General features: G+C 47.3%; 1 protein-coding gene across 1 annotated transcript; it reads left to right on the plus strand.

Annotated features, from left to right (window-relative positions):
• The first annotated feature begins 23,745 nt into the window (after window positions 1-23,745).
• LOC144783397 (uncharacterized) lies at window positions 23,746-31,546 on the plus strand. Its single transcript, XM_078662391.1, has 4 exons — window positions 23,746-24,022; window positions 29,166-29,261; window positions 29,955-30,080; window positions 31,041-31,546. Exons 1-4 carry the CDS (start codon window positions 23,746-23,748, stop codon window positions 31,487-31,489), a joined length of 948 nt encoding a protein of 315 aa, XP_078518517.1. The 3' UTR covers window positions 31,490-31,546.
• Window positions 31,547-72,089: the final 40,543 nt, after the last annotated feature.

The following is a 72,089-nucleotide window of genomic DNA, read 5'->3' on the forward strand; positions in this document are numbered from 1 at the left end:
AGACATTCATTAGAAAAAATCTACAGTTGGTTAATGACATTTTAGATGTTCAAGATAGATAAGTGAATCTCAATATGTTTATCGTATGGTAACCAAACATAGTGGTAGGTTTGTGGAATGCAACACATCACTTTTTCTTAATGCTCACTGAACATGATTTTGTTCTTTCAGTCCATTACCACATTGGAGGGTCTGTTGGATTTTAGGAAAGCTATCAAAATATACCTCTTTCCTTTAAAATAGTTTTCTGGCCTTTATTTTGTTAGAGCCTCCCGCTGTAGTAACCAGTTTTGTTTCTCTGCTGGGGCAGCTGTGCGCTATATAAGTTCTAATAACATAACATAACATAACATAACTATAAATAAATCCAAATTCGGGTTCTGTAAAGCACAAACTACTCACCCCTAAGGGTCTCAAGGACCGGGAGGCCGTTGAGGAGATTAAGTGAGTTATTGCCCTGAGTCACATGAAAACCGTGAGCCCTGAGCTCCGGAGTCAGCCGCCCTGGCCGCTGCGCCACACCTCTCCACTATAAATAAGTCTAGACTGTATTTAAAAGTTTATCTTAAAAGGATGAGGCAGTAGTTATCATTTTTACTGTATATGTGGGCTGAAAAGTTTACATATGATCATGTTAAATAAGGAGAAATGTCATTTAAAAAATGGTGGTTTAAAGGGTCCATCCACTGTAGAACAACATTTCTCTGTATCCAGTATGCATTACTAACAATCACAAACTCGAGTTATAATAGTCTACAAAAAAATGTCTTTAGAACTGCGAGTACTAGGGCAGTGCGCAAAAAAATGCACATAGGTAGGCATGTGTGCATCCCAGGACCATATTCACAGTTTACTGAATGTTAGTAAAACATTTTAACATTCATAGCAATTAAACAATTGTACTATCAGTAGTCTAAAGTTCAACCTCAAATGCTACATTAAGGAATCTGGGCTTAAATGTTTTGCACAATTGGCTTAATTATTATGCCCAGTTCATTACTAAATCCCTAGTACCAAAGGTTACGTCATAATTAATACATGAAGATAGACAGCTGAAAAAGACTATCTCACCAGCAAATGCACACCCACAAAGACATTTTCCACTTTTGAGCGTCTCTAAGGTTCTCTTGCTATATCACTATCCTTCATAGGCGACCTACATATAATCAACATCCCACAAAATCTCAAATCAGAATTCACTGATCAGATCACAAATCCCTTGGTCAAATAAGAAGAAAATAGCCTTTTTTACGGGTAATTACAACAGTGCTAGCAGCAATTCTAAATGAAAATCATTCCCCACCCTAGAGAACCTTGGAAACCTCCACAATATTCTTAGCAGTCATCTCACCCCCACTAAAAACAAAGGAGTAGCTCTAGACTTATCACTGCCAGCTGAGGCATAGTGAAATGCTCACCCATCTTGGTATTGGCTGTTCGGATCCTATTCCTTTCTCATTTCCTATTCCGAGCTGTACCACATTATCATGCCTTATACAGCAAATAAGGAAAAGCTTTTCTTGCCCTATAAAATAATTGACACATTTGTCTCTTGCTCAGAGTCAATCAGGTTGTTGTAATCATGCAACTAAACAATCTAGCTAAGAACCTGGGCTCAACAAAGTAATACAGAAGTTTAAGAAGAGAAATTGTTGGACTCCAAGGCTAAAGAAAGAAATCCAAAGACCAGCATGCCAAAACATGTCTAAAAAAACTGAACAGGACCTACAAACCAACCCCAAAGATCACTGTTCTTACTGTATCTCCATGACCAAATGCCCTACCGAGGAACTTCACACCAATATCATGGAATTCTGCATCCCAGAGTTACCCATCACAAGCAACATCGAGAATGTTTGGTGGAAGATCATGATGAGAAGAGGTCAAATGATCCTATGAGGGACTACTTTGTTTCCCATCTGCTGCTGGGCACGAGCCAGTGTGAGGCAGAAAGAGAGATTTAAACCCAGAGTAATATTATGAGACAATAAAGAGGCATAGAGGTCACATTACAAAGAAATACAATTAGTTGCAACGCATCTGCCCACCCGTGCGCCAACACTGATACGCCACACGGATGGGCAGATGCGTGTCGCATCCCCCCGCGGAAAGGCGCGCATTGCTGGAGTTGCGTTGCAAGCGTGACGCTGCTCCAGCAAGGCTCGGGGTGCCCCTATCCCTAATATGCTGTGTCAATCCTTACGCCTGCTTCAAGCAGGTGCAGGGTTTTGACAGAGCATGGCCGGAAAAGTGACTGAGTGAAATATTGTAGATTTCACTCAGCCACTTTTCGGAGGCGTTCCTGCACCGGAATGTCCCCCCTGTGCAGAAACACCCACATGCGGCGCAGGGCTTTACAACATGACCTCGGGAGGAGAGAAAAAAACGGAGAAATTATAGGAAGTAAAAGAGGGCAGGAGCGGCCAGCAGAGGGAAGGAATCAGAAGTTGATGACACTCAACAGTAAAAGTAACAAAGGATTTTAGTGAGCTAGCAATAATACCTCAACTAGTCAAACACACTACAGAAGGCACGATAAGTACCTCGGAGGCAGCAGACTGCCCCCCTCTCATTAGCCTTTTGTTAATATTTGAATGTAGCTGTGTACCGGTAGCTGAATATGGTGAAGGTTAGAGGGAGAACCTGTGGAAGGATAGGGATTATCAAACCTTGAAATGTAAGATATTTAACTATGGTTTAAGAAGATGGGAAGCAGAGGGTTCGGTTAGCAGGAAGTGCAGAAGTTGAAATGAAACATATTGAGTGCAGGTTTTTCCTCTCTCGGAATATCTATGTCCTGTTCAGAAAATCATGTACTCTCCCTCTGAAAATCAAATGAAGTTGGGATTAGGATTGCCTAAACTATACATTAGGCCTCCATAGAATGTCTGTACCAAATTATCTTCCTCTCATGATCATTACTCCTGTCTGTTCAGAATCTTTCACATTCTATTTCTATTTAGCTCTACCACTTCTACTAGTGGTCAGAATAATTAGTAATTCTTTAATCAAAAACATTGGTCTGCTGGTAACTCACTTCACTAAAAAAAATTACTTACATTCTTTTATTTTGGCATTTGCAAAAATTCAGTAGGCTTAAGTTGTAGCTTAGTTTTTCTTCATGAACTATTGCCAAATATTTTTCATAACATGATATTGTTACTTAATATTCTGCTGTACAAGAGAGTTGTCTACTGTACTAACATTCTGCCCTGTAAATAACAGAAAGGTTTTGCATGCTGGAAAATGTAGTGCGAATAGAATAATTCCTAAGGAACTGTGGGTAACCTACCATTTTTCAAAATCTGATTTGATGTAAGGCAACTAAATATCTTCTAAAATATTTTCTACTTGAGTCATATTTGTGCCAGGGTTTTTTAGAATTCACCACTCGCGACTGTCTGCCACAAAATCAAGAACCCAAAAGTCCATCTCCATCCAGGTCTACAGGATAAACATGTCCTAGAAAGTAACATTTGTATCTTTTGTAATTCATTCGATGAAACTTTCTTGAGCAAGAATCCTAAACCCACTGTAACAGTAGTTACTTTTTATGTTGAGAACAATCTTACTGGTCAAGTGCACTCAAAATTTAAATAAACTCTACATATTGTCTTGAAAAATACAGTTCCTGTTACACACTGTATGAGAACAGTGAAGGGAGTCTGCCTCTGATGATGGCTCCGCCCCATTATGCAAACTGCTAGCCACCCCCCCAAAAATACGGGCCTATTTGCACCCTTGGGTAACATAATGTTTCAGTATTTACTATTTACATCATAGAAGCTTGATTTCTCTCTCTTGGGTGCCCGTCAAAAAAGTCTGTAAAACCTGCTTTGCTGCACGCTCTACAGCATGGCCACTCAAAGACAGATTTACTTTGCTCCAAATAATAACATGCTGAATGAGCCCAAAGCAGTGGTGCATCGAAACCAATATCACAATGAGGATGATGAGGATAGTGAAGGAAGTGGATAGGCTGCAAAATGGGAGCTAAAAGAACACTATAGACCATTAGTTTCAGCAGAGGTAAGAACATTGACATGATTTTTGGCATGTTTGGCTCAACGACCATGGAAAATTGGCGCTTACACTCATTACACATTCTTGACGTTGTTACATTGTGAAAGCGTGTTACTAAACTGGATCAAGACAGTGACTTCTGCCACTGGCATGTGTGCTCTCTACATGACAAAGCCAACTCCAGGCTGCATGGCAGTTCTTGGTCAGGTGAATTACAATTCAAGTAAGTGTTTACCATTTGGCCTAATAGGACCTGACTTACTGGCCTTCAGAAGACTCCTCAAGACCTGGCTCTTCGATCAGTAGCAGCACCTCCCCCCCATCGTCTTGAGACCCTCACGGGTATGTAGTGCGCTTTATAAGTGTCCTGATTGATTGATTGATTGATTGACTAGTCTTGTAGGAGAAGATATGCTGGATGTCACTAATTGTGTGTCACACATTCGCACTCGGTGATTACCCCCACCCGTCTGAGGCGCCATCATCCTGACATCTTCCTGTGCCATCCTTCCTGTTTCTCTATCCGATCCAACCTATCCTGATGTTTTTGAAGAACTCATTGGCATCACGCATTGCATGGAAGGTGATGGACTGTAATGTATCATGTGGAAGGACACCTGCTCCCATTATTTGGACAAGTGCCACATGTATACTGTCAACATCTGCCCCAGTGCTTCATAACTGAATGGTGGTTGTTTAATAATAGATCTGATACAACTTACCATTTCTTACTCTAGTTTTATGTTCTGTATTTTATGTTAGGTGTTCATTTTTATGTTTCAGGTCTTTTGTTTCCAATCATATGTCCAGCGCTCTGATACTCTTGGGCCATGTTCACACTTTATGAAACACTTTAAACGAATAACTACATCTGCAAAGACATAATAACTGCCATCCAACTCACTGAAGTCAGCCCTCAATGTTTTCAGCCTTCTGCTGTACACAGGGAAGTGCATGTGATAAGGTACAGGCAGTGTCAGGGCATCTGTGACTCAGGGAAGGATGAAAGGGTGTTTGGATTGGAGTCACATCATAAAATCCTGCTATGCAGGAGAGCACCACTGGCAGTACCTTGACATCTGGAATGAGGACGATCCTGATGTGTCTATTACTGCACAGCTGTAATGTGACATCACTGTCAGTGCTCGACTGGTGCCACGATGCGGTCTGTGCTCACTGAATTATTCTTGTCTTATTTTATATACAATAATGCCACATTATCAAAAAAAGTCCTTATTATGTCCCTGATGAACACATCTTTGTTTGTTTCGTATTCATCTATGAATTTACCACGTCATTGTCTCATTTTGACATTAGCCTGCAAAAGACACGAATATGAGATGCAATTGTCCTCAGAATATGGAAGCTGCATTTCACTGAGCCAGGGGGTTTGTGTTTAGCTGGCAGGATGTGATTTGACAATAGATTTCACAAGTGTCATTTATCATTGTCATCATTTAATGGCGGAAAGAGGGTGCAATATTATTCCATTCAAACTTCCAGTTCTGCACGACTATCTTGTACCTTCCCATGATGTCCTCTGCTCGATATTCATACACGTATAAATTGTTTTAACAAATGGGTGCCATAGCGAATTTACCTGTGCAGCGACAGAGACTTTCAGCCTGATTCATGTACGGGCCGTTTTGCGTGTCCCTAATAGCGATCAATAGCGACTCGCTATTGAGGAAACGCAAAACGGCATTCATGTACTTATCTGAGAAAAAATAGCGACTCGCATGCGGGCGCTAAAGCCGTTAGCGACCCACCAAAAACGCAGAATAATCGCTATTTCCGGCTACCTGCGAACGGGAATTGCGACTCGCAATCCCGATCGCACGAGATTGCGCTCGCAATCCCGATTGCACGGGATTGCGAGTCGCATTCTCGCGGGATCAGGAAAACGGGAAGACGCATTCCGAGCACCGTGATGACATCACAACCAGGAAGCAGCCAAATCCCACCCCCAAACACCACAGTGACGCCAACAGTCGACTGTCCACGACGGAAAGCTGCCACCAACCCGCCGTTTGCGCATCCCGACCCCGCCGAAATAGCGACCGCTATGGCAGAGGACCCGCAGGCAGGACCCAGCAACAGCGCTGGCCGAAAGCGCAAATTGAAATTTTCGGAACAGGAGCTGGAGAACCTCACAGAGGGTGTGGTGGCCAACCACGACCAGCTGTTTGGTGCAAACTCCCGGAGGGTCCCGGAGCAGGAGAAGAGGAGGATCTGGGTGGGGATTGCGGCAAGTGTGAACTCTGTGGGAGTTGCGGACAGGTCCCTTGAGGAATTAAAGAAGCGGTGGTACGACCTCCGAGGGCGTGCCAAGGAGAGGGTTGCGGAGCGCCTTGGTGAGGCATCAGGCACCGGAGGAGGTGGCCCGACTGTCCCACCCAACACCCCCCTGGAGGACCGGGTAGAGGACATGTTGGAGAGGGAGGCGTGTGTTGGCGTCACCCCTCTGGACTCCTCCCGCCCCACCCAAGACACCCAAGGTAAGTGGCATGCGACTGCGACTGCGACCCTGTCCCTATGACCGCCCATGACCAAATAGGCTCACTCATTGGCCCTTAGTCATGCCGTGCATCAGGAAATGCCCTGAAGCATTGTGGGAGACGTAGTATGTCCACAATGTAGTACTACCACAATGCGGCCCGAAAGGTTCCAAAGTGCGCAAATACACAGCCACCCAGGGAATGACACCCAGCATGCATGTAACATCTGCACGTCTGTCAGTCACATGCACCTAATGAGTATCCACTTACCCTCACAGGTGCAGGAGATAGCAGCGACAGTGAGAGGCTGCTGATCGACGAGGAGGCCCAGGAGGAGGAATCCCTACCTGCCACCCAGCCACCAGCCCCTGCGCCAGCGCCATCACCAGCAGCCAGGCCACCCACCTTGCCTGCAGCATCCGCCTCAGGCCCACCGGCTGCCAAGGCCAGGCCACCCACCTTGCCTGCAGCATCCGCCTCAGGCCCACCGGCTGCCAAGGCCAGGCCACCCACCTTGCCTGCTGCATCCGCCTCAGGCCCACCGGCTGCCAAGGCCAGGCCACCCACCTTGCCTGCAGCATCCGCCTCAGGCCCACCGGCTGCCAAGGCCAGGCCACCCACCTTGCCTGCTGCATCCGCCTCAGGCCCACCGGCTGCCAAGGCCAGGCCACCCACCTTGCCTGCAGCATCCGCCTCAGGCCCACCGGCTGCCAAGGCCAGGCCACCCACCACACCTGCCGCACCTGCAACACCAGCTGCTGCAAGACCTGCAGCTCGTCCACCACCATCTGGGCCAGCCACATCGGCTACACAGCGGCCGACCACCAGGAGGGGCAATGGCCACTTCCACGCATGCATGAGTGTGGAGCGGCGCATGCTGCGTTTACACCAGCGCCAGTCGCAGCAGCAGGGAGCCATCCAGCTCCAGCTGCAGAAGATCGGCCGCAATGTTGCGGGAGTGGGCGACAGGGTGGACCGCATGACGGCGGCCATTGACCGCATGACGACGGCAATGGAAGACAACACCGCTGCGCTGGTGAAGCACCGAAGTGTTGCTGGCAGGCGCCACCACCAGTTGCTGAGCCGGCTGTCCACCAACAGCCGCTCCAATTATTCCTCGGCAAATGCCACCGCCCTGCTTGCGCGCCGCTCCTTAACCCAGCAGCACCAACTCGTCCAGTGCTGCGAAGATATCACCCGGGTGCTGGAGCACTTGACAACCGCGGTCACCGCACTGCACGCACCTGTGATTCCGGCAATTGTGGGGGGTGATGATGCTAGTGAGGGTACCTCTAGTGTCAGCAGCCACTCTGCCACGCAGGCCCCCCCACCTAGGCGCAGCGCAAGGGCTGCCCCACCTCCAGCTGCCCAGGAAGAGGAAGAGGCTCCCAGGCGCCAGCAACTTGTGCGCCGGAGACGGCAATGACATTGTGACAGGGACACAGACGCAGGCTGAACTTAAGCCTGCAATGGAGCGTCCCATGCAGTATGCATGAATACTGCTTTTTGTATATAGTTATTACGAACACCCATTTATATTTTTTGTGATTCAAACAAATACATTTATTTTGGTGCACACATACGCCTTGTGTAATCATTACAGTTTGCATGCAATTGTGATATGTGGGGTGGGGGAAGGGGGTGGGCTAGAAATTGTTAGCTGTGATGTGGTTGCGACGTCTGTGGCCTTCAGCTGGGTTCTCCCCGCGTGCATGGTGCGCATGTGCTGGTGGCCGGTCGTCCCCCTCAGATTCACTGCCTGAGATGTCAACAGGTATCCGGCGCTTGGTTGCAATGTTATGAAGCATTGCACAGACAGCCACAATGCGGCAGCACGCTGCAGGACTGTAATACATGGCCCCACCTGTCTTGTGCAGTATACGGAACCTGCTCTTGAGCAGGCCAAATGTCCTTTCAATACAGTTCCTTGTCCGGATGTGCGCAACATTGTAGCGGCGTTGCTGAGGTGTGGCAGGGTTGAGGTAAGGGGTCAGGAGGTATTCCCGTAGGGCGTAGCCACTGTCACCTGAATGAGAGGAGCAGATGTTGATTGCCTGTGCAGCGCAGTTACTTCATAGCAATGTGACATTGTCGACAAAGTGTACTTACCAAGTAGGTGTCCTTCCCCAAACTCTCCCCTGATCAGTCGTGTGTGGAGTCCGCTGTGCCTGAAGATAAAGGAGTCATGGGTACTCCCTGGGTACTGGGCCACAATGTCAGTGATGATGGTCTTGGCATTGCAGACCATCTGTATGTTGAGGGAGTGGTAGGACTTCCTGTTGCGGTACATATACTCCGTGCCAGCTGGTGGGCAGATGGCGACGTGGGTACAGTCTATGCAGCCAAGGACATGGGGAAAATGGGCAACATTATAAAATTGTAGTTTTGTGAGGTCCAAATCCTGTTGGCTGGTGGGAAATGTGATGTGCTGGTGGAGCTGGGTGAGCATGGCGTCAACAAAAGTGTGGAGGCAGCGTGACATGGTGGGCTGGGAAATCCCCCCAGCAGCGGCTACTATGCCCTGGAAACTGCCGGATGCCAGGAGGTGCAGGCTGCACAATACCTGCACATGTGTGGGCACAGAATTGTTTCGCCTTGTTGGGTGCTGCATGATGGGGTCGAGTTCTTGTATCAGCCAGGTGATCATTTCCCCATTCAGCCTGTATTTGGCATATATCTGTTCTCTGGTTTGCCCCAGCAAGGTGACCCGCTGCCGGTAAATCCGTGCCTGCCTCATGCGTCTCCTCCGTGCTGCTCGCTGTAGCCTTCGCCGCCTCACCACCATGTACATCCCAGGCATTGTGGAACGCCTATTGCTGCTGCTGAATGTCCTTATGTGTGATTGGTCAGGCCTGGACCTGTTGGTGATTGGCTAACAGTTTTTCAAAATTTGGTTAATCATGGCTTTTATGGTTACCACCTGCTTTGAGTTGTCCTTAAATTGCGCCGCGCTAATGTGCGATTTAGCGATTTTTCGCTAATGTATTTCTTTCATGAATGCCGATTGAGACAGTATTGCGTTTCGCTATTCAATTCGCAGATTCCGTGGTTGGTCGCTATTTCATTTTCGCTAATGCTCGACTTCCCGGAGTCTGCGACTTTTACAGCGTAATCGCTATTCCGCTCGCTATTATTTTTTAGCGATTTCGCTATTTCGTACATGAATGCCGATTCCATGTTTTGCACCCGCAATTGCGTTTTCGCTGCCATTGCGGGCGCTATTTCGCTTCATGAATCAGGCTGTTTATTCCCAAATATGAGTTAGAATTGAAAAGTAAAAGGGTAGTGCAGTGATTAAACTGTAAGGTGACAATGAGATTTTGTAAATAGTGGATAAACTAGTAAGAGAGGTGCTGCAGCTGTGTGGTGCTGGGGTACAGATTAACAGCCTAAATCAATGCAGAGCAATGTCTTTTTTTTAATTTTTTTTCGTCCTCATATTGCGAAAGTTCAATGTATTCGGGTTTCAGGTTTCTGCCTCTGGTTTTATTACCAACACTGCCCCTTGGTCTTTCGAGGTTGGGGAGTTTGTCACCTGTACGAGGTTTTCAGAGGAGTATCCTTATTCCTTACATAGTACCAACTCTGGTTTGGAGATGCGGGGATGAGCTAGCCTTCAGGCTACTCGACAAGTATCATACTTGTCTACCAAGTGTTGTTTCTGCGTTAATCATGGGACCGTAAGTACTGACCCGGTGTTGAAATTTATATAGTTTTCGAAAATTTCCCAATATTTAAATCTTTTTCTGATGTTTCCTTTTCTGTCTAATTTGTTGGTCTTTATGACAGAGTTCATCCAATCACTATGTATAGGTGGTAGTGGGCTAATCCATTTTAAACAGATCTCCCTTCTGGCTAGAACAACTAGTACAAAGAGAAGGTTTTCCTGACATTTTGTTAAACCCCCCCTACACATTGTGACGTCGATCCCAAAAAAAGTAAAGGTTGTACTTACAGTTAGCTGTCTCTGTATGATTATGCTCATGGTCTTACCCACTTCTTTCCAAAATTCTTCCAATAGGGGGCAGTTTCTGAACATGTGGAAGTCGTCTGCCTTTTCTTCCCCACACTTCGGGCACTTTTTTACGCCTGCATTTTTAAATTTGGACAATTTTTTCGGAGTCCAGTATGCGCGATGGATTGTATATAGATGATTTCTTTTTAATGCAGCAGATTTTAAAGTCGACCAACATTTTTCCACAGATCTTTCCCAGATTATATCTAGGTCATCCAATTGTAGCTCTCTCCCCCAGATTTGATCTTCCATCCTCTTGTCTCCCTCTCCTGCAATTATAAACGCCCAGTACCACTTTGCCACCTCCTTAGTAATTGTTAGGAGTTCTACCATTTCTTTTTCCATCTTTTCATCCTCTCGATTGTTAGTAGGGATAGTTTCGAGAGCAATGTCGACCCAAATTACCCCCAGGTCCCTCCGTCCTCTACACCTTCAATACAAGTGAGATATCCCATCTCGCAGACAGAAAAAAAGACAAAGGAATGCTGGACCTACCCTCCCCCTCCCGCCGGGAGTACATAAGCGTACAGGTCCCAGCATTCCCTCTGTTCTTTTTTTCTGTCTCTGACAGATTTGGACGTGTTTTGCTGCTTACCTGTTTCTTCGGTGGAGTCGTCTTCCCGTTCCGCTTCTCCTGGCCTGCGGGGCTTGCTGGGAGTCGCGTCGATGGGCGCCCGGCCCTTTGCGGCTGGGGCGCCGCTCCTACAGGATTCATTCCGGGTCACAGCGCGCTGCTTCCTTTGGCTGGGCCAGTTGGAGGTCGCGAGGTGGGGGCTGTTTCGGGGGCCCAGGGGCTGCGCCGGGCGGTGCTCCTGGTCCCCCTCCCTGTTTGGATGGCGTGCTGTCAGGCTTCCCTTCTGGTATACGTCAAGGGTGCTGCCTGTTGATGCTGGTGTTTGTCCCGGAGCCTCATGCATGCACTGCATGTTTTCACCTGCTAGGCTACATCCCCGGTTCTGTGACGGACCTGGCTGCAGTCCTCTTCCCCGCCCGGCGCTGGTCTTGGGTGGCGCCTGGCCTGGCTCTTGGGGGCAGGGTGCTTGGTGTCCTTCCTGCCCCTGTGGTGAGTACCGCATAGCGGTTCCGCTTTTTCCCGGTTGCCTGGCTCTTGCATGTTGTCTGGCCATGTATTTTGTGCTTTTCCTGGGTGGGTCTGACTGTTCGTGGTAGGGCTGCCTCGGTGGTCCTGTCTGGGAGTCCTGCTCGGCTTCTTCTGGAATGGCTTTCTGAAGGTGGTGTCGGACCTGTGGCTGCAGTCCTCTTCCCCGCCCGGCGCTGGGGTCTTGGGTGGCGCCTGGGCTGGCTCTTGGGGGCAGGGTGCTTGGTGTCCTTCCTGCCCCTGTGGTGAGTACCGCATAGCGGTTCAGCTTTTTCCCGGTTGCCTGGCACTTGCATGTTGTCTTGCCATGTGTTTTGTGCTTTTCCTGGGTGGGTCTGGCTGTGCATGTTAGGGCTGCCTCAGTGGTCCTGTCTGGGAGTCCTGCTCGGCGTTTTCTGCACTGGCTTTCTGGAGGTGGTGTCGGGCCTGTGGCTGCAGTCCTCTTCACCGCCCAACGCTGGTGTCTTGGGTGGCGCCTGGGCTGTTTCTTGGGGGCAGGGAGCTTGGTGTCCTTACTGCCCCTGTGGTGAGTACCGCGTAGCGGTTCAGTTTTTCCCAGTTGCCTTGCACTTCCATGTTGCTCTTGCTGTGTGTTTGTGCTTTGCCTGGGTGGGTCTGGCTGTACGTGGTGGGGCTGCATCACGGGTCCTAAATGGGAGATCCTGCTTGGCGTCTTCTGGGTTTTTTCCCTGGATTGTGGCGCTTCCTGTCCCTGAGCTGGGTTGAGACTTTGCGTGGTTTTTGCATTCGGTCTCTTCCTTTCTTCCCTGTGCTGCACACTTCTTCCTCCCCAGGTTCTGGTTTCTCGGGTGTCCTCGCTTCCGCTTGGCCGGTGCCTGTTGCTGGTTGGCGTCTGGGCAGGTGGTTTTGGGGGCCGGTCTATGTTTGCGCTTTGCAGGTTTCTTCTGCCAGGCCGTGCTCTGCTGTTCTGCTGTGTCCTGGGCGTCCTTGGTTCCTGGTGGGCTGTCCCCCTTGGTTGCCAGTCTCCCGGATTTTTTCTTCTTCTCCCTGTTGGTGCCTGCCTGTTCTTGTGGGTTCAGGCCTGGTGTGTTTCTCTCTGGGTACCTGCCTGTGGCTCCTGGTTCTGGGCGCTCCTTGCGACTTTCCAGGGATGTTGGCTTTGCCCGTGCTTGGGGTGCCTCTTTCTGCTTGTTCCCCGTTGCTTGACCGGTGCTCTGGTTTCGCTGTGTGGGGTTTCCTGGCCTGGGGCCTTTTCCTCCCCGCTGGCACCTGGTGGTGCCTGGGTGTAGCGGCTGGGCCTTCCGGTGCCCTTGCGTTCGCTCCTCTCCTTTGCAGGTCTTGCTGGGGCCCGTGCTACCCCTCGTTCCCCTTCGTTTTCGGCTGTGGCACCTCTGCTCTTGCCCATTGCCCATGCTTGGATTTGGCTGGGTCTCTTCGTGCCTCCTGCTTCTGGGTACTTGTTGCGTCTGGTCTCCCTGTTTCAGGATCCGGTTGTTTTTTCTGGGGCTGAGGGGCTGGTCTGCTCTCCCTTTGTCCTGGTGGGCCTTGCTTGGCTGTTCCTCCGGGTCTGTCCTGCTGGGGCCCCTGGTGGGCTTCTGGCTGTGGTTGAGGCTTGCCTCTTGCCTGGTGCTGTGTTGTGTTGCACTTGGTGGGCTGGTGGGGTTTGGTTTCCTGTGGTGGTTTCCTATTCCCCTCTCCTGGCGGTTGTGGCTTGGTGCTCTGTGGGGTATTTTCCTTGCTGGTTGCCGCTCCCTTTGCCTCCTGTGTGTGCTGGGTGTTGTGGGTCTTCCTTGGCTTCTGTCAGGGTGGCTCCTTGGTTCCTTGGGTAAGTTGCTTCGGTGTCCCTCCCTGTTTTGTAGTTTGGGTTGCCCTGGTTCCTTCTTTCCTGCCTTTTGTATGCCGTTCTTGGTGTCCTCCTCCCCATGACTTCTCTTGGTCTTGGGTGGTGGGTTCATGGGTGTGGTTGCGGGTTGTGGACTGGTGTCGGTCTCCCCTGGTTTGTGGGTCGCTTGGCTCCTTCCCCGCTCCCCCTTTTTTCATCATTCCTGGGCCCTGGGGCTGTGGTGTTCCCCTTGGATCCTGTTCTTGGGTGTGTGCGTTTTTGCCTCCCGTGCAGCCTGCTTTCGGCTTTGGGTTCTCGGTTCTGCCTCGGTTGGGTTTGTTCCCTGGTGGTCCCGGTTCTTGGCCTCTCTTTGTAGGGTCCCTGCCTGGGTCCTCCCTGGCCGTTCATTCTCTGGTGCTTTGGGTCCTCTTTTGCTGCCTCTTGGGGTCCGGTGGTTCTGCCCTGTTGGTCTGGGGTTTGGGTTGGGCTGATGTACTTCCTGTCCCGCTCCTTTCCGCCTGGCTGGTGCGCTGTGCCCTTGTGTTGGTTTTGGGTTGTGGCTTGCCGGTCTCCCTCTTTGCCTCCCCTTTCGGGGCCTGCCGGTGCCGTTTTGGGGTCCTACTGGCTGGCGGTCTTGTCGGTTCTCCGGTTGTTTTCTTGGGTCTTCTGGGCCTCCTGCGTTGTTGGGCTCTTGGCCTCCCTGTTGGCCTTCGTGTTTCTTGGGGTTTCGCCTTTGGTGGTCACTTGAGGGTTTCCTGGCTGGTGGGGCGGCTCTTGGTTGCTGCCTGTTCCTCCTTCCCGTCTCTGGGTTTGGTTCCCCGGTTTCGTGCTCGGCCTTTGGGTTTCTTTCTTGCCTGTGACCGGGCTGTTTGTGGTGCTGCTGTTGGTGCCGTTTTGCTCACCCTGGACTGGTCTGGGCGGGTTCCTGGGTTCCTGTTCCCTTGGTCTCCTGCTTGGTTGCCTCGGGACTTGCCACTGGCTGTTTTCTGTACACCGGGGTTTCTTCTCCCGGTGTGGGGACCTCGGCTGCGGCCGTCCGTTGTCCCTGCTGGAGTTGGCTTCTGGTCTTTCCTGCCTTCGGCCTGGGCCTTCTGGTTTTTTTTTGTGCCTCCGGTCCCCTTTTTGCCACGGTTGTTGGCTGTTGGTGTGGGCCTTGTCTGGGTTCCTGGGGCCCGTTTTCTTCCTGGTTCTTACTCTGGGTCGATGCCTGTTTTCTTGTCTGGTTCCTCCCTCTTCGGTCCTGGTGGCCCTGCTGGTGGCTTCCCCTGGTGTGTTGGGGTTTGGCGCAGTGGTTGGTCCTGTTCGTTGCTCTCTTGCTTTGGCATGCCTCTTGGGTCTCGTCTTCCTCCCCTTGCCTTTTGGTGTGGTCGTTTGTGGGTTGCCCCGGCAGTGGGTTTCTCTCTTACCTGCGTTGGGGACGGGTTTTCGCTCTCTGTCTTGCCCCTGCTGGTTCCTTTCTGGGCCTGGGTGGTGTCCTCCTGTGTGGCCTGTTCTCGTGCCTCTCTCGGTTGTGGGACGGGTTGGCCTGTTCTGTCCCTGATGGGGCAGCTGCTAGGCGGTGCCTGGGGCAGTGGGTTTCTCCCTTGCTGTTTCTTCAGCGCTCCCTTCTCCCAGTGGTTCATTGGGGGGAGTTGTTTGTGCCCCGCTGGGTGCTCCCTTGGGGCTTGGCTCCCACTGTATTCTACGGTGGGGGTGGCTGCCTCTTGGGTGGAGGTCCAGGGTGTTCCTCTCTCTGTGTTCTAGGGGACGTCCTTTGGGCTTCTTCTTTCCTTCATCCGGCCTTGCCGCCTTCTCCTTTGCTGGGTGTTGATGGCGGTTGTGCTTGGGGGTGTTCGGTTGGTTTCGCCCATGGCTTTCTGTTTTGTCATTGTGTCTCTGGGTTTCCTTGCAGTCCTGGTGGTTTGTTGTGTTTTCCTTTTTGGGATGAATGCCGGGGTCTGCTTTGGTATTTCTCACTTGTATTGAAGGTGTCGAGGACGGAGGGACCTGGGGGTAATGTCCTATTACTTACCGGTAATCTTCATTACTCCGGGTCCTGTAGTCCTCGACACCTTCATGGATTCCCTCCCTCCCTCCCGGACTGCCGGCCTTCATCCTTGGCTTGGTATTTCAGAGGGAATGCTTGGACCTGTACGCTTATGTACTCCCGGCGGGAGGGGGAGGGTAGGTCCAGCATTCCTTCGTCTTTTTTTCTGTCTGCGAGATGGGATATCTCACTTGTATTGAAGGTGTCAAGGACTACGGGACCCGGAGTAATGAAGATTACCGGTAAGTAATAGGACATTATAGCTGGATTCTTGCTGTTTCTGAAAACCCACACACATGATCACACCAGTCTTAGGGCCTGATTACAACTTTTGGTGGTGCAGTAGCGGGCGGCACGCCACTCCTGCGCACTGCACCATCACAAGTCGCTGTTGCCCACCAGATTACAAGTAATTTTGTGGCCTGGCAGGCAGGTGGCGGGCTGTCCCAAGGCGGTGCTGTTGAAAGGCTCATTGTGACTCTTAACCAAAACTGCTGCTGTACTGCCAGCGGACATTCCTGCACGGGAAGGAATGCACCATGTCATGCATTCCTTCCCGTGCAGGAACTGGGAGTGCAAAACTACAGGGGGGCACAACATGTGCCCATTTTGTGTTTCTTTTTTAGTCCATTAGAATACAAAAATAAAAAAGGGACATTGCTTTTTTGTTTAAGAAATTTTTATTAAGCAGTTAATAAGTACTACAAAAAACAAGTCATGAATAATTATTAAAAAGTACAATGGGAAAGAGCAATTAAATGACATAAATAATCATGAAAAAGTGCTAGAGGAGAAGGGGAAAAGAGTAAAGAAAGGGGAAAAGAAAAGAAAGAAAGAAAAAGGAGAGCAAAAAGGAAAAAGAAGAGCAAGAATTACTACGTGGGCATAATCGCACGTAATAAGGGTGGGGGATTGGAAGAAAGGTAGGAGGTGAAGGGAAGCCAGAGTAGATCAGATTTAATTTTTAAAGGGACAGAGGTGGAGGATGCAATAGAGATTCTGTGTTCATCACAGATAAAGTTCCACCAAGTGTGGACAGAAAGCTTAGAGTTATCCTTCCAACACAATAAAATAACTTTAAATGCAAGAGCAATAAACAGGTCTAATAACTTAGCAGAAGAAGATACAATTTCAATATCATCAGATAAGGAACCTAAAAACACATTCAGTAGAGATAACGGGGAGGATAACGAAAACATTGTCATGCAGATGTTCCATACTTCAGACCAAAATGATAAAACAGAGGTACAATCTTATAATTGGTGTTTAAGAGTACCAGGTTCCTTGGAACATGACCAACATAAAGGTGAGGAAACTTGAGAGAACTTATGGATACTAACCGGGGTAATAACCACTCTATGATATATAAAGAATAAAGATTGCGTAATACGTGCAGCAACAGAGAATTTAAAAAGTTTGGACCATAAACGATCCCACAATGCAATAGATAAGGAGACATCAAGGTCAGTCTCCCAAACAGTCTCTACATTTGATTTAGAACGTTCTGAAACATTAGATAACAAAATTGAATATACAAGTGCAGCTTTAGGTAGTTGAGTAGAAAATAAAGGGTACAGTGGAGTGGTGGGGGTGAATGAAGAGAAAGAAAGAGATGGGGAGAGGGAAGACAAGTGAGATTGGATGGAAGATGTTATAATGGTATATTCAGTAATAAATGATGAAGGCAAATGAAATACATTTTGCAATGTTGGGAAGGAAATAAGGGATGAATCAACAAAGAACTGATGTACAAATAGGATACCCTTTTCTTTCCAGTATTTAAAGTAAAATGATTTACCTTTGTATCTAATGAATTTGTTGTACCACACCACAGAGGCTAAGAAACATTGAAGAGGGGATAAAGTAGAAGAAAAACCAGTTTGTAGTAGAAATTGGGAATATTTCAAAATGGGACATTTGGATAGAAAAGTGCAATTTGACATGAAAACAATATGCTGAAATGAGAAATCTTTGAGAAGGGAGCGTTCTAGGAGAACCCACTTAGGCACAGGGGTGTCCATGAAGTCATAAGCCAAGGAAAAGGACTGTTTGATCAAAAAGGCAGAATGGTATGATTTAAAATCAGGAAAACGAACACCACCTTCTTGTTTAGGTCGAATTAACTTGTGCAGTGCAATGCGTGGATGTTTGTTATTCCACAAAAATTTTATACAAAGAGAATTAATTCGTGCAAAATAGGATTTAGGAATTTTAAAAGGGAGCATGGAAACAGTATAGAGAACATGTGGAGTAATCATCATTTTAATAGTATCTAATCTACCCCACCAGGATAGGAATAAGGGGGACCAAATTCGAAGAAGGGATTGAAGTTTGTTAATTAATTAATCAAAGGTTAATTTAAGGGTGTCTTTTAGGGAGGAAGAAAACCATATACCAAGGTATTTAATTTTGGAGGGACACCATGTAAAATCAGTATTATTAAACATGTACTGGAAACAGAGTGGATTAAGGGGTAGAACTTCCGTTTTGGATAAATTGAGCTTATAACCTGATATGGAGGAGTACAGATTAACCTCAGTCAAAAAATGTGGAAGGGAGGATTCCGGATTGGACATATATATAGGACATCATCTGCATAAGCAGACAGTTTAGTTTCTGTAGAGGAGAGCATAAGGCCATTAATGGTAGAGTTGGAACGAATACGCTCTAAAAAAGGCTCGAGACATAAAATAAATAATAACGGGGAAAGGGGACAGCCTTGTCTCGTGCCTCTGTTCAATGAAAAAAAATCTAGAGAATTGGTTCTTAACAAAAATACTGGCACGAGGAGAAGAATAAAGAAGTTGAACCAAGGAAATGAAAGAGGGACCAAAACCAAACCATTTAAGGGTACGTAACATGAATTGCCAATTAATACGATCAAAAGCTTTTTCAGCGTCTAGGGAGAGAGCCGCCAATGGGACTTTAACATTTTTAGAATGCGCAATGACATTGGAAAACAAGCGAGCATTATCAGCAGGAAGTCTACCCTTCACAAAACCCACTTGGTCTGTTTTGATTAAATAGGGAATAAGAGAATCTAGACGAGAGGCAAGGATTTTAGCAAAAATTTTGCAATCATAATTAATTAATGATATGGGGCGATAGTTTTTACATTGCGAATGATCTTTATCAGGTTTGGGAATAATGACAATGAGAGCGTCCAAAAAGGACCCAGAGGCTTTGGCATCTGAGATATAAGAATTAAATAATTGAAGGAGTTTAGGTGCAAAAAAAGATTGAAAAGAAGAATAAAACTCAACAGGTAAACCATCAGGGCCAGGGGCTTTCGATTTTTTAAGACGGTTAATGGCTGTAGTAATTTCCTGGAGAGTGATTTCCCGTTCCAAAAGAGCAAAATCCATCGGAAGGGAAGGGGGGGCTGGGAGTCCCTCAAAAAATGACGATAAGTTCGCGTCAGAGGGATGTGTATCATCTGAGTATAAGGCCTGGTAATAATTATGAAATACTTCGGCAATGTCTTCATCAGAAGTAACTAATTTGTTTAAAGAGTCATTAAAGATCGGACCAACCGTTTTTCGTTCGGATTTAATTTTTAAATAATTTGCCAACATTTTCCCTGCTTTATTCTGGCCTCCATGGAATTTAGATTTAATTTTGAGAAGGGTGTGACAGGCTTCATTGGTGATAATTTTGTTAAGGTCAGTTTTGGCTAGGATTAGCTCTTGAAGAGCCGAGGAGGACTTAGAGGAAAAATAAGAATGTTCAAGACTTTTGATCACTTTAAGCTGGTCGTCATATTTTTGTCTATTAAGCTTACTCCTTTTGGAAACATAGGATATAGTAAATGCTCTAAAGGAAGCCTTAAAAGCATCCCAAGTGATGGGAATGGAGGTGTCCAAAGAATTATTAAAGGAGAAAAACTCATTGAAAAATTCCACACTCTCTTTCATAAAAATGGCATCAGATAAAAGAAAAGAATTACATTTCCAACGACTGAATTTAGAGGAAATAAGGGAGAGGTCTAGGGTAGTATACACAGGAGCATGGTCAGAGATAAAAATAGAGCCAATGACAGACTTTTGAATGGAGGGCAAAAGAGACTTACTAACCATAATATAATCAATTTTCGAGCTGGTGTGGTGAACATTAGAAAAAAAAGTATATTCAAGCAAATCTGGGTTGCACATTTTCCAAGAATCATATAAAGGACGAGAAGCAATGGCAGACTGAAAACTCTTATGGGATTTGTCAGGTTGAAATTTACTGGAGGATAATCTATCGGCGAATGGGTCTAACCATTGATTAAAATCACCAGCAACAATAAAATCAGGGCAATCTATGGACAAAATTAGAACTTTTATATCTTTCCAAAATTTTGGATCAGGGCGAACAGGACCATATATATTAAGCAATACCATCGTCTTGTTTTGAATGATAACCTTAGCCATTGCCCATCGTCCTTCATCATCAGTACTAGAAGAAACAATTTGAACATTTAATGCTTTATGAAACAGTATAGCAACCCCTCCTCTTTTTTGAATAGCAGGCGAAAACACAACCTGGCCCACCCATTGTCTTTTAAGCTTAAGTGATTCAACATCAGAACAATGCGTTTCCTGAAGAAAAACAACCTGTGAATGAAATTTAGATAAATGAGACAGTACCTTTTGACGCTTGACAGGATGACCAAGACCTCGCACGTTCCACGAGACAAAGTTACACATGGTGGTAAGAGTGGAGGATGGGTGACAAGTGGAAGAGACACATGGCAAGGAGATCACTACAAAAGGGAAGACAAAAAATGCATAGGTAATTGAAAAAGGGGACTCCCAAAACGCTCACAGTACCAAGACCAGAGAAAACCATGGATATAAAAACTGAGAATATGAAGAACAAAATGAGAAGTAGAGATCGCTCAGGAATAGAATAGCATTGAAACTGGAAAGAGAAGCAAAGAAACCAAAAAGAAAGAGAGAAAAAGAGAGGAAAGAAAGAGAAAAAGTAGAGGAGGACAGAAAGATAAGAAGTAAACAGATCAAGGCACAAAGGCCTGAACGGAAAAAAAGAGAGTAACCAAAACATCTGAGGCGAAGCTGCGCCAAAGAGAGAACTCAGCCCATGAGCTGCCAAAAAACAGGACATATAGAGAAAGGAAAAACACAAGGATGTGAGGACAAAACCTCAAGGAGCAGATCAAGAATATAGGAGAAGAAGCAAAAGAGGTCAGGAAGAATAGAAGAGCAACAGTGGACAAAAGGAAGGAGAGAAAACATTAATGAGCAGTGTCCATATTGGAAGGAGAGACACTCAAAAGATACTCGTGAAGTTTTTGCGGATCATCATAGGATCTGGTACGTCCATTATGCGTGATCTTGCATGGATGCAGGATTCCATATTGAATGTTCAGTTGTCGCATTAAAGGTCGAAGATTCAAGAACTCCTTGCGTCGTGCATTAGTAGCCGATGAAAGATCCTGTGAGATAAAAATGTTATGACCAGACCACTGGAGACGACGTTTGATCCTGGCTGCTTTCAGGACAGACATTAATTCTGTGAATTCGAGGAACAGCAGAATGATGCCACGTGGTTTGGAGGAGTTGGAATTAAGACGACCAAGACGATGGGCCCTTTGGATATTAAGAGGGTGCGAAGCTGGTTGAAGATCCAAAAGTTCCTGAAGAAATTTACGTATAAAGGACACCATGTCAGAACCCTCCAAATTTTCCGGAACACCATAAACGCGTAGATTGTTCCTCCGGTTGCGATTTTCCAAATCCTCGGTGTGGAGTTTAAGTTTGAGGATCTCCTGTTCCAACAATGGAATTTTAGTTGAGACATCTTGAATATCACTCACTCGCTGTTCCAGATTCAAAACCTTGCTCTCCATAACAACCCAGCGCTCTTCAATTTGTTGGAGTTTTGCATTAGTAGCGGACATAAAAGGTTGGAGACCACACACCTCTTCAAGAATGGAATCCAAAACAGGATTAGAGGAAGATGCAATAGGAGAAGGCGGGTCATTCTTAAGCCTCTTAGGTTTGGTACCAGTTTGTGACATTTTAGGAGAGATGGAATTATTTGCCATGATGATAGAAGTCAGTCAACTTGCCATATGCAGGTAGGTACTAACAGAGAACAGCAGGATCCAATGAACTGGTTTGGAGATGCTTAGGCAGTAAGAGGGGCATACATAACGTGGCTTAAAATGAAGGGACAAAAAGGAGCAGCCAAAGAACGCACCACTCTTAAGCGCTGATACCCTCACTGGATTGAAAGTAGCAGAGGAAAACCAGCAATGCTGTGTTAATAAAAACCACGGCACAAAAAGGGAGCATCTATTGAAGCCAGCACAAGTGTAAGATGGTAGTACGTAAAGGCAAAGTCACTTTAAAGATCCTGTCGCCAAAGGAAGCAAGTAGAGGCAAAATGAAGAATCAGACTTAGTAACTCCTAAAATGGCGGCCGTGGTGTCTCCACACATAAAAGAAAAATGTGACCAATATGAAAGCAGAAAGCTGGGAGTCATGGGAGGCAAAGGACATGAGCCCAGTCAAAAAAATAGGAGTGAGCAAGTTCAGGTAAGATGACTCAAAAACATGTACATGAGGACCTTCAAAAAGACTCATAGCACTGCACATGCATGAAACCTAAAATGGCGGCCAGATCTCTTCAGAGAACCTGTATTGACAGCAGTAATCTAGGGGCAAAATGAATTGGGCACCCAAAAAATGTTAAAAGCCGCTTGAAACAATAAAAGTCATGCCACAATGATCCCTCGAAGTTACCAGCATTAGGCAAGAAGAAACGCTGCGTTAAATGAGGTGCAGGAAGACATTCGCGGGAACGGTAAACAAAATGGCGGCCGCCCGAGATGAGGAGACAGCTCAAATTACCGGGACAAATTTCCACCGTTCCACCGCCAGGAGACACCGCACAGTTGCTTCTGCATGGTCTGCACACCTTCCGACGCCACTGCCGCTCAGAAAAGCCATTAAAAAAAGTCAGGAAAGGACCTCACGGCATCCGCGTTTTCATCCTAAGCGGAGCTCACGGGAAGTCCGTCCTCTGCAGCTGGCGTGCAAGCCACGCCCCCCGACAAAATGACCTTAAAAACCTAAAAAAGTAGATTTGTTATGAAAAAATTTAACTACCACTACCCGAATGCATTGTGGCCAAATCAGTGACCCCTCATAAATTAAGTTTTTGGGGCCAGTGGGTGTGCACTAGCCCATCCCAGGGGCGTAACAAACGCCCCCGCAGGCCCCGCAGTGCGGGGGGGGCCCCACTCCCCTCAGTAAATGAAGGGGGCCCCGGGACCCCCTCAGCTCTTCTGAGACCTCTGAGAGAGGCTTGCTTTGCGCTGAAGCAAGCCTCTCTCCTCTGCGTCTGAAGCAGGTGCAGGCTGCAGCCTGCTCGGAGCCCCCCGCCCCCTCCCTTTGACTGAAGGGAAACAATGTTTCAAGTGACATTGTTTCTCTTCAGTTAGAGCACGAGGCCCGGAAAGAGGATGGGGGTGGGGGCCCATTTGAAGCAGGTGAAATCTGCTCTATGAGGGTACAGTCGTGGATCAGGGGGGCCTCAGTCTCAGTTAAGCTGTGGAATCCAAAAATGTGCACATGAGGCAAACCATTGCGCCTATAAAAGGGCAGTTTTTACGAGGGCGCTGGGGGCCATATTAAAAGTGTCCCGGGTAACTACATGAGGGGCCACAGAGACTTGTGCTCCGCTCATGTCACATGGACTGCGCAGTCAAAACGTCAACGTGCTCCGGGGTCAAATGGACATTGAGCATATTTCATTTAAACTTTCAGGATGGCTATCAAATATGCAAATAATCTCATTTAAAATTAATCATGTGTGAATTCATTTTATAAGTAGTAATTGTGGATACCCTGAAGTCCTGACTGGACTTACTCTTCAGTGAATCCACAAGTCAAGCCTTAGTCTGGATTGACCCTGGCGAATCCAGGGGCCCCTCCTCGGAAGCGGGGGCCCTCGCAATCATCTCCCTCATAACTGCCCCAGTTGTGTCTATTACAGACTGACAACACACTGAGCTCATAGGGGCCCCTCCACAAAAGCCTTTCTGAGTTCTCCAGGAGTACCACAGGATTTTACAGGCGTACTACAGGAGTAGCCCAGGAGTCCTACAGGAGTAATACAGGAGTACTACAGCAGTACTACTGGAGTACTACAGGAGAATTACCGGAGTTGCACAGGCATACAGCAGGAGTACTACAGGTGTACTACCGGAGTACCACTGGAGTTCTACAGTACTACAGGAGTAATACAGGAGTACTAAAGGAGTACCCCAAGAGTCCTACAGGAATAATACAGATGTACTACAGGAGTCATACAGGAGTAATTCAAGAGTACTACAGCAGTACTACAGGAGTACTACATGAGAATTACAGGAATTCTACAGGCGTGCTACAGAAGTACTACAGGTGTACTACCGGAATACCACCAGAGGTCTATAGGAGTACTGCAGGTGTACTACCGGAGTACCACCGGAGTTCTACAGGAGTAATACAGGAGTACTACAGGAGTACTGCAGCAATACTACAGGAGTATTACATGAGAATTACAGGATTTCTACAGGCGTACGACAGGAGTACTAAAGGTGTACTACCAGAGTACAACCGGAGTTCTACAGGAGTAATACAGGAGTACTACAGGAGTACCCCAGGAGTCCTACAGGAGTAATACAGAAGTACTACAGCAATACTACAGAAGTACTATAGGAGAATTACAGGAGTTCTACAGGCGTACTACAGGAGTTATATAGGAGTACTACAGGTGTACCACTGGAGTTCTACAGGAATACTACAGCAATACTACAGGAGTACTACAGGAGTTCTACAGGCATACTACAGGAGTAGCGCAGGAGTTCTATAGGATTACTACAGGTGTACTATCGGAGTACCACCCGAGTTCTACAGGAGTATTACAGGAGTAATACAGGAGTACTACAGGAATACTACAGGAGTACCGTAGGAGCGGGGGCATAACTATCGCCCCGGGAGCCCCCGCGGTGCGGGGCGGCCCCACTCTCTTCAGTAAATGAAGTGGGCCCCGGCCCCCTCAGCTCTGCGGTGAGCGCTGTGAGAGAGCCTTGCTTTGCTCTAAAGCAAGCCTCTCCCCCTCTAAAGCAGGTGCAGGTTGCAGCCTGCTCTGAGCCCCTCCCGCTGACTGAAGAGAAAAAATGCATCAACTTACATTGGTTCTCTTCAGTCAGAGCCCGCCCAAAGGATGGGGGTGGGGGCCCCAGATACAGCATTCTCCAGGGCAAAGCTCATATGAGAAGGGATGAGGCAGCAAAATGGTGCCCTCAGGTAAGCACTCTTGTTAGAAGCACCATGTGGGCGTCCGCGGGGGGAGGGCAAGGGGGCCGAGAAGGGTGCACGGCAGAGGGGAGAATGGTGCAAGGTAGAGAGGAGAAGGGTGCAAGGTAGAGTTGAGAAGGGTGCAAGGCAGAGGGGAGAAGGGTGGAAGTCAGAGAGAAGGGTGCAAGGCAGAGAGGAGAAGGGTGCAAGGCAGAGAGGAGAAGGGTGCAAGGCAGAGGGGAGAAGGGTGCAAGGCAGAGAGGAGATGGGTGCAAGGCAGAGAGGAGAAGGGTGCAAGGCAGAGGGGAGAATGGTGCAAGGTAGAAAAGGGTGCAAGGCGGAGGTGGAGAAGGGTGCAAGGGGGAGGGGGAGAAGGGTGCAAGGGGGAGGGCGAGAAGGGTGGAAGGCAGACGGGAGAAGGGTGCAAGGGAGATGGTGATGAAGTTAAAAATTTGTCCCCCCACCCCCCGGAAACATTTCTGCAGACGCCCATGGCAACGCACACTGCTTTGTGGGCGAGAGTGGAGAGAGAGAGTGGAGTGAGAGAGTGGAGAGAGGGGGACGAGTGTAGAGTGAGAGAGGAGAGTGAGAGAGAGTGGAGCGAGAGTGAAGCGAGACAGTGGAGAGAGAGAGAGTAGAGAGAGAGTGTAGAGAGAGGGTGGGGAGAGAGTGGAGAGAGAGTGAAGAGAGAGAGTGGAGGGAGACAGTGGAGAGAGTGGAGAGAGAGAGTGGAGAGAGAGAGAGTAGAGAGAGTGGAGATAGAGAGTGTGGAGAGAAAGTGTGGAGAGAGTGTGGAGAGAGAGTGGAGCGAGAGCAGAGAGAGAGTGGAGGGAGAGAGCAGAGAGAGAGTGGAGAGAGGGTAGAGAGAGAGCATGGAGAGAGAGAGTGGAGAGAGAGAGAGAGTGGAGAGAGACAGTGGAGAGAGAGTGGAGAGAGAGAGAGTGGAGAGAGAGTGGGGAGAGAGAGTGGAGAGAGAGTGAAGAGAGAGAGAGTGGAGAGAGAGAGAGTGGAGAGAGAGTGGAGAGATTAGAGAGATTGGAGTGAGAGAGAGTGGAGAGAGAGTAAAGAGAGAGAGAGAGTAGAGAGAGAGAGTGGAGAGAGAGTGGAGAGAGAGTGGAAAGAGAGAGAGTGGAGGGAGAGTGGAGAGACAGAGGAGAGAGAGTGGAGAGAGAGAGAGGGAAGGGAGAGAGAGAGTGGAGAGAGTGTGGAGAGAGAGAGAGAGTGGAGAGAGTAGAGAGAGAGAAAGTGGAGAGAGGGACAGTGGAGAGAGAAACAGTGGAGAGAGAGAGACAGTGGAGAGAGAGTGGAGAGAGAGACAGTGGAGATAGAGTGGACAGAGTTGAGAGAGAGAATGGAGAGAGAGAGATAGAGTGGAGAGAGAGTAGAGACTGACTGACTCAGAGACTGAATACTGACTGACCGAGAGACTGATTGAAAGAGAAACTGACTGAAAGAGAGAGAGAGAGAGAGAGACTGACTGACAGAGAGAGACTGACAGAAAGAGAGAGATAGAGAGACTGACAGAGAGAGAGAGACCGACTGACTGACAGAGAGAGAGTGACTGACAGACTGACTGAGAGAGACTGACTGACTGACAGAGAGACTGAATGACAGAGAGAGAGAGACTGACTCACTGAGAGAGAGAGAGAGAGAGAGAGAGAGAGAGAGCGAGCGAGAGAGAGAGAGACTGTGATGGAATTGGGGTCACAGTGTGTATGAAGCTATGCAATGCCTCTAAAGATTGCTATTGTCTACTAATAAAAATGTATTATCAAAATATGCTCTTTGTAGTTACATCTGCTTTTGAAATACTGCATTGTCGCATTGTCTAATGTTTTAAAACGGAAACGAGAAGGAGCAGTGGATGCACTTTTGTCAAAACTGAACGATGAGTAAGCATGGGCGGATTTTGCTGATTGGCAATCCGCGAATTTGCGTATTTGCGTATTTGCGTATTGCGAAAATCCGCAAACTCCGCGAATTCTCGCGGATTTTGCGGATTTTTTGGGGGATGTGTGTTCGCACGGGTTTCTGCAAGTTCGCGAGGGTTTTGTAGAATTTCGCAAATTGCGAACTTACTTGTCGGGTCGCCAGTTTTGCGAACTTGTTGTTTCTACGTGCCCAGCCTGTTTGCAAGGCTTTCTTCATCACTGCCACCCTCTGTCACCACTGGCACTCTCTTTGTTCACCCATGCCACCCTCTGGCTCACCCATGTCACCCTCAGTGTCATCACAGCACCCTCTGGTTCACCAGTGTACATTATTGGGGCAAAGCAAAATACTGCCATCCTCTGTCAACACTGGCACTCTGGTTCACCCATGCCACCCTCTGGCTGGCACACCCATGCCACCCTCGGTGTCATCACAGCACCCTCTGGTTGACCAGTGAGTGTACATTATTGTAGCAAAGCAAAGCACACCTGGTAATTGCTTCAAGTTTTGCAAACAACAACACCTGCCCTGACCCAACTGACATTAAAGAAGGCTGGCACCTGCTTGTCTGCTCCCTTTCCTTTTTGTTGCAATGTACATTTTTTTTAACAGGATGCAATGGCATACTTCTAACTATTCTGTGACTGTCAAAGCAGGGTCACACAATAGTTGCAAGTAGGCAACCGGATTCTGGAGGGCTCCTTCAGGAAGCACTACAGGGAAATGGTTACAAATGATGAGCTCGAACTTTTGCACCTGCTCGTTGGTTTTGCTTTTGCAAAACTCTTTTTTCGGTAATTTCGCCCTATTCGCGAGGCGCGGCGTTGTGCGAACTCGACCGTGGAAGCCGCGAACTCGTGCGAGTTACCCCAAGGTTGAGTATGGGCGCCGCCATTTTGTTTACGTGACGTATTTCCGTTTCCGCCCGCTATGTGTAATCTCGCGGAATGAGCGCATTGCAAATGCAAGTTCGCACGAGTTCGCGAGAGAAATCACGTGCCATCCTTTGCTTGTTTTAATATTTTTTTGATCTATTTAACTTATTTTCTATCCCTCTATTTTTCTAGGTCTATATTTTTGTGTTTTAGGCTACTTTTGTTTACTTTTCAACTAGTTTTTTAAACTTTTATTTTCTTCTTCCCTAATCTTATTCTTTTTCATTTTGTCTCCTTGCTGCTAACACCTGCCCAGACCATGGTGAAGACAACTGTGAAGCTGCCCAAGACGGCCCCCGCAGCCCGTGCCCGGCTCCCGTGTGGCCGTTTGAGGGCAGAAATGGTGGTGCCCAGGGAGATCTTCAGCCCTGAGGAGGTGGGCGCACTCGTTTTTTATGTACAGCGCCGCCTCCCCAGGACCATCGCGGCAGGCGGCAGGATCGCTGGTGGCTACACCAACCGCCAGGAGCGACGGAAGCGGTGGGAGCAGGTGTGTCGGGCCCTGTTTCACATCACGGGGGTCCAGCGCACCTACAATCAGGTGACCCACCGCTGGACCGATATCCTGGACCGGGAGCGCGACCTGCTCGACCTGCTGGGAGTGGAGGTCCCCGGGCTTGGTGAGTAGTATTAGCAATTTTTTCATCACTCACTACTCTGTTTTTTCTCCTGCTCTGTGTGTTATATTGGAAATGTTTGCTTTAACTTTTTTACAAAGAGCAATAATGCTGCCGATTAAATTGATAGGAGAGGTAAATTAATATTTCAAAATCTTCTGTGCATTTCAGGTGAACTGCTCTCCTTCTCTGTGGCGGTGCCACTGTTAAATTGTTTTCTATTTTGTGTTCATTTAATTGGGCTGAGTAATGTATGAGTGTACTTTACAGAACTGCGTAATGCTAGACACAAAGGGGCAGATTTACAAGCCCCTTGCGCCACGTTTACGCTGCCTTACGTGGCGCATCCCTGCGAGTCATTTACAACGTGATGCATCTAAGGAGATGCGCCACGTTAAGGCCTGTGCCTGCGCCACAATGGGTGCGTTCCCACGCAGGGGGGTGGGGGGGTGGGTGGCGGTGTGGCAGCTGTGCGCCTCGCAAAAGTGCCTGCGTGAAATCTACAAGATTTAACGCAGGCACTTCCGCGACGCTGCTACGTCAATTCTTTATGCCTGCTTGCTTGAAGCAGGCGTAAGGACTGATGCGGTATGTTGAGTATTGGGCAGCCCAGAGCATTGCTAGAGTTGCATCGCGCCTGCGATGGGACTCTAGAGATGCGCCCCTCTTTCGTCACGAGATGCGCCACGCATCTGCCTACCCTTGCGCCAGGGTTTGCCGCATTGTAATTGCGGCGCATCTGCCGTGACGCAAGGTTAGTTTTGCGTTACGCATTTGTTCTGGTGCACCTCTGAGTAGAGGCTCAGGTGCAGTTCTTCCTTTGTAGCCCTCTTTTTGGCTGAAATAGTTGGTTCTTGTTCTTTCTAAATGTTTGATTTGGTTGACAAGGACATCGACAAGTAGCAATCATCAATGTTTTCTGTTCTTTTTTTCATGTTGTACGTCAGGTCCGCCCAGGGGCAAGCGGACGGAAAAGGAGGAGGCTGTGGCTCCAAAGGAGGAGGATGCAGGCCAGGGCGGCGAGTGCTCTTTTGCTGGCCCCAGTAAGTTTTCATTTAAATATAGAGGACCTATTGTTGTCCAAGCGTTCCTAATTTAATTTTTTGGACATAGTGTTTAGATAGGAGCAAAATCCATAATACTACTGTTGCAGGGACAATTCTCCACAAACCGAACTATGGACACCAAAAACCAGAGTAATAATATTTCAGAGTGGCGTGTTTGGCACACTGTATAAACATGGTAGTGTCAGCGGCACGGACTCCTCCTTGCAAAAATTGCAAAACCTTTCGCTCAGTCACTCGAGTCTGGAGGACCAAAAACCACAGAGTCTATTCAAGTTTAAAAGCTTTATTAAAAGTAAAAGTAAACACATATATTAAAATAAAGTTAGCTAGAAATGGAAAAGTGCTTGGTGCTGAGTTGATGAGTAATGGAGCACATTTCTTGTGGTCGAGCCGAGCTTTCACCTGGTTTGAAGTTGATGTTGCTCTTGTCCTTAAAAGTCCAGCTTCTGTCTGTTCAGAGAAAAATGGTGTGTGTTAAAATTAAGCAAGCATTCATCAATTGTGACAAAAAAGTGCAGCAAGACAACAGCCTTCCCTGGAAGGAGGGACATTTTTACTTTAGACTAGAGTAGACAGTCAATTACTTTTTCTGTTGTTTTCACATTTCTTCATTCCTAGACCAAATACTAGTGAGTGGTGTAATCTAACATTCTTAAATCTACTTTGTAGGTGGAACATCTGGTGGCGGGGCCAGCTCGGATGAGGTGGTGGTGATAGACTCTGATGACAGCTCTGGGGAGGAGGCGGCGCAAGAACAGACTGTGAGGAAGCAGACAGTGGCGGTGGTGGGTACAGGTAAGCTGGATCATGGTACTATCTGACTCTTAGATAGCATATGATGTGTATCTACAGAGAGTAGATGGTCACTGGATGAACTACGAACATACTATGAAATGTTTCCAGGGGGGGGGTGCAACATCATCACCATCTCCTGAGTCCTACTCCTGACATGATTGAGCACAAGTATTAAATATATTTTTTTTAAATCTAACACGACATAGAGCTTAAATAAACAAAGAACCCCATAGGGAGAAGAGAAAAATCTTGTTCAGCACCACAGCAGACGACCTGGCAACTAAATTAAAAGAGAGGGAAAAACAAAAAATGCCAGAAACAAAAAATTCAATCTAAATCAGGAGGATGTGGTTATAGAGCATGGGTCCTCACAAACTTTCTCTCGGGGCCAAATTGATAGTGTGGTTTGTGGCCAAGGGCCGCACCGAAGGGGGCAGGGTCAGTGGGGGAGGGGGGTGGATCTAGAGCAACCAAAAAAAATATGACCATGAAATTGAACTCATGCCCCTGCAGCGGATGCCTTCGTCCACTGAGCCACCAGACCTGGCATACACATTACACATATCTTTCTTTCTCTCTCCCCCTCCCTCTCTCTCTGTCTCCCTCCCTCATCCTCCCTCTGTCACCCTCTGGCTCCCTCACTCTCTCTCTCTCTCCTTCTGTCTTCCTCTCTCTCTGTCTCTGCCTCTATCTGTCTGTCGGTCCCAGCCTGCTGTAATTACCATATTGTAATTTGTCACTGGGCCAGCACTGGATGGACCTGCGATCCAGGGGGGGGCAATCGCGCCCTCTCTTGCCCATCCCTGCGGACGCCCATGATATTGGCCTGAATAGTTTCTTTTGTACTGCGCTGGCTAGTTGCTAGTTGTACTGTGACACAACTTCCTGCTGAATCATTTTGTGTTAATCATATTCTTAAAGAGCATTGGTTACAGATTATGTCTTTCTTTCTTCATATAGTTGGTCATACTAAAACAACAAAACCCACAAGAAGTATGCAGGCTGTACTGGCCCGGCAACGGAGGCTGGATGCAACTGTTGCCCAATATCGGCGGCTGGTGAAACTGGAGGGGGACGACACGCAGTCCAGTACTTCGAATGTAACATCTGCATCCTCCTCCGTGACCCCACGTTCTGCCGGCCAGCGCAGTGCTCCAGCCAAACGAAGCCGTGCTGGCAGACGCCACCGCCGAGCAGCAAAGGCTGCACCTCACAGTACTGTAAAGGCTCGCTTGCGCCGTGCAATCCGCAGAGTGTCGGACCTGGAGGCGGAGGTCCGGAAATGGAAAGAGTACCAGAATTTGTTGGAGGGCCTCCGTTTAGATCACGCCACCCTCCGGGAGCAGTATGATGCCCTGGCCCTAAGGCATGATGCCCTGGAGGCCAAAGTCAACAACATGCATCCCTAGAGTGTCCCTTGCCCCTTTTCTAGAGACTTTTGGGGGGTGGGAATTGGGAGTTGGGTTTTTTGGGGACTTTTGAGGGACTATTTATTTCTTTGTTGGGGTTGGGGAGGGTCTTGCGGGAGATTATTTTGTTAGGGATATAAAAATATACTTTTTCAAACTTTATCTGAGCATATCTTTTTTTTTTACTACTTTTGAGCCTGGTGGGTGGTGGTTTTGCAGTAAGTTAGTTTTACTGAACACTGTCATCGTGTTGGTTCACGTGTAATTGGCCAAATGTTTTCCAAAGTAAATGCCTGTCACAGAGTTTGTTAATTGAAGAGTCCTAGGACTTTACTACTAGTACCACTGTCACTCTCTCGCCTCTCCTAATACTCCATTATACTACCTCCCATCCAAACGCTTATCTTACCTGTAATTTGTGTTTGAGGGCTGGCTCCACCTGGCATTCACAGTGTCCTAAAGCGTTCTGCAGCAGGGCCCCAACTGAAGTTTCCCAGCGTGGATTTTCTGCAAAACAAAAGCAATCAACATTAGAAATATGGCAGCGGTGCTCACAGACCCCAAAATCCTAGAAGCCCCACAGACAGCACCCCTAAGACAGGCAAGCGAGCAATAATAACGCCTAAACGTTCACGTGTAATAGGCCAAATGTTTTCCAAAGTAGCAGCCTGATTCATGAAGCTAAATTGCACTCGCAAAGGGCAAGATTCTCAGAATCTTGCCTTTTGCGAGTGCAATTTTGGCATTTGGGATTCACAATCCCAAATGCAAAAATCGCTAATGAAGAATTAGCTAATATGCGAGGATTAGCATTTAAGGAATCTCTATTAGAGATTCCTTAAATGCTATTCATGACACTTTCAAAAATTGCGATTTTGCAAATTTGGGCCGCTATTTACCGAGAGGTCAGACCTCTCGGTAAATAGCAAAAACTTAGAAAAATGCTTTTAAAAGCATTTTTCTAAGTTGCATGTTGCACACACACATGTCCTTTGGACATGTGTGTGCGCAACACCTGTTCAAATGTGCATTTTAGGGGTGCTACAGGGTGTCCTTTGGACACCCCTGGCACCCTTAAAATCGCTATCTTATTTGCGAGTAGTAAATTGCTACTCGCAAATAAGGGATACTCCCCATTCATTCCTATGGGCCTTTTAGCCCATAGGAATGCATGGGGAGTTATTCCTTTTTTTGCGAGTAGCAATTTTCTACTCGCAAATAGAGAACATGTAGGAATCGCTATTTATTTAGCAATTCCTACATGAATACCGTTTTGCGTGTCCTCAATAGCGAGTCGCTATGATTCGCTATTAGGGCCACGCAAAACGGCCCGTACATGAATCAGGCTGTTAATGCCTAACCAATTTCATCCCTTAATAGACCTTGCCAGCAATGGCCCAGCCAAGACCCGTAAACCCAAACGCAAAAAAGTCACACTTAGCAAAATGTATTTAAATGAGGACTCACTACTTCCAGACAGTCCCTCTTTAGGGGACTCGTCAACGTAAGTTTCTTCATTGTGCAGAATCCAGGCATCAGCATTACGGGAAATGGATAGGGTGAGTCTGGAGGAGGAGGATAGACGACCAGGACTGAGTTCTTGTCAACTAACTGTTGTGAACCTGAGGAATGCTGCGGCATCAAAATCAAGACAGTTCTGCTGATGGGCTTGTTGTTTGATTGGGTGATTACAGTTTTGTTGTGAATGTGATGAAGCACTTGCTAAAAAAAGAAAGACAGACACACAGGAATAAAAGTGAATAAGAACTAATATTAAAGTTAATGAATCATTGACTCATTTTCAGAACTCGCTGTCAGGGAAGCAGAGCTCGTCCTCAAACTCTGCAAATTGAGTCGGTAGTACTTCTGGTAACTGAGGAGAACTTTCCTCAGGTAGGTCGGTGTCCTCTTCTTCCTGCGTGCATTCTCGTACTTTGTAATCTGGTGGTATGAAGTGCTGGTTCATCTTTATCATGGTGAGCCGCTCCACATTTGCGGGCAAGAGGCGGACCTTTTGCAAGTCACAATGCCACCAGCAGAACTAAAAACACGTTCTGAAGACACGCTTGCGAGTGGGCAAGACAAGTAATTGATAGCCAGGTTGGTGAGCTCTCGCCATATGTTTCTTTTCCCATGCCAATACGCCAATGGGTCCTCAGTAATATTGACCGCTGTTGAGTCATCCAGATAGGCCTGCACCATTGAAAGAATGTCCTCCCGGATTCCTGTACTTTGCACTTCTGTGTCCTTTCTGGGACAAGGAAACCCTAGCTCACTTAGCCAATCCGCTTCAGACATATCGCCTGGGCCTGGTGCAGATGATACGGTTGCTGGTGTGGTTAACGGCTCAGAGGAAAAGTCACTCACTTCTGCCACAGGCACAGATGCAGCAGTGTTTTTTTGGGACGCCTGATGGCCTGCTGATTCACTAGTAGTACTGTCTTCTCCTACAGTTTCCTTCCGCTCTCTTTCAAAACGAATGGCTGACTGAGCTAGCCAACCTTTGTACTCTGTAACATCTGATGTTTCAAAAGGAATTATTACTTTGCCAAACAATGGCTTTTTGTAACGTGGATCCAGAATAGTAGCACAAATGTAGTGCTGTTGTTTCTTGATATTTACAAGCCGTTTATTGCTAACTAGGCGTTGTAATAATCTCTGCGCCAACTCATATGCTTCATTCTTTCCAGCATCTTTTAATTCTGAAGACACCACCTTGACTTGGTGCTCGAGCTTCAGCAACAATGGGATAGCTTTGCTCAAAGAACAGTCCTCACTGCTGACGTCACGCGTGAAGACCTCAAAAGGACGAAGCATGTCTGTCAGGCTTTTAACTAGCTGCCATTGCTCCACCGCTAGCATCATTTCTGTCGTATCACCACCCAGGTTGTAGAAATACTCATTGACTACTGGAAACAGCTCATGCTGACGCTCAAGCATGTAGAAGGTTGAGTTCCAACGTGTTGCCACCTCCTGGATAAGTGCTTTCACTGGCATTCTACGTACATTTTGCTGGCGCCTCAGCTCCTTCCGGGCCTTAAAAGAATGGTTGAAATGTGTGCATATTCTTCTGCAGATGGTCAGTATTTGGTCGACTGCAAGTTCTTTTTTCAAGAACTTTTGCACGACAAGGTTCATACAGTGCGCCAAACACGGCACTCTGAAATAGTAACCGTTCTCCATGGCCTTAACTACATTGCTGCCATTATCAGTAGAAACATAACCAACCTTGCAATTTCTTGGGGGCAGCCATTGCGAGACCTTTTTGTTAAAGTCATCCAAAATGTTGACTGCAGTATGACTTTTCTCCATGCCAAACATGGCTAATGTTGCATGTTTACGAGCACCCTTAAAAATCTCGACCAAGTCACCACCTGCATTTATCTGTTTTGCAACCCCTGAAAAAGAGACCCAGTGTGCAGTGATGCACATGTAATCAAGGGCTTGGCAACTGGTCCACATGTCTGTTGTCAGGTGTATAGTGTGAACAGCACTCTTCTGCAAAGCTGCCCCAACCAACTCAAGCACCTCTTTATGTAGTGCTGGAACAGCAACCCTGGCAAAATAGAACCGGCCAGGAACCTTCCATTTAGGGGCCAGTGTTGCCACGAGTTCAAGAAAACTCACACCTTCGACAAACGAAAAAGGGAGAAGGTCCACGGCTAGCATTTTAGCCAGCTTAGTGTTATACAGGCGTACAATTGGGTGGTTGCGTTGAAATTGCACATCTGAGGAGAACATGGCTGAAATGGTGCGCTGGACAAATTTACTGGATGATGCTGATGCCTTCTTCGACCCACTTCTGCTCAGTGTTGACATTTTCCGCATTGGTGTGTCTCCCAGACTCTCAGTGTGCCTCCTATGTGTTCCGGAGGGTGTGGTGCTGCCAGGGGTACTGGGTGCAACCGGACAAATGTCTGACGCTTCTTCTACCTCCCCGTCATCTTCAGATGAAACACCTAGTATGGGTATATTTTGGCCACTTGCCCTTTGGGATTGCTTTCCCTTGATGTTTGCTAGGTGCGCAAACCAGTCGACAGCGTGCCTTCTTTGAAGATGACCTATCTGGCCTCTGGTTCCATAGTTGGTACCAGTCTTACCACGGCTAACTCTAGTCTTACAAATGCAACAAACGGCTATGTTATCATACTTTGCATGGACACTAAAAAAGTTCCAAACTGGGGACTGGAAACTTCTGGTTTTGCCGCACGAGATGATACTGCCAATGCCAGATGAAGGAGTGGTGGATGAGCCTTGCAGACATCTACTGGGTTGTGCAATTATTGCAGCAACCCTACTTGAGGGAGTCGAGCTGGATGGAGTCCCCCTCTGGGGAGAAAATATGGGAGCTGTAGGTTTTGTTGAACTTGTTGTACTACTTGACTGCGTTGGTGGCGCTACCAGTGCCACGTCGCCAGGGTCACGCTCAGCATGACGTCGGGATAGGGTATAAATGTCTGTCTGCTGCATGGCCGGTGTGGCTGGAATGACGTGTGTGATGACTAGGTCATTTCTGTCATCCTGTTCAACAACATCAGAATGCACCACTTCATCAAGTCCGACGTTCGGATCCATAAGTATGAGCTTTCCGGGGCCCTTCCTTTTAACATTTGATACCTTTCGCAGCTCATGGTGTGCCTCCCTCTCAGACGTCGGAGATGGTTGCCAATCTAGATCCAGATCATCATCTGATGGAGCGGGGCTTGAAGAGGAACTTCTACACACACTCCTTGATCTTGTCCTTGGTGGGGAGCTGGGAGAAAATGAATCATCAGGAGGAATGCTTTGTCTTCCTGACATGATACCCCGGCTCCAAAGTCAATTTCCTCCTGTGCCCCTACTTCTGGAAGACCAACCATTGTGGGCACTTGCACCGCTCCATGCGCCGCTACATGGGCCTCTTCACTGACCTCTACTTGCAACTCTCCATGGACCTCTCCTTCTCGGCCTTCTCCTTCTCGGCCTTCTCCTTCTCGGCCTTCTCCTTCTCGGCCTTCTCCTTCTCGGCCAGCTCCTTCTCGGCCTTCTCCTTCTCGGCCAGCTCCTTCTCGGCCTTCTCCTTCTCGGCCTTCTCCTTCTCGGCCTTCTCCTTCTCGGCCAGCTCCTTCTCGGCAAGCTCCTTCTCGACCAGCTCCTTCTCGGCCAGCTCCTTCTCGGCCAGCTCCTTGCGCATGTACTTGTGCTTGTACTAGTAGCCCATGCAGTTGTTGTTGCGGTTTTGGTTGTTGAATAGTACTTGTGAGATGAGTTACAACCTGTGTTGATGGTGTGCTGCTACTTTCTTGCGATGAGCCAACATCACTGGTCGTTGGTGATTGAACCACTAAACAGGCTACCTGTGCAGCACTCATGGTGGGCCTTTGTTTTTTCCACAAAAATGTAGTGGTCGAGCCACCAGTCTCCTTGGTAAGTGGTGCCACTTGCTTCTTCTTCTCCTTAGTAGAGACATTTTTCTTGCAAGAGGAGCTACGGGCACCTCTTTATGGAGCCATCTTCTTCAGATGTCGGAACAACAGGCCGCAGCAGGACTTCTTCCTGGCACTGATGCTCAACGATGATGCGGAGTTATTGACTTTGTGCACCTAAAAGCAAACGAAGACAGAGGAACATCAGTAAATATATGTTGCATATGTAGCGCTTCAATAAATAGTTTGCAAGTAGGCATTTATGAATACACACATGCACACCACACAATATGGAAATTTCAAAATTAGGATTTGCTAAATTTTTGGGAAACAGGAATTTAACATTGATCCAAGAGAGCACACACAGAGAGGGTTATAGTTTCATGTACCACTGACTCCCCCTGGGCTAAATGGGTGAAAGCAAGGCAAAATGGGTGCAGGCCTATGGCACAAAGCTCACTGCCTGCCTTCAAAATGGCCACTTGACCCCCATCCACATGGCCAGGACCATGCCTCAAAATGGCCCCCACCAACATAGCCAGCTCCCAACCCCTACTCCAAAAAGTAAAAAAACACAACACCAATCAAATCACCACAATCTAGTGCCATCCATCAAGTTTCAGAAGGTTTAGGCTGCCTGCTGGTGGTTTTCTGGTGCAGAATTGCAATTTTTGCAATTTCGCGAGTGCGAGATTGTTGCTTCACGACGCGAACGTGGTGAAAAACCAGCAAAATCCGCGAACAGACGGATTCTGGGCCCCCTGGGCATGATAAAATCACAGCACACTGGGTGAAGGCCTCTGGCACAAAGCACACAAACTGGCTTAAAAATGGCCCCTAGACCCCCACCCACACGGGACCAGGCAATAAACTGGCCCCCACCCACATAGCAAGCCCCCAACACCACCCCAAAAAGTCATAAAACATACAAAAATCACAACAATACAATGCCATCCATGCCCTGGCCAGAATAATGTTAAAATTTTAAAAAAACAGTTGTATCATGCATGCACCCATAACTAAGCCTGGTAGTTTTCAATTCATGTGCAGAATTGTAATTTTTACAATTTCGCGAGTGCGAGATTGTTGCTGCGGGGGACGCGAGCAGTGCGAACACAGGCAATTTTTTTTTTATAAAATCCGATTTTCGGGTAATCCGCGGGAGTTCGAGGCCCCCTGGGCATAATGAAAGCAATCAGAGCAGACTGGGTGGGCATAGGGCACAAAGCACACTGCCTGACTTCAAAATGGCCGATTGACCCCATCCACATGGCCAGGACCTGCAGGACCATGCCTCAAAATGGCCTCCCACACATAGCCAGCCCCCAAACCCACCCCAAAAAGTCGAAAAACACACACAAAAATCACCACAAACAAACAACATCAACTTATCAACTTACTTGTAAATCAAATTTCTAATCAAAAAGTAATCCAAAAGGCCTCAAAGCCAAATCTCCAGCAGCATCCACAAAAAGTAATCCTTCCCAGTCAAGATCGAATTCAAAGTGGCCAGGAAATGGACTAAGCAATGGGAGGAGCTTGCTGGACAGGAAGAGGAAGTTGGAGACTGGGTCACTTCCTTCACCCCTCCCCAATTGTAATTTTTGTAATTTCGCGAGTGCGAGATTGTTGCTGCCCGCGCCGCGGCCCGCGAGCAGTGCGAACACAAGCAAAAAATCCGCCTCGTGCGGATTTGCGTATTTTCGCCACATCCGCGAGAGTTCGCGGATTGTGGATTTACAGAAAATCCGAAAAATCCACGAGCGGAACGGATTTTGCGCCCATGCTTAACGATGAGTGGGCCCGATGTTGTATATCATGACAGGAGTCTGCATCAGGAAACCCACCTAAAATTGGGCAAACTACCCCGGTCTACTGATGGCAGGGACCCTGTAATGAATGGACCACCATCTATGATAACCTGCGGGCAGACTAAGCCCAGCCTTTAACTCCACCATCCAGTGTTACTTATAACTGCTGGATTGGTGACAGTGGCGTAACAATCGCCCGCATCCCCTGCAGTATGGCGGGTCGCTGGCCTGAGAGCTCTAGACTGGCACGGAGGATGGGAGGGGGCCCCTTCCATGTAGTTTGCAGGGGGGCCCCCTCAAGTTTCGTTACGCCACTGGCCCATCCATTGGGATTCCCGTTCAAAGAGTTAATTGTATTGTTTCGTAATTGCATTTATATAGCGCTTTCTACCTCTAATGGGACATTAACGAGACAATAAAGCATTTTATAATTGACCCCAGAGGGAAGAAAAGCTGCGTCAACTCCCATTAACCCACAAAGCTATTCATCATTTTACACTGACAAACAAAATAGATCATGTTAGTGGCTCTTTCACGCCCCTGATAGTTATGATGTCACAATTAATAAGGCCCATTTGAGATCCCAGCCCTTGGACCACCGACCTCCTTCATTACACATCAGGGTGAATGCAAAGCCTGCTTTTAGAGCCAACGAGGATAAATTCCATCTCTGTACAAATAAACCTCAATATTGGCGACGTAGAAGCGAGCCGGAATTGCATCTCTCGGTTGAACGGGAGCATAACTTCAGTGGAGAATGTATTGGTTTGCAGCTCTAGTCACATTAGAAAACAGAATCAATAGCTGTTTACATTTAATTTCCATTGCTGCGGGATTGCTGCTGGTAGTTCTATTTAAAGATAACATTAGGAATATGTGTCAGCGTCGGCCGCCTCTTATACCTTCCGCTCCTGGTATCTCATCATGTAAACAGTATGGAATCAGCGGTGTCTAACGAGACAATTACTGAAGCCTTCTTCCAGGCGCCCGACATGCGATTAATAATCTGCCTCGGTGACTGACAGGCCTGACGAGCTGCGCCGTAAACCGCACGTGAGCAGCGTTGGAACCCAAGTGTAGACTGCCCGCCTAAAAGACGTAAAACAAGAGGCTCTCAATCTTTGTCTTTATTTCTTCACGTTTTTATGTATTTTTCAAATATGTATTTCTCTATCTTGAAAAACATGTATTTTTATTTGTAAATTTTATTTTTTCATAATTTTTGTTGAATCTTTTATTGATTTGTTTAAATATGGATTTATATATTTCACAGGGGTGCATGCGTAAGAGTGTGTGTGTGAGTATCTATCTATTAGCCAGTAGTTATAATTGCAACCACTTTTCCGTAGGAAATCTATATCTTGATTTGATTATACTGATTTACAAATCTTCACAAAAATTTCCCCCCAAAAAGTCTCATCCACCTTAGCTACTTCCTGGATAGTTTTGGGGTGATCCGCCAAGTGGGGTCGAGCGAAAGGGGGGGGGGGTGCTTCCAAACGTGTTTTTCCATGCAATTTTCCATAGGAAAATTAGACAGAGCTACAGCCAAAACCGCTGAACAGAATTATAGGAATTTTGTCAGGAAGCTAGATCTGGTACAGGAAGTGTACTTTTTGGGATTTGGTGTAAATCCATTCCGTAATTTTGTGTGAAATTCACATTAAAAATATATATTTCAAGCCGTGGAGGATGAATGGAGCCAGACGATCTAGAGATAAAGATGAGGTGGCGGCCATTTAAGAACTCTGGGAATCAGTCCCCAGATCAGCAAAAATTAAAAAACAAAACATAATGTCCCTGCCCCCCACGCCTGTAGGGTGCATGGGGTGAGCCAAAAAGCTAATTCTTTTAAATGCGACCATGGCTTCGCAGAGGATTTGATAATCCATGGTCCTTTAAAAAAAAAAACGCAGTCTAAAAATAAAGTCCTCTGGGATAAAACAGAGCATGAGGGCTTGGTGCAATATTGTTTTAAGTGGAGGGGGCATGCAGGCCACCTTCACTAGTCTTTGTAAGGCCCCCCAGGGACCCATTCCCCAAGAGGCCAATTAGTTTATTTTGGAGGGGGCATAAGGCCCACTTCCCCAAGCCTTAAAGAGTCCCCCAGGATACTATCTTCTGTGGGCTAGTTTAACTTTTGGGGAGGGGGGCGACATGCCCATCACCCTGGCTGTAGATTGGCTCCGGGAACCCCATTCATCAAGAGACTGGTGTTCAGGGCTGGGAGAATGCTAGCAGGGAAAAGAAACTTCATTCCCTGCCCACACTCTCCAAGGCAGGGAAAAAAACTTTGCTGTTGCCCAGCCGGGAGCACAGTGGAATGCTGCTCTCGCTCGTGTGGGAGGAAAGCTAAAGGGCTGGCTTCCACCAGCACTATGGTGGGTGCTGGCTGAGGAGCTGGCAGGGGCAACAGGGCATTGTGGCTCCCGCAGTGGCTCCCAATGAAGACTACATTGTGAGTGTCCTGGTTGGGCACCGGGTTACCCACTCTACAATAAAATAAGTAGACTCCCAATAGCACCCAGTGTGGGTGCTGGCTGGTAAACACCACCCGCACGATGAACACCATCCACTCCGGATCACCAACCAAACCCTGCCCCCACCACGTCTTCAACAAGGCCGGCTCCATCATCGCACCTCAACTCCGGGACATCATCAACACCTCCTTTAACACCGTCACCTTCCCGGAGAGCTGGAAGCACGCCGAGCTCAGCGCCCTCCTGAAGAAACCAACAGCAGACCCCACCGACTTCAAGAACTACCGCCCCATCTCGCTCCTCCCTTTTCCTGCCAAAGTCATCCAGAAGACCGTCAACAGACAGCTTGCCGCCTTCCTCGAGACGAACGGATCCCTCGACCCCTCGCAGTCCGGTTTCCGAGCCAACCACAGCACCGAGACCGCCCTCATTGCAGCCACGGATGACATCAGATCCCTGCTCGACAACGGGGAAACAGCGGCCCTCATCCTCCTGGACCTCTCTGCAGCGTTCGACACTGTCTGCCACCGCACCCTAGTGCAGCGCCTCAGCAACATCGGAGTCCAAGAGAAGGCACTGGAGTGGATCATCTCGTTCCTCGCCGGAAGAACCCAGAGAGTCCGCCTCCCCCGTTCAGATCCGAGGCCACTGAAGTCATCTGCGGCGTTCCACAAGGATCATCACTCAGCTTAACCCTCTTCAACGTCTACATGAGCCCTCTCGCAGCCATCGCACGCAAACACAACCTCAACATCATCTCCTACGCCGACGACACCCAGCTGATCCTCTCCCTCACCAACGACCCCGCCACCGCCAGAACCAGCCTGCATGAAGGGATGAAAGACATCGCCGAGTGGATGAAGAACAGCCACCTGAAACTGAACTCAAACAAGACGGAAGTCCTCATCCTGGGATCATCGCCCTCCGCCTGGGATGACTCCTGGTGGCCGCCTGCCCTGGGCAGCGCACCCAAACCAACGGACCACGCACGCAACCTGGGCGTCATCCTGGACTCCTCCCTCATGATGACCAAGCAAGTGAACGCAGTCTCATCATCCTGCTTCAACACCCTGCGCATCCTCCGAAAGATCTTCCGATGGATCCCCACCGAAACCAGGAAGACAGTCACCCAGGCCCTTGTCACCAGCCGTCTGGACTACGGGAACACCCTCTACGCTGGAACCACAGCCAAACTCCAGAAAAGACTCCAGCGCATCCAGAATGCCTCAGCAAGACTCATCCTGGACATCCCGCGCCGCAGCCACAGCTCCGCCCACCTGAAAGACCTGCACTGGCTCCCTGTCAACAAGAGGATCACGTTCAGACTCCTCACCCACGCACACAAGGCTCTCCATGACTTGGGCCCGAAGTACCTCAACAGCCGCCTCACTTTCTACACACCCACCCGCCAGCTCCGATCCGCCAGCCTCGCCCTCGCCTCCGTCCCATGAATTCGGAAATCCACCGTTGGAGGAAGATCCTTCTCCTACCTGGCAGCCAAGACATGGAACTCCCTCCCCACTCACCTACGGCTGACCCAGGATCACCTCTCCTTCAGGAAACTACTCAAGACCTGGCTGTTCAAACAGTAGCGACCCCCCCCCCCCTCAGCGCCTTGAGACCCTTACGGGTGAGTAGCGCGCTATACAAATTCTGTGATTGATTGATTGATTGTAAATGACAGCGGCCTTGGGGCTGCTCCCAAAGCCCTCTACAGTGGCTACATTGTGGATATCCCAAGACAACACAGGCCCCCGACTTTGGCTCCATTTTAAATTCCCCCCAGATGGATAACAATGCACGTTAAAAAATAACTAGAAAAATATACAAAGAAATATTCACTACTCCGTCAAAGGAGCACCCATTAATGCCCTGTGAGGGCTTTTTTTTTTTTTTTAAAACCTTTAATGTACAAAGAAAGCTCACAAATACGGGCCTACAACCCCACGGGCTGGCCACCACACGGTAAAAAACGTAGCAAAGGAGAATAAGTTCCTCACAGGATATGACACCAGGAGCACAGGAGAAACAACAAAGGCCATCGAGCAATCAGCAAAAACAGGATAACAAAAGGTTAATTTTCTAATACGGGGCGGGGGAACAGAAGAATAACGGGCCGTGGAAGGAACAACAGGGGAGGGGCCGCGGCAAGCCGCCATTTTATGAACACAGGATGAAACAAAAAGCCATACAAACATAGCTACCAAAGAATATACACATAATCGGCGTACAAAGAAGCTACAATGGCATCAGTCAAACCGCGCTCACCCTTCACCGCCCCCACCCAAATTGTAGAGACAGAACCAAAAAGGCCCCCATTGCAAAATACAATACGATACGCACCCCAACGGAAAGAAAGAGACCCCCATAAAGGAGGAAGGGGAAGAGGGAAAAAGGGGACAAAAGAGGGACTCCCACCAAATCACGCACCCCCAGGAGACAAAACAGAACAACATGACCCGGCAAGTGATATACCAAAAAGTCGATACCAAAAGAACCAGCGGGCCACAATCAGACACACACCGGAATACGAACGCCACAGAAACTCCCCAGGGGGACACATGAGGAGACAGAGTCCCGAAAAGGTGAATACACAAGAGCCATAGAACAAAAAAAGGAAGAAATGAGGGGGGAAAAAGACCCCCCAATAGAGACAGACCCCACCCACCCACCCCTAAGCCCACCCTGCACCCCTGCAGAAGGCTACGGCCTACCCCCCCGCAGCGTGCCTGTCGCCCTAATTAGAACCCGAAATATAGCGGAGTAAAGTTAAGTCGGAAACAGAAGACAAAAACGGGAGGGGCAGGGGAAGGGAACACGGGATGGGAGACACATACATACACATACACGGGGGAGGGCCGGGAAACAGGAGGAAACGCACCCGGCCACCCGCCTGAATCGAAGCTCCAAGACCCCGGGAAGCCAGAGATTATCAGGTTAAAGTCCAAGAGCACCAAACAATCACACATAACCATACCAGGACACATTGACCATCCAAATCAGTACAAGACTACCGCACGCAGATGCCAGTGCACATCAGCCCTGTCCTTGTTTGTCCAAAGTGAGAACAGTCCGGTCCAGCGAGGACCAGGCCACGAAGAACAGAAGGCAGACAGCAGGAAAATACAACGGCAGTCCAGAAAATACACGTGAAGTACAACACGGAAGATCCAGGAAAGTCACGAAGTGTAGCAAACGATGCAGGCACAGGTCCAAGGATATGTCCAAAGAAACCGACCCATCTGGGCCAGCACAGGAGAGATCGCCGGGCAGCGGCGGCAAAAAGGAACCGGGAGAGTCATGAAAGTCAGGCCGAGCAAAATCCAGCTCCCGGGCCAGAGGCAAAGGAGGCAGAGCCGGAGGAGGAGGCATCATCAAGGTCCGCACACCCACGGACGCGGTCGTAGCCGGGGCCAATTCTGCCAGGATAATTCCAGCCGTACCCCGCAACGGCAAAGCCACATCCGGTCGTGGGGGCCCGGGAGGCCCGTAGCGAGGAACCATCTCCGAAGTAATGACAGGCGCGGCCACCAAGAGTCGCCAGGAGAGCAGGGCATCCAGGACCTCCTTAAGTGTAGGAAAACCTTTACAGTATTCGGCACCCGGGCCATGCGGCGGGCCTCCAGCGCTCGTCCAGGCCCGGCCGAGACAATTGGGGTCGGTCGCCATTTGAGAGCCCAACAAGGCCGCGCGGCCGCCAACCTCCGCCGGGGCGACGGAAAGGCAAGTATAGTCGCGCCGACCAGCGGCAGAGCACCCCGGGCAGGAAGGGGGGCCACCAGAAGAAAGGGACCTCACCGGCCACCCAACGCCGCCGGTTCCGTTCTCCGAGTCCGGGCGGCAAAATCAAAATGGCCGGACCGGAGAACAAAGGGGGAGCAAGCCGGATACACGAGGAGCTCCGGCAATGGAAGGCAGCGCCTCCACCAAAGGCCTCCTCCCCACAGGAATCAGCCAGGAAGGACCTCCGGCCCACACGAACAACAGCCTTCCGACCACCTCCACCGCGCCCCGAAGGGCAGCACCGCAGGCTCCGTCCGGCCCGGGAGCCAGCAAGAAGATCCAGGCCAGTCCGCCTCCGACGCCACAAAACGATCGGGGGGCACCGCTCCGGATCCACAGCAGCCAGGACAACCGGAACAAGAGGTAAGTGCCTGCAGGGGGTCGTAGCACTACCACACAGCAAAGAGGGCTTCCCGGGGCAGGATAACAGCAGGATAAATGTGAAAATACAGGCAGGCGAACGGAGCCGAGCTAAAGCGCGGCCATCTCGGTCGCGAGCTAGGCTCCTCCCCTGTGAGGGCTTTTAAATAATACTTTTGGATGTTGGTGGTGCCCCCAGATGGGACAGGGTCACCACCGAGCACTCTTTTAATCTTCTGGAGGGCTGCTGGTAGCACAGCAATCCCCAGAATCATTATAAAAAACACAGTAAGTCTCCACTGTAGATCTCCTGGGTCATTGAATACATGGCCCCAGGAGGGCTTATAGGGGTACGATATATAGCTAAATTTAAGGCACAAGTTATAGTTACTCGAGATAACTGTAACTAGTGAATCCCAGTGGTTTTATTTGCTTAAAAGGGTTTTTCTTAACTGACATTGTCACTTAACTATAACATCCTTTTAACCTTTATTGTTGTTTTTCTGAGAATTTATAAATATAAATATGAGCTTCATTTTATCTTTGGTTGACGTGCTCATGCAAAGCAACTCGGCTTCACACCAGCACACAGAGACAGTGTTTAGTGGATAAAATGTGGTGATGTTTTCTACTTTAGGGTAGTATGAAAAGCAAATCACTGCACTGAGCAGTGAGACATTGCTGTCATCTTCAGGAATAATAAGTGCAGTATGGGGAAGTGTCCTAGGAAACATCACCATTTGGACTCTTCATCCTCCACCACGAGATCTCCTTTGACTCACAGGAAGTGATTTAAATGTGTAAGGAGGATACTCAGAAGAGATTCTGCGGGATGGTTTTAGAAATATTGCTTCTCTTAACCCTTTGTATGCTCATGACGGAATTCTCCTGCGCTCATGACAGAACCATTCCGTCATGAGTACAGGGAAGGAAAATCTCTCTGCTGCAAACAGCAGGGGGATTTCCCTATTTTTTGCCTTGGGAGGTGGGGAAGAGCTTCCCCAACCTCCTGAGGCCTGTTAGGGGTTTTCATTCTAAAGACGATCACGCACATGGCGCACTGTCGTATTTACAATAAAAACTAAACTGAAACTTAGTTTCAGTTTCACAGTTTTGGTGCTTGTGGGACTATCTCAGCCCCTTGAGTACCAAAACACATGGGAGAGGTATCGTTCCTTTCCAATGGTCCCCTTCCCAATGGTCCCCTTCCCTAGTGGATCCCTGCTTGAGGATCATCCCAGAAGGGCAATCCCCAAGCAGGGATCCACCCACTAGCAACAGGGAGGGGGAAGCGCCCGCTTGGGCCAGGGCCTTTGCTCCCGCCATAGATTTTTGCCAGAGACAGTCTTTATGCCCCACCTGGAGAGCAGATGGGGCAGTAGGCCCAAAACTGCCCCCCCCCCCTGTCGGGACAGAAAGCACCCTTGACGCCAGGGATTCTATTTTTATAGGCCTGGTGTGGGGGATGCCTGGAATGGGCATCCCAATGCCCCCACCCTACCCCCGCAAAGAAGGCAAAAGACTTCCTGCCCCCTCCCGAGAAGGCAGATGGAGCAATAGCCCCTGATCTGCCCCCAGGTGGGGCAGAAAGCCCACTGGGCACCAGGGATTTTTAGTTTTTTTATTCCTAGGAGCTGCCCAGAATGGGCATGCCAATGCCCATTCCCAAAACAATGGCACAGTCTTTCTGCCCCCCCATGGGAGGCATATGGGGCAATAGCCCCTTATCTGCCCTCAGAGGGGGCAGAAAGCCCACTACGCACCAGGGATTTTTCTTTTTCCAAAGTTCGGGGTGGGGGCTGCCCAGAATTGGCATGCCAATGCCTCACCCACACCAACAAATGCCACTGTCTTTCTGCCCCTCACCAAGAAGCAGATGGGGAAAGTAACCTCTGATCTGCCACCCGGGGGCTGAAAGACCACAAGGCACCAGGGATTTTATTTTATATACGTAGGGGTTCGGGCTACCCGGAATGGGCATGCCAATGCCCCACCCCAAAAAAATTGCTACAGCACCCAAAAAACATTGCTACACTTTTTCTGCCCTCCTAGGAGGCAGATAGGGGCACAAGACCCTTATCTGCCTCTGGGGGTGAGGGGGCATAAAGCCCAATAGGCATCAGGGAATATATATTTTTTTAATTCAGGGGTGTGGGCTGCCCAGAATGGACATGCCAAACCCCACCACGCCCCCAAAAATGCCACCTTCTTTTTACCCCCCAGGAGAATGATGCTGGCAGAAACCCCTGATCTATGTGTAGGGGTGGGGGCTGCCTAGAATGGGCATACCAATGCCGCCACCCTCCAAACAAAAAGCCACAGTCTTTCTGCCTCCCCCCCCCTTGTGGGCATATCGGGTAACCCCCCCCCCCCCCCCCGATGCCCCACTGAGCGGCAGAAAGCCCACTAGGCACAGACTTGTATTTAGCAATGTGCCTACCTGTGGATTTTGGGCCTTAGCGCAGCCGGCACATAGGGAAACCTAGCAAACCTGTACATTTTTAAAAACTAGACACCAAGGGGAATCCAGGAGGGGGTGACTTGTGTGCCTCTCACAAGGTTCTGTTACCCAGAATCCCTTGCAAACCTCTCAAACTTAGTTAAAAAAACAAATTTTCGGCACATTTCAGTGATGAAAAGTACTGGGATCTGCGTGGATCCACAAAATTCCGCCCACCGCGCATTCCTGAAAGTCTTCAAATAACAATCGTACCTCACTTGTGTGGGTAGGCTTAGTGCCCGCAACAGGAAACGGCCCAAAACGCAACATGGTCACACCACATTTTCACAGTAAAAACGGACCCTTTTTTTGCAACATGCATAGCTGTAGATTTTGAACCCTATCTCTGCATTGTCAGATGAATAATTCTGGTATTTGTTAGATGAAAAAGGGCACTTTAGATATATTTAGACAAACCAAAATCTCTTTGTTCGTTACCTTTAAGACAATTGCGTATCATTATTGTGGAGAAGCGTGGCTCAGTGGTTAGAGGCGGCAGACCTGGAAGCTGAGATGGACCAGGGTTTGATTCCCCGCCTCACCGGGTCTCGGGCTCAAAATTCCACGGACTCGACAATTCTCGCTCCGGTGCCTACTCAAATCACGGGGTCACACTCTGCAACTCTGGGCAATAGCTTGCTTAATCTCCACTACGGCCCCTCGCGGCGGGATGCCTGGCTTTCACCTTGTGGACACCCTGCCCGGGTTTCTCACAGGGGAATACCAGGACGGGTTCCCTAAGCAAGTGCCAGGATGCCCTTTGGGTGACAGGTTTGCGCTATATAAGTACACCTACATTTACATTATAAGCGTCATGGTTTGTAGAGGCATGTTCTGTGTTGCATTAAGTGGTATTGTATATATTTGGTAGTGTTGGAGGCCTCATTGGTTTTGGTATTCCTCATATGTAATGACAGAGTTCAAAAATAGGATGTAATCCTGTTGTCCAAATTGCTTTCCATCTTCATTACACCTAGTCCTACCCATACTCATCCAAGGCAGTATGAACCACTGATACAGATTTCTGAAGCAGACTCCAAGCTAACCAGGCTTGTGTTCGCCTGCTTTTATTTATTTCCCTTTGTCAGCTTTAAATGAGCTATTTAAAGATTGTCTCATTAGTTTATCATTAGAATAGGAGACATACGTTTTGCCAAGATGCACTAAGTATCTACAGCTCAGGTTTGTCTGCTACACATACGATATTGCAATGCTATGAACACTGAGGTGATGCATGTAACAATACCTGCTCTGGTTGGATTTTTCTACCGCCTTTCTGCCTTGCTTGTCATTTACAGTGTGATTATGCATTGGTCACTTTATTAAATAAATACTGAGATTTCACCATTTAGATCAGAGAGGTTATAGCACCTAGTCTGTTCAGAATGAAGTCAGATTCCAGATTAATGGTTGCTGTCCTTCTTGGACTAAGTTTAGGTATTTTTGTTGTTGTAACCATGTTCAGCAGAACTCTGCTAATAGAAGGCGCCCTCCTCCTCAGCCTGACAGTAGAGCCACTCTGTGTGCAGGTATGTAGAGCGAGAATTATAACACATTTGACATTGATTCTTTTGATGCTGGCAGCTGCACAGCGAGGATCTGCGGAGCTCTGCGATGCTCTCATGGGTTCCAGTGAAGCTTATAGCGGTGTGGCGAGGCTTTGCGGGGCTTTGTGTCACTTTGTGCCGGATGTGGTAAAGCACAGCCATCGTATCACAACCCACACTTGATAGAATGCCCCCACCACAGCTGGAGCAAAGAATCAGAGACCCAATGGACCATTGCTCTCAACACCTCCAATCACGTCTCCACCACAACCCTCGACCAGGGTGTCAGGAACTTCAACACCTAGATCACGAACTGCGCCAACAGCATTGCCCCCATCAAATACGGCAGATAAAGGAGATCCATTAAACAGACCACCTGGTAGGCCAAAGAACATAGAACAGTAAATGCAACTGTACACAGCAGGAAAGAAGATGGAGCACAAGCAAGGACACTGCCGGCAGGAACTCCTTCAAAACCTCCCTAACACTCTACCACCGACTGCTGAGGGAGAAAAAGAGGAATGCCCTGGTCACTCACATTGAATCCCTCTCCAGTCAGTGCAAAGACCTATTTAAAATCATTAGGGACTTCTCCAACCCGGAGCCACAGAGAACAGCATCATCCTGTCTCAGGAGCTCTTCAACGACCTCACCAACTTCTTCCATGACAAGATCGCCGCTATCTACAAAAACTTCAAACCCAAGCCTACAAACGTCCTCAACCTACATATCCTCACTCTAATCAGCACGAACTGACAAGTAACCATATGGAACCTGCTCACCCCAGGACACCACCACCATCATGAGCTCTATCCACTCAGGAGCTCCCACAGACCTTTGCACACATCTTCAACCTTGGAAGCCACATGACAAGCCACAAACTCACAACCCTGCTCAACACCTCAATAACCACGGCCTTGTTCTCCAAAGACCACCACAAGGTCAATCCATTACTCAAGAGGCCATCATTCAACCCCAAGAAACTCAAGAACTTTCAGCCCATCTCCTAGCTCCCTTTATTGGCCAAAAGCCTGGAGAAGGCTATCAACAAACAACTCACAAAACATCTAAACACCTTCCAGTCCAGATTCCGAAGTAATCACAGCACCGAAAACTCCCTGATCACAGCCATCTACAACATCCGGGCCCTTCTTGACCAAGGAGAAATGGCAGCTCCTACCCTCCTCGACCTTTCAATGGCATTCAACATCTTATCCCACCACATGCATCCAAGGGGACACACTCAGATGGATTACCTCCTTCCTCACCGGAAGGATACAGAAAGTCCACCTACCACCTTTCACATCAGAATGCAAGGATATCATCTGCAGTGTTCCCTAGGGCTCATCCCTCAACCCCACCCTCTTTAACACCTATATGACACCGTTGGACAAAATGCCATCCCAGGACTTCAGCATTATATACGTGGATGACACTTATCCTCTCCCTCTCTGAATACCTCACCGCCACCAGAACCAACTTCCACACGTGCATGACAAGTGTCGCCAACTGGATGTGAGACAACTGCCTGAAGTGCAACACTGATAAAATGGAAGTTGTGGTCTTCGGCAATACCACCACTCCTTGGAATGCTTCCTGGTGGCCCTCAGAGCTAGGACTGTCACACACCCCGTGTGACGACACTAGAAACCTCTGCATCATCCTGGACAACAAGCCGACCATGAAGTCTCAGATCAACGCAGTCTCCTCTGCCTACTTCTTCACTCTGTGCATGTTGCGCAAAGTCTTCAAATGGCTTCCGCAGAGCACAAGACGCACTTTCACACGAACCTTCATTCATCACCAGCCGATTGGACTACGACAACACTCTCTATTCAGGGATCACCTCACATCTCCTCCAGAAATTACGGAGCATACAGAATGCTGCAGTCTGACTCATTTTCGACCTCCCCTTATGAATCCTTATCACCCCTCACCTCAGAGAACTTGACTGGCTACCAGTAAAGAAGAGATGTTAACTTAAGCTGCTGACCCAAGCATACAAGGCCCAACACACCAAGGAGGACCCGCCTACATCAACCACTGCCGAAACTTCCACTATCCAGCTAGACCTCTGCGCCCCACCTCCCTCGTGCTCACCTACACTTTCCACATCAACCGAAGAAGGAGTGGAGGACGCTCTTTCTCCTACCTCACAATGAAGACATGGAATGAACTCGACCTGCAGCTTTGGACCTCCCCTTCTCTACTGGAATTTGGAAGGGTGCTGAAGACCTGGCTATACGACTGAATCCCTTGGATCCTGCAACCGCCTGGGTATCCACTCAGGTGATAAGCAGCTCTATACAAATCGACTGATTGATTGATTGTTAATATGGTATCAGTGATAAGGCTGACTTAAGTCAGTACATTATGTCACTTCACTTCTATGCTTCCAATGCCTAAGTATGACTACCCACTACAAAATGTGCACTTATTATGTGCTTGTTATTCTGCATAGACTTTTGCCCTTTTTATTTAAATGTGTTCTTGTTTTCAAAATGGGCAAAAAACATTTCAGCACAGTCTAACCAAAGCATGATTTAACAGACGTTTTTAGATAGGCCCAGGCTCCTAGTTGGAAAGCTGAAGTCAAATGTTTAATCAAAGTTCCTATAACATTTTGCTGCCATAGCAGAACCCAAGAGACTGTTTTTGAGAAACAGTTTACAGTTTAATTGTGACGAGGACTATCAGAAATCTTTCTTGGAATTTGAACATGAACTTAGAAGAGAGCCATTGTTATATATATTTGCTGTTTATAGACACATAGTTTAAACTACTGATACTAATAAAAAAGGTTTAAGAGACATCTTGCATAAAAGTTGGTGGTAAGAAGCGACCTCTGGCTTTTATCTCTCGAGCTTTGAGGGGTGCAGATTCCAATTATTCTGTTGTGGAGTGGGAAACTCTTGCATGATCCTGGATGGTCAAGAATTTTCCGCCTTTCTTATGAGATATGCCTTTTGCTGTGAGAATAGACCATAACATATTGTCTTTATCATCAGTGGGGTAGAACGTACCACACCTATGACAGCCCATAGGTTTTGGGGACTGGAGGGATTTAACTTCAGAAGGGAGTATTATCTTAGGGTGAAACAGACCTGATGAAGACCTGGCCTGTTTTAGTCCATCATCGGCCAGAAGAAGCTGGGTTGGGCTACCCCTTTTGGCTCCTAGACCTGGCGTATTAGGTATCCTATTATTCTGCAAGGTGCGACCGCTTGCTACTAATAACTGCCTGCTCCATAAAGGTTTCAGTAAACAATTGTTTACTAGATTTTAGCGTGGTTGGCCAATAGTACAACATGACTAGATGTCAGTGTAACGTTGGTGAATTGTGACAGACTAACCATGTAGCAGGCTTGTGTTTGTATGTGAACATCCCTCCCTTTGACCCTACTTGGGTTTCCCTTGCTCTTCTCATTTTGGAAGTCAGTTTCCATATTTTTAAGTCACACTCCTTCACCACTCCCACATTAATCCTCAGTATCAGGTTTACGGATTCCGACAAATCTGCTTATGTGGGATAATATTACACATATGGGAGATAGAGAGATAGGAGGACCCAGTACATAGATTTACACCTTTACATTTGTGAATAGCCTTTTATGAGTAGATTAAGTCGTACCACAGGGGTACTACTTCTCATACTCGTAAACTATAAATCTGCGTCCAATATATTCGGAGGTACATGCAGGTAGACACCGGCGTCTACCCACTATTTTCTTAGGTTGAGCGTTGGCCCACTTACCCCTGAGAAGTTGGGTCCCAGTTAAGTAAGCTGAACTTGTCCTGGGACACATTTAGCAGAGCCTGCACTGTTGACTGCTTTCCACCTAGCATCAACTGCAGAGAGCCATTTTATTTCCCCCTACCACTGAGCCCAAGACAAAGTGTTGATTTAAAGACCATCATCTCTTTTGCAAATGAAGTAGGCTCCTTGTAAGTATTCAGTCCAGTAGCCATGAGTGTAGATTATATAGGTTTATTCAGTTACAGGTAAAATGGTACAGGCCCCACCGAGAGCAGCATGCTGCTGCTCAGCCCCACGCATTCCAACTGACCACTCATCCAAACCATCACTCATGAACATTCTATTACATCACACTCTCACAGGCTGAGCAGCAAGGAACTAGCAGCCTGATTCATGTAGGTAAATTGCACTCGCAAAGGGCCAGATTCTGAGAATCTGGCCCTTTGCGAGTGCGATTTTTGCATTTGGTATTCACAATCCCAAATGCAAAAATCGCTATGTAAGAATTCGCATATTTGCGTGGAATGGCATTTAAGGAATCTCTAATAGAGATTCCTCAAATGCTATTCATGACACAAAACAAAATAGCGATTTTGGACTTTTGGGGCCGCTATTTACCGAGAGGTCAGACCTGTCGGTAAATAGCAAAAACTCAGAAAAATGCTTTTAAAAGCATTTTTCTAAGTTGCATGTTGCACACACACATGTCCTTTGGACATGTGTGCGCGCAACACTTGTTCAAATGTGCATTTTAGGGGTGCTACAGGGCGTCCTTTGGACACCCCTGGCACCCTTAAAATCGCTATCTCATTTGCGAGTAGCAAATTGCTACTCGCAAATGAGGGATACTCCCCATTCATTCCAATGGGCCTCTTGGCCCATAGGAATGAATGGGGAGTATTTGCGAGTAGCAAATTGCTACTCGCAAATAAAGAACATGTAGGAATCGCTATTTAAGTAGCAATTCCTACATGAATGCCGTTTTGCGTGTCCTCAATAGCGAATCGCTATGATTCGCTATTAGGGACACGCAAAACGGCATGTACATGAATCAGGCTGTAGGAGACACAGGATATAACAATCTCTCCTTTTGTTGCCGTACAATCTTGTCTGGCAACTATCTGTAACCTCAGACCTAGGTGCCAGAGCAGTTGAGTGGAAACAAAAGCACACAGTTGGTTATGACTTCACAAGCACATGCATTTATTGAGAAACTATGACTGAGAAGCAAGCTTTTGACGTTGTTTAATCCATATATGAAAGAACATACACTGTTAGAATGCGAGCTGTATCGGACAGTGTGATTATCTACAGAAAAAAAAGCCATTTAAATGTCAATATTTTAATTGTAACTCTTTTACAGATGCCACTTCCTGTGATGTCAGTTCCTGTGATCCCACATGCAATGTTATGCGCAGTGATGTCACGCCGTGATGTCACTTGCTTACTGTCTAACTTAGTTAGTCCCCCCACTTCTTTTTAGTACGGATTTCTGCCCTGCATATAAGTAACACATCTCCATTCTCTAAACAAATTTTCTTTGAAAAATCATTTAAATTTTACTATGTATAGAAATGCATTTTTAAACAGTATCAGCCTGGATATAAACACCATATTTCATATTTCTCCAGTTTATCACCTTTTCACGAGATCAGTTGGACTGAGGGGGACTCGAAGCTCTTACTACATAAGTACCAAGCTTGGCTTTCTTTGGCTATCACTTGCAATGTGCCTGCAACTGCCAATAAGCGCGGACGCCGAAGCGAAACATTGTGAATGCAATGACTTTAATGGAGAAAAAAGGCTTCTCCTGTGTTGTCAACCATAGAGTATGGAGATGAGAAAAGAACGACTCTTCTAAGGGATGCGACCACAGAACAGCTTGTACGCCGATGAAAGCGTGTCAGTGCACACATTCTTCAGGGACAGGAAATCACCCACCATACGTGATGATTGTGTTTATAGAGCATGACAGTCCCAGAATTACAGCTACTCTAGAAAAGCCTTTGGGTGAGTGAATCTCCTCTCATAAGGTCTCTAGTTAGAAAAAGCTCACAGAGAGACCCATCCTATTTCTTTATTATGCGGTTTGTAGTGTGGCCTCTCTTGGCAGAAGTGAAATGACAGAATCCCCTTGTGATACAGTCACAGAGCTCAGAGATAAGAAGAACACCCTGCACCTCAGATCACCCCGTTTCCTCTCAACTGTTCACATCCCTCCCTCCGGATGCTGGTCACACTGCCACATTTTCATGCAATAATTAGTTATTTTTTAGTTCAAAAAGTTTTATTAGAATTTGAGTAAATAAATAAATAGTAAAATATAATAAAAGTGATACAGGTGATGAGTATCTATAAAGAATAATGTAACAATGGTGTATAAGTTACAAATAATTCATTGTATAAATGGCATATAAATACATTGGATAAATGGCATATAAATATGTAGAATGCAAACAATTAGTGACCGAAATATTAAAAAGCATCAACAGTATCACTATGCAATAGAAATAGGAGAAAAAGTAAGAGAAAGAAGAAGAGGAGAAAGAGAAGATAAAGGTAAAGATGAAGAGAGCGGGTAAAGAAGAGAGGGGGAAGAAAAGATAAAGAAAAGAAAAGAATGCAATAATTAGTTATGACTTTGAATCATGAGACAGTGAGCTGGTGCTGACCTTTGCCCTTGAGCACGACCTTCCATGTGACTGAAGATAGCATGCATGGCCTTCAATTTATCATTATGCCACAACAATTGACATGACAGCATAATTCATATTCAGCAACACATGCCAATTTGGATTTCACTTATATTATGGTGCTGACTTAATTGTTGAAAGTTCTAGGGCATAATACTTGCCCAGAATTGCAGTGAGTGAGCTCTCATCCTGAGAACAATATGAGCAGATTGGGGCCAAATTGGGATTTTTAAAGCACATTTTTCACATAAAAATATGCTTTTGGCGCTGAAACAGCACTCATTGAAAATTCAATTCTCGTTATGGTATGCCAAGCCAATAAAACATGACTTTCCTCAGGCATTGACACAGTTTTTTTCAAAATGTGGTATGGGTGCCCCCATATGTCAAAAATTAGCTCCATTGTGCCAGCATTTTTTCACAAGTGCCGCTTATATCATAAATGTCATCAAATATGTTAGTGCCAGTATGTTGAAATTTATGCCCTCATCAGTACTTAATTTAAACCAGTGGTTTCCGGTGCTCGACACCGGCACTTAATTGTCAACACCTGTGCTTGTGACAGTCTGCCACAAGGTGGTGCTGTTTGACTAATTTCAAAATGACCACAACATTTAATTATCAATTCAATATGCATTAAACATTAATATTACCTGCTGCCAAACCATTCTTATAGGTTTGGGGGCACTGAAATAGTCCGAATTGTCGCACTTGTAGAAGTGTGATGGTCAGTAGATGCTAAGATGCAGTGGCCTCCTGACCAGAGCCCTGGCACTTATATCTTTACAAATTAAGGACTGGCAGTCATTATATCACAGGTGGCCCTTATGTTAAAAATTACTTCACTATGCTTAGAGCTGTCACTCCCTTGCCTGTAGCCCTATCTACATTGAGTTTGTTTTGAGGTTTTTATTTGTCCCTCTCTGGGGCACTTTTCTACCCCTGTATGCTTTTTCCATGGTAATTAGCTAATTGCTACTTGGGACTGCATATGTTAGCGATTTACAAACAGGTCCTGTCTTTCAAATAGTGAATACAGTGCTTCAGAATCTGTAAATCGCTAACTACTCCTTTCAACGCAAAGGCAACTTTATTTCGTATATCTGACAGGCCACTTGCTATTTGCAATCATTGCGAGTTGCTAATAATGATTGCTTGAATTTGCATTCGCAAGCCAAGTCCAAGCTGGGTTTGTAGACTGGGTGGTAATAGGGGACCTCTACAAAAAATTGGTGATATCCACCCTTCTCACTCTCAACCACCTAGTATGTGACATTGGGAACTCAGCTGGCTCTGGCATTGGAAACCTTTAGCTGGCGGTCCAGCTGCCACGGGTTGTGGGCATTACAATGTCAGTAGGCCCACTCTTTTCTGATGCTCCTTTGTCCTGTTTTTGAGCAGTATGATAGGGACGGTGGATGTAAACTGGAAAAATCCCAGCTCATTAGGGATATTGATATTTTGTTTCTCAGAAACAAACCACTAATTTGGGTGGTTGTTTCTATTACACTGTGGCCTGATCAATATTACATTATTATCAGTAGTGTTCCCTCCATGCAATTGAGAGCTCCTTTAGTGAACATTCCCAACCATAGTGATACGGAACTCTGAAATTAGTGAGAGCAACTGCCAGGACATGGATGCGGGTAAACAATTGCCTCTCTGCAGTTAGGTGGCTCATCCACCAAAATGAGAAGATTTGCTCCACTTTTAAGTGTTCTTTCAAGACATTTGACTCTGTAGTAAACTATTAGAAAGTCACAGACTTCTCACTGTGAAAGCCAGGTTCATGCATTCCTGGAAATTGAGAAAAGAGAGATGTGAAAAAATGAGTGTGTGTGAGGAGGAAAATTCCCTTAAACAGTAGACACACACAGCAATTGGTTTTATGATGTTTGGTTCTTTATTACGTGCAATCAGTATACAAATGTTTTTGTAACAAAATGATGAACAATTGTAATGATTATTTCACCATAGATAATATAAAACTAGTCGAATGTTATAAAAACCCAACGCATCTAATATTGCACATATGAAGTACACAAGCACTCTCTGTTGTAGCGGATGTCCAGGGGGCGCTAGTGAGCAGCAGACAGAGAGCAGCAGCAGCCGCAGCAGGAGGAGAGTAGCGGTGAGCAGCAAGCGGCAAGCACAATTGCCGATAGAGCCGGGAACCAAGAACTGGAGCCGGAGCCGGGGGCCGGTGACCAGAACCGCCACCGCCGCCACAGCCCACCACAGCCCGGCAGCAAAGGAGAGAGCGGAGTGCTGCAAGCGGTAAGCGGAGATCGTAACATCACTCGTCCCCGCCACAACCACCGCTAACTGTCCGCCGCGGCCGTTCTCCCGCCAAGCAAGCCAAGCGGTGCAACTCGGTGAGCGGTGAACGGCCCCCCACCTGTAGCTGCCTGTAGCTGCCGGCGGCATCACAGAAAAACGGGAAGCGGGAAGCCAAAATACCGCAGCTATCTCATTGCTCTACTTTCCTGCTCTCCCCTGCCTACTCACCGGCCACAGCACCACATCGCCAAGCGAGAGATTGATGAGAGGATCTCACCTGCAGCCAGCAGACGCCAGTAGAAAACGGCAGGCAAAACAGGCAAGCGACAGTGACAGCAGGCAAGCAACCAGACGCCATAGAAAGCGGCAAGTAAGCGAGCGGCAAGCAAGCGGTGGGCAGCAACTTTAGCCAATTCCGCCGCCTCCCCACTGCCTGCATTCCCCCCCCCCCGCTGAGCTGCCGTGGCAGCGGTCTTTGCCCAGGACCTCGCCTGGGACCTGGGTCCTGGGTGCAGGGGGATAGCCGGGAGCATCAGGGGGAAGCGCGGCTGGAGGGTCAGGACTGCTCACAGAGGCCAGGGCTGCCCAGGCACAGGACGCGCCACCCCCACAACTCCCCATAACCCCCCGTAGGGCGAGGAGGCCAGGGGACCTGTGGGTCAGGGGCCCAGCGCTCCCCGCATTAACGGGGCCAAGAGCCAAGAGCACGACGGGAACGTAACATCCAGCTGCACCGATCAGCAGGCCAGAGCCAGAGCCCCTTGCATCAAAACTTAAAATTACAACCTACAACCTGCAACTCGCAACCCGCATTTGCCCACCAGCACAAGCACTGGATTTGCAGCAGCATCATCAGGGGGGCCAGAGTTCTTTTCAATCTAGCAGGAGATTCTAGGAGACTCTCACAGTCTCCATCTATTACGCGGGTTTCATCAACAGAGTAGTAGCAGCCTAGGAGCCGGTAAGTCACTCATACCAATCCTAAAATGCGGACCAGAAACTCTACTCTAATCCAACCCCAGGAGAATCCCCGGCTACACAGCTCCGCCAAGAGACGGAAGGTGAAGCTATTTTACCCTCCAGTGTCAGAGCTAGGGGGGTCCTACCAAGGCCCAGGACCCTGGGATGGGGAACACGCAGGAGCGACTGGAGCAACTCCAACTTTTCCGGGACCTCACATCGATTTTGACGTGGAACTGCCGGCTCCCTCCCCCCCAGCTCACCCCCCAATTGACACCATGGGGAAGCCTTCTAGCACCCAGAACCCAAATGCGCACAAGCCTAGGCTCAGCACTAAAGAACGCTCAAACTGCTCTGCTGGGATCAGAGACATAAGAAGTTTTTTGAACCCCAAAACATCCTCCCCCTCCGCCTGCCCCAGGACTTCGGGCAACTCACTTACTATTAAAGTAAAAGAGGGAGAGCCGAGCACAACACCTGCAAGCCCTCGGGCCAACAGTGCACCCCTTTCACCAACAATATTCATATTCCAGCGCGGTACAGCCCCCAAACCCTTGACACTGGATATGGTGGTACTTGGGCCCACCCAACCAAACATCACGGCCCAGACTACTCCCCCTCCAGAGGACCGCCAGTGGAGCAGTCCTCCTTCAACCAAAGCGAATATACACGACACCTCAGACATCACCCATGCCGACAAGAAAGGAGGCACAATTTCCCCCACCATACCGATGCACACAGATTCGCTCTACGGCTCCCCCGCAACCAAGGAAGGTGCAATCCGACAATTACTCGTCAGGACCCCAAACCACCTATTGAACCCACCAAGACCGGGTCTCCCGGAAAACGATAAAACGGCCCTGCCCCCACCCCCTGATAGCGATCTTGCAAATATAAACCATCTATCACTAATCAGTGAAGCCCTTGCCACAATGACAGGAGCAGCGATAATGCACGCGGATAAGCTTGATGTGCAGATTAACATTCTACAAATAGTGGCAAACCTGATCTCTGGGATAGACTCAAAACTGGACAACTTGAACGCCCTAATTCGCAGAGCGCAGGAAAGCACACAACTCCAGCTAGAGTCATGTAGCTGCAGCCCGATCCTGCACAGCTTAGAAAAACTTCCATATATTATGACTACATTAATAGAGGACCTAAAGGGTGAGGCAAACAAAATAAACTGTCCGAAGAGCACGCCTCCAACTATACAGGGTCTCGCCCAGACACATCCCACGGATAATAGCCCAGTAATTCCCCGCCCAAGCGGCTCGGAAAAGCCCGCCCTCTTGGCCTCGTCTACCGCTGGTGGAACAAGAATCACCCTGACCAAGGCCGAAAGCCAGGTCCACCGACAGGCCGAAAGCCAGGCCCACCGACAAACCCTTAAGCCGACCAGCCAAGAGTCACAAAACCTGTCAAGGAAAAACAAGAAAAAACTAAGAAAACTCAATAAGGAGAAGAAAAACAATGCATATGCCACCAGCGTTATCCATAATTGGTTACGACCCAATAAGCAGCTTCCTGATAACATCACCACAGATGAAACACCCAACCAGGCAGCCCCCATGCATATTGCAGAAGTTATCGTACAATCTATTGGAAACTTACATACATTCACCTCAGCTCATGATCCAAGCTTGCTAGCCCCGCCCGCGGTCCCTCAACCTGCTACAGCGCCAATAATACAAAAATATGCGCATGAATCGCAGGCAAACAGCCACGATGAAGCCACGCAACACACGCAGGAGTCCCGCCAAACAAGCTCTGAGAACCCAGCGCAAACCAAGTTTACAACGAGCGGAGCACTAGACTCCGACAACTCAAAAACTATCAATGGCACCATTGGAGATCTTCAGAGCGCCCCCCATGGGCCAACATCCTTCAAGCGGGAGCATGCCGTCAACAGGCCATGGAACAAGAACTGCCCACCCAGCCCAATGCCCACGGAGGCACCTCAACCTATAACAGGGCCAAATCAGCAGATAAATTATTACCAGCCTGGTTTGATACAGCTACCTCCAACCGAGACTCAGGGAAAAATCTGGCCTAATGAGGTCAGTGTAAGTCAAGCAAATGCGAAGGACCGGAAAATATTGTTATACCCAGAATACACCTCGCAAGGAAAATGGGACATCCTTAACCGAAGTAATCTCTTAATACTCTGCACAAACCTCCCGGGATTGGAAGGTATAAAAACCACAGACATCGAAACCATCGCCTTCCTGCCTCCGGATGAGGAGGCAAAAAACGAAACCACGGAACTGACCTTCATCAGCTCAGACCTGGCGGAGGCACTGAGGAGCCAACAATCTTTACTGGAAAGCTGGGGCATAAAGATAAAGGCAAAGACGACACAAAAATATCCCTCCATTTTAAAAACCTTGATCCCACACTTTAAGCCGGACAATCAGGTACAGGGCGTGGCTGACACTACACGTACAAACACTCCTTCCATCTATCGGCCAAAAACTGTGTCCGTCCTCCAGGGGTGCAAAGGCAGCATAAACAACAGCCTAACTAATGGAACCCCAATTAAGATTACTACCAACCCCAGCCAAGGAAAACGATCGTGCATAACTAGGGGTCTCGCAAGCAACGACTGGTCCTGGCTGTCATCAGCACTAAACTCCAGCTCCTAATACAGTTTGTCCCGCAAATTCAGCCCGAACTCCCCAACATACTGCCAGTGAGCGAGCAAAAACTTTAAAAAAGAAAATTGCAGAGAGTCTAAAAATATTAACGTGGAACGTCTCAGGCCTCAAAAAGTTGCTATCAAGCCCAGCTGCGGTGAAATTCCTGGAGGAAGCAGACATTATATGCATACAGGAAACTTGGCTGACCCAACCGCTGTCGCTAAAAGGATATGCAGAATACAGCAAAGCAGCAAAAAAGACCAATATATTCGGAAGACCCTCAGGGGGGACTTGTGTCTACATAAAACACGCATTGAACATAGAATTCATGGAATTCCATAATCAACCAGACACCTTTCAGGCGGGCATTCTGAAATTCCCCCATTCCATCAATGGCATTGCCCCAATACTACTAATCAACATCTACCATAACCTGCAGGAGAACACATCTAACTCGCTCACACTCGCAAATCAATTAGAAACTTTACTACTATGCCACTCATCATTAGACTGCATTATCCTCGGCGATTTTAACATCCACAACATTGGGGTCTCTACTGAGCAAAATCAACATCGCGGGGGGACCAAAGCACTGAATGAACTCTTAAAATCTTACAAACTGGCGACGGCCCACACATTGCTCTTAAAGAACACCCCGGGAGCCTTGATCGGTCACACGTACAACAATCAAACGACGATCGATTATATCATCTTAAGCGACAAACTGCAAGACAAGATGACAAACTTCATGGTCCACCAACGCAATGACAGCGACCACGCAGCCCTAACAATCATCATGAACTTATCAGTGAAATCACGATACAAGCCTGCATGCATCGGGGCATCGGACGGCCAAGAATTAATAAAGCTGCCTAGAAGAATTAAATGGGGAGAGGTAGCCACCGCAACTTTTAACCACTGGGCTAACACGTGGGCCGGTTGGCCCCCGCGTAAACATAACCAGGAGGCAATAGTCATATGGGATGGAATCACCTCGACTCTAGCGGCAGAACTTCGGGGAGGCGAGGACAAACCAAGGGTAACCCACTGGCACCCTCTGACGGCCTTCGGATTCAACGCAGAAATCAAAAATAGTGCAAAGGACTTAAATAAAAAACGAAAAGCCCACAGTAAAAACCGCACAACCAAAAACATAATTCAACTGCAGGAAGCCGCAAAGAGCCACTCCAAAAAAGTGTGGGCTGCAAAGCGCAATCACTGTTAGGCACAGTGGCTGAAAATCTTCGATCTGTTGAGCCCCGGGAAATCACAAGAGTTCTGGAGTTACATTAGTCATCTTGGTCGAGGCACAAACCATAGAGAAAACTCCCTTGAGGCATCAGTCTGGGTCTGTCATGTAAAAGCACTCTACAAGGAAGAAGGATCAATCATCCAGCCCCACAACATGCCCCCACCAAAAGTGAACCTGGCCTTAATCACCGACACAACGTCCCCCCCGGAAAATCTCTAGTGTCCAAAATATTTTAAAAAATCAGAGCAAACGGTGCACCTGGTCCCAACGGTCTCCCAGGCCACTTGTTCAAATCAAATATTGAATTCTGGTCCGAAACCTTGACTTATTTATTTGCTGACTGCTGGCTATCGGGGGCTGTGCCTGACTCTTGGCGAGGCTCGCTCCTGCACCCAAGTCATAAGAAGGGGACCAAATCAGACCCAACAAACTACCGCATGATCGCCCTGCTGGACATCGAGGGTAAAGCCTACGCAAGTGCCATCTTGAAGGACCTTACAGACTGGGCAAGCGAAGAAAATCTTCTGCCATTCTGTCAAACCGGCTTCAGACCAGGGTCCTCGACCGTAGACAACATCATAGCACTTTCTTACCTAGTTAATCGAGCACGGCTGTGTAAAAGTCTCACATTATTCGCCTGTTTCATCGATTATTCAGCCGCGTTCGATGGAGTAGATCGCACCATCTTATGGAGAAAGCTGGCTCACTGGAACATCGATCCGTCCTTGCTAAGAGCGATACAATCTCTGTATCAAAACACCTGGGTAAGAATCAAACTCTCGAACGACTCTGCAACCGACAAGATAGACACGAACCGTGGCTTAAAACAAGGGTGCGTGCTGGCGCCCCTGCTGTTCAACTTATACTCAGCAGACATGGAGATAGCCCTGTCGGGGGCTGCCCTAGCAACGCCAAAGATCGGGGCAACCAAAATACATTTCATGCAGTATGCGGATACCTCGTAATTCTGGATCATACAAAAATAGGACTTCAAAAGGCACTTACTGCCCTGGCAATATAACAAAAAAAACAGGCTGGCAGCAAACCCGACCAAGTCAAAAATAGTCATCTTTGGGCCCTACCCCAAAAAAAAAAGAGCAAAATGGAGACTCGGCCATTTGACTTTGGACAGCATCCAGAAATATATATACTTAGGGGTCTCCTTCCATGAATCGGGGTTGTGCGGCACCCACTTAAAGAAAATTCAGGGTAAAGGGAAGACCATCACCTTTGCCCTATGTAAACTACAAGCCTCCTTACACAGCCCATCAGCAACTGCCATCCAAAGAGTCCTTAAGGCCAAGTTAATGCCGGCCCTCAACTACGCACAACAGGCGTATCCAGGCAAACTGAATAAGGAGCTGGAAAAAATTCATTGTGGGGCATACAAGAGACTGTGGGCCAGATGTAGGTCGGTCGGTAACGTCCGAAAATCTGTATTTTCGGCCGTTACCGACCGGTATTTCAGAAATGGTATGTAGGGGCATTATTTTACAGAATCGGTAAATTTACCGATTCGGTAAATTTACCGATTCTGTAAAATACCGAATCGGTATTTTTATCGATTCGGTAAATCTGAAATGTAGGTGGAACTCTTCTGAGTCCCACAAGCCTTACCGAATCGGTATTTTACCATCAAATCCAATTTGATGGTAAAATACCGATTCCGGTGTGCATGCACATGTGTGCATGCACACCTATGCCATATGACAGGCAGACCTGCCCTTAGGGCATGTATGCCTGCCACATAGCACCCGAGCCTGTTTTGGGGGGGCCAGAGGGTGTCAAAGTGACACCCCCTGCACCCTTGTGAAAATCGGTATTTACCGATTCGGTAAATACCGAATCGGTAATGCCCATTCATTCCTATGGGCTTCAAAGCCCATAGGAATGAATGGGCATTACCGATTCAGTATTTACCGAATCGGTAAATACCGAATTGTTCCGATTCGGTATTCCAGCACATCTGGAATACCTACATCTCCACCCCTCTGATTTACCGATTCTTAATTACCGAATCAGTAAAATTCGGTAATTAAGAATCGGTAAATCAATTCTACCTACATCTGGCCCTGTATCATTTACCGAAATGTACAAGAAACACTCTAATCCGCCTGGAATTCTCCCTCAACCAACAAATTTTGGAAGAGATGGCAGCCCTAAGTAAATATTATTACCTCACAACAGCGGCACGCGATAACACATTGAAGGCCGTCCTGAAATACATCTTTACTGAACCAGGGAACCCCTGGTCAGCTACCATTGAATCAGCCAAGACGCACCTGAACCTGGCGATCGAGTCATGGAATCCAGACCTTGTCAACTACACGACCATCAAACACGCGATAAAAAAGCAAGTGCGTGCATGTTCCAGGGACACGGATCTGGAGTCCCTCACGAAAAGAGCCTTTCATGAGTCCCTATGCTTGCCGCATACCGCGAATAATCCTCGAAATCATCTTACGCAGGCCGTGGGCCTCCCAGCACGTCACAAGATTCTTGCTTACAGACTGCACCCCCTGCCGCTCAAAGAACTATATCAACCGGGAAATGCAGGCACGGGAGCTCGGAATTGCACACTCTGTAATTATAAACGAGAGTCATTGGCCCCCTTACTATTCTGTTGTCCTGCTCTACGCGCACCCCGCACCCTTTACCTCAGGCCCATTCTTAGGGATGCCAGGACACGCACAGCTAAGGAAGCAATCCATCACCTATACACCTTGAGCATAGTAAAACAGATGGCCTCATTCGGAAAATTCATACAACAGACTCGGTCCGAGCTGATGGCCGCCAAGGTCACGCAGGAATAGAGACTTCGTCGTGGGACACCGGGTGGCCCTCCCAGGTCCCCGACCGTGTGCGCCCTTATGAACTTTGGGAATTCCTCACAAACGCTTGTCTACAGAAACTTTTCGGTTTTAACTTTTCTAATTTTATACTTTGGTCTTAATGTAATGGTTTTAAGTAACCACACAATAAAATTATTCATTCATTCATTCATTCATTCAATAATATTGCACATCCCGACTACCTGTAATAATTAGTCCAAGCTCTACCTACCTTTTAATCTATATTAATATCAACCTGATAACTGTGGTATTGGCTGACTAGTCAGCACATTCTCTCATAGTTTTTGCAAAGCCATCTATTATTCCTGTACAGCACCAGAACCTCTAAGATTTGAGGTCTACTCTTCACCATTCTAACCAAGCAACCAGTCTTCCAGTCTGCCTCTTCAGAATTCTTACATCTCTTTTTTTCCCTTCTTCCCAATGATCCTCAATGGGGGGGAGGGTGAATCATTGTACAGCTTTTCTGCATCTCTACATGAACAATGCCTTAGTCAACCTGTTGTATCAAAATCATGTTTCCTTCCACATTCATTCAGTGCTCAGCAGGAGGGCCTTGAATTGTTGCTTACTACAAGTTACTTTCTAAACATCAGAATAGAAGTTTCTCTCTTTGCTATATTTCTTTTATTTATTTTTAACATAACTAATGTCAGCCTGTTTGTAGAATGATATGGTTATACTACACACTACATTAGCTATTATTACAATTCAGAATATCAGCTTCCTGGGAAATACATCTTTCACATATATACTTAGATCAAGCACTGGGCCAACCTCGTACCATTGATTGTCCAACAGAACTTTTATAAGTCAACAGAGAGGTAGAAGGAGTTCAAACAAAATAATTTAAAGTGCAACCCATTTGGCTACATAATAAGGACCAGGAATCAAGGAATTAAGTTAAAGGGGTTTATTATAGATTAGCAGCCAGTTTCAGGTAAATAAATATCAACACCATGCCGTAAAGATACAGAATCAGAACAGAATAACCCAACCTACTAAAGAAGTTCAGGCGCATCAGTATAGGACCAACAAGAAGTTCAGGCACAGCAATAAAGGAAATTAAAAGAAGGATCTGATGCTCAGAGAAGAGTCTCTGGTCATCCCTGTAATGTCTAAAGTCATCTAATCTAGAGTCTAAACTAATAGAGGTTGTGATTCTAAAGAAGATATCAAAAACTCAGGAAAATGCAGAAAATTAAGGAAATGGGGAAAGGTGTCAGCATTGCAGTAGCTCAGCCAAAAGTCTTCTAGGCACAAGGGACAACGTGTTAGCCTCAGCCACACTCAATCAAGAGTCAAGGGAAATGCATAGAGGTCAGTACCTCTCAAACTCCAAAGGGATAGTAACCTAACACCTAACTGTATGTAAACTAGTTAATACCATCCGAATCTTCAGAACAACACCCATCTTCACATCGTCAGAGACTCCATAGGGCCTCATCTATGAAGGCCTAGCACCCTAGTGGCACCACTTTTCAGTGACGCTGCGGCAGCGTCATGAATGCGCCACACTGCTTCTATTTACAAAGTGACGCATCCAGGCAGTTGTGTCACTTTGTAAATGCCTGCAATACATTATACCTGCGTCAGGTATAATATATGCTGGGTGGGTGTTCCCCGGTAAAAAAGACTCGTAGAAGTGGTGCAGTGAAATTTAAGAGATTTCACTGCGCCACTCTTATGACTTGACTGTGTCACAATCCGTGCGCCTCCTTCAAGCAGGTTTAAGGAGCGACACAGGGCTTTTCACATGGGATTCCTGACATATCTGTTAAATCCTTGCACCATGGAGCTCTGTAATTTAAATATGGTGCATCCATGGTGACGCAAGCATGGTGCAATGAAAAGTGTTGCATTGTTGTTTTTGCCCAGTGATGTGTCACTTTTCATAAACGAAGCCTCATTGTTTTTTTCATTCTCACGTTGTGATCTGCAACATCAGCAGATTCTCTGGACCAGAACTGGGAACAATATTGTCCTTGAATACCTGCGACTCCTTGGAACATTAATGTATAGGGACTGTCAGTTGACCCTCTGGTTCTCTGTGTTCCTTGTCAAGGTCCTCTTCTCAGGCTCACTCTATCACTAATACAGTGTTACATCTATTCTCACGCTAGCAAACCATGTGACTGTGCCTGCAAGAATAAGACACACAAGCAGACAATGGAAAGAAGCATTTTATGCAGAAAGTAATCCAGGCCCTCATGTCAACTTAAATATATTAGTCAATGATGCACATTTAATATGCATGTGCACATAAAACTACAAGCAAATGAAAACTGTCAGTACATTAGATTCATGCTACACTTTTAGGTAAATGAAATGCAATTCAAAATACGAGTGAAAATGTGAACGAGAAATACATTATAGATGCAAATGTGAAATCATTTGTACACATGTTGCATAAATCTTTCTTGTTTCTAAAGTAAATACATTCTAATAGTGTAAGGATGGTTTAATCAATCACCCAAAGAGTACATTTCATAATAATAATATTAAGGCACACAGTGTATATGAATCTATAGGGAATTCACTTCAGTAATGCGGTCAAGTGCAGCACTTTACATTAATAACCTTAGAAAACACAAAGTACATGGTGTTAAGTGCACGCATGTATTGCGTATTTGTGACATGTAAGAATGGAGTAAAAATTATGCTGCTCCAACTCTAAAGGATTAGTATAGTCAAGAGTAACATAAAATTAGGTCTGATTTGTATGTAACATTCACATCATCATAAATAGCCCCCCACATCATCAACAGAGCACAGTGAAGTCATACATTTTGGTAGGAAGATTAATAATCAGGTCCACTCAGATAGGCCTTTGTTTCCTGTGAGAGACAATTGCAATCCCTCTAGTTTGTGATTATATAGTTATGAGGAGCACAGTGATGCAATTTATGTACTGTTTGTGAATTGTAACTTTTGAGTCCAATCCCAGTATTCTGTGTTGACACTTGGTGCTTATTGTAATTTGTTTGTAACTGTGTGTAACTGTATTACTGTGTTGTTCTTTCCACTAAATAATATGTGACGTTGGCGATTTCGTCTTTATAGAGTTTGTAAAAATTGAGTTACAGTGTACATTGCTTTGAGAGGCAGATTCCTCAGACTGAGACTGGACCTACAGCTTTAGGGTTTAAGAAAAAACTGTGAGTGAATAAATGAATAAATTAATATACAAGTTTATAAAGTACAAATTTGTTGAGCACGCTTTCACTTTGGAGGGTATCCGGGTGCTGAGCAGGCGGGAGCCTAGCCAAACCTTAGGCCTAGTGGGACTACTCAAAGAGCCAGGCCTTCAGCTTCTTGCAGAATTCAAGAAGGGAGTAGGAGGCTCTTATGTGTAGTGGCAAATTGTTCCACACTTTAGGGGCGAGGTAAGAGAAGGCTCCAGTGCTGAATCTGGTTTCTCATATGCGTGGAAAGTAGGCAAGTAGGGTAGGTGAAGGTGTCTGGAAGGTTTGTGAAAGTAGATGCAATGGTTTAGGTATGCTGTCAGTATTATTTAGTGCCTTGAAAGTCTGGGTGAGGAGTTTGAATTCTGCCACTTTGTGTATGAGGAGCCAGTGGAGCTCCTTCAGATGTGTTATGATGTGAGTACATCGTGAGAAGTTGATAGTGATTCTGGCCTCCAAGTTCTGAATTATTTGCAGCCATCTGATTAGTTTTTTGTGGATCCTGGCATTGAATCCAGATTCCTTTTGGCAAGGGCATGCATGATGCTTTTCCGGGTGCTGATTGAGAGCCATTCGAAAATCTTCCTCAGCATTTTCATGAGGGAGTGATCGCATTGACTTGAGCTATCATGTTGAGTTTGCTGTAGATGATGATCCTGAGGTTCTTGGGACCTAGCTCTGTTGGCCACCAAGTGGAGTCCCACGATGAAGTGCTCTTTCAGAAAATCATGATTTTGGTCTCAGGGGAGGGGGTGCTGGCCGCCCCAAAACTTGTGCCGCCAGGGGCGGTCCGCCCCACCCCCTTGCTATGCCACTAAGTAGCTGTTCATCCAATGGGCGATTTAAGTCATGCTTGTATTGAACTTGATCTGGGTATTAAGCATCTTGTCCATGTGGGAGTTAATGAATTGCAAGCTGTCAGTGTAGAAGAGTATGTTGTTCTGATGAGAGCAGATGATTCTGGCTAGAGGGATCATGTGTGCATTGAAGAGGGCAGTTTTTGTGCTGTTGTCGGGGCTGAAGCCAGACTGAGTGGTGTGGAGGAGTTGGTGGTCGTGAGGCGTCTGTTGATGATTTGCTTTAAGTCCTTGGCCGGGAATGGCAGCAGGAAGAACGTCTGTAGTTGGTGAGCATTGAAGGGTCTGTGGAGGGTTTCTATATGAGCTACTACATTGCCAAAGTAGTTTTCTATTATAATCCGTGTAATTCTTTAACAAATCTATATAATTGCACAAAATAATGCATTTCACACTTCACTGCACTCATAGAAAGCGCTGTGATTTCATTCTATCTCTGTGGCTGGTTTTCTGCCATATAAAGGCCAAATAACAACATCAATAAGGACACCATGCATGAAGATGAGGATAAAAGTGGTATTTTATTTTAATATATTTCCCAACAGCTATGGAATATGTCCTTATACATGGAAAAACATTTCTTTTGAAGTAATTTCTTGGTAAAACATTGTGCACTCCAGATAAAATATTGAAATTACAGACCAACTAATTAATATTTTGGCATTATCAAGCACTCTTTCAGCATTATTTGAAAAATAAATGATCCTGTGCCAACCAGCTAACATTAAATTATTGCTTAAATCACTAATACTTTGAATTGGCAGTCAGGGGGCCTTTACAATCTGAACTGGACTGGCAGATAAATTTGCATATGTATTTTCAATAGTGTCTCTAGATATTATTATTCTGTATTAATCCTTTGGTTTACAGTTTCCATTGAATATTACCCTATTGTTGGAAATGGCCCTTTTTGCAGGGTTATCCCCAAACCTTTTGTTTCTTTCTCCTATTTTTTCCTGACCTGTTGTTGTTGGCTTTAGGACTCTGTGCACTTTACCACTGCTAATCAGTGCTAAAGTGCATATGCTCTCTGTGTAAATTGTTATTATGTTATGTTATGTTATTAGATTTTATATAGCGCACAGCTGCCCCAGCAAAGGGGCGTCCCAGCGCTGGCGACTGGAAAGCAAAACCACACACAATATCTAGAAATAATGACGATCATCCTGCAACCAAAAACTACACTGAAGGAAAGAGAAATTTTTAATAACTTTCCTAAAAGCAAACATACAGTCTATGCCACAAATTTGTTCAGGCAGGGAGTTCCACAGCCTATCAGCAAGGCAGCGGAAAGAACGCCCACCCGCACGGCAAAGCTTAACTCCTGGAATGACAGCCAGGTGTTGTCCCGCCGAACGAAGCCGGCGGGAGGGGACATAGGGGGTGAGCAAATTGCTCAAAAGATCAGGACTAGCAGATTTCAATATCTTAAAGGATAGACAGAGTGTATTAAAATGAATCTGCTTCTCCATAGGGAGCCAATGCAACCCGCGGATGGTACTAGCAATGGGGCAGAAACACGGAAGACCCACCAAAACTCTGGCTGCAGCATTTTGGGCACGTTGCATCCTGAGTATTTCCGCCTTATTTGCCCCCAAGAGAAGGGAGCTAGCATAGTCCAGGCGAGATAAAATGGTCGCCTGTAAAATCAGCCGCCGTATTGGCGGATCGAAAAACTTCAAAAGGGGCCGAAGGCCCCGCAAAAGGCCAAAACAGGTGGCAGCAACTTGCCTTGTGTGGGCCTGAAAACTAAGAGATGAGTCCATCAAGACCCCAAGATTTTTAACCGCTACCTTTGGCGTGGGGATGTCACCTAAAGCAGTCGGCCACCAATGCTCGCTCCACAGACTGGCATTCTTCCCAACCAGCAAAACCTCAGTTTTGCTAGCATTTAGTTGCAAGCAATTGGCAGCCATCCATTCTGCTACAGCAGTCATCCCTTCTCTGAAACTAGAAGCCATTAGAGAGGACCCTTCAGCCAAGGTGACAACAAGCTGCGTGTCGTCCGCATATGAGACCATAGTCAGGTTCCACTGTTTTGCGACAGCAGCCAGAGGCTGAACGTATAGATTAAACAGCGAGGGGCTCAGTGACGATCCCTGGGGTACCCCCTGATCGATGGAGTGGGTCCGAGATAGAAATGGGGGGGCGGAAACTTGGAAAGATCTTTCAGCCAGAAAGCATCTAAACCATTCCAGAGCCGACCCAGTTACCCCAGCTTCCTCTAGCCGCTGAAGAA

Source organism: Lissotriton helveticus, chromosome 9 (assembly GCF_964261635.1).
Source record: "Lissotriton helveticus chromosome 9, aLisHel1.1, whole genome shotgun sequence".
Classification (NCBI taxonomy): domain Eukaryota; kingdom Metazoa; phylum Chordata; class Amphibia; order Caudata; family Salamandridae; genus Lissotriton; species Lissotriton helveticus.

Bases quoted from the DNA above. Each gene is read 5' to 3' on its own strand.
- LOC144783397 (XM_078662391.1), top strand. From the start codon at position 23,746: ATGTACTACAGGAGTCATACAGGAGTAATTCAAGAGTACTACAGCAGT. The intron at 24,023-29,165 runs GTACTAAAGGTG...GTTGTACGTCAG, and splicing joins TCTACAGGCGTACGACAGGA to GTCCGCCCAGGGGCAAGCGG. The intron at 30,081-31,040 runs GTAAGCTGGATC...TTCTTCATATAG, and splicing joins AGTGGCGGTGGTGGGTACAG to TTGGTCATACTAAAACAACA.